This window comes from Saccostrea cucullata, unplaced genomic scaffold (genome assembly GCF_032062105.1).
Source record: "Saccostrea cucullata isolate Sc308-1 unplaced genomic scaffold, CSIRO_AGI_Scuc_v1 ctg517, whole genome shotgun sequence".
Lineage (NCBI taxonomy): Eukaryota > Metazoa > Mollusca > Bivalvia > Ostreida > Ostreidae > Saccostrea > Saccostrea cuccullata.
Genome location: NW_026920800.1, coordinates 46,325 through 107,395, shown reverse-complemented (window position 1 = coordinate 107,395; position 61,071 = coordinate 46,325). Strand labels below are relative to the sequence as shown.

The 61,071-nt window shown below is 33.2% G+C and overlaps 2 protein-coding genes across 2 annotated transcripts; one reads left to right on the top strand and one right to left on the bottom strand.

Moving 5' to 3' along the window:
• The first annotated feature begins 395 nt into the window (after positions 1-395).
• Positions 396-1,854, top strand: LOC134258151 (uncharacterized). Its single transcript, XM_062740705.1, has 3 exons — positions 396-571; positions 1,062-1,214; positions 1,579-1,854. The coding sequence occupies exons 1-3, from the start codon at positions 514-516 to the stop codon at positions 1,785-1,787; spliced, it is 420 nt and encodes a 139-aa protein (XP_062596689.1). The 5' UTR covers positions 396-513; the 3' UTR covers positions 1,788-1,854.
• A 2,694-nt stretch (positions 1,855-4,548) lies between these two features.
• LOC134258145 (zinc finger MIZ domain-containing protein 1-like) lies at positions 4,549-51,448 on the bottom strand. The gene is made up of 18 exons (XM_062740695.1): positions 50,979-51,448; positions 41,461-41,860; positions 38,549-38,662; positions 33,740-33,845; positions 17,168-17,303; positions 12,264-12,527; positions 10,560-10,794; positions 9,905-10,096; positions 9,545-9,796; positions 9,347-9,455; positions 8,756-8,891; positions 8,315-8,529; positions 8,020-8,151; positions 7,571-7,790; positions 7,302-7,456; positions 6,965-7,099; positions 6,412-6,881; positions 4,549-6,205 (listed from the first exon to the last, which is right to left on the bottom strand). Exons 2-18 carry the CDS (start codon positions 41,518-41,520, stop codon positions 6,017-6,019), a joined length of 3,120 nt encoding a protein of 1,039 aa, XP_062596679.1. The 5' UTR covers positions 41,521-41,860; positions 50,979-51,448; the 3' UTR covers positions 4,549-6,016.
• Between the last annotated feature and the right edge of the window lie 9,623 nt (positions 51,449-61,071).

Sequence of the window (61,071 nt, the reverse complement as noted above, 5' to 3'; positions counted from 1 at the left end):
CAACTGATTGTATAGAAGTTTACCCCGCCAACTTCTTTGAAAACAACATAAAGCTGTGAAATTAATGATTTGAAATTAAAGACTCGTTTTTAATCGTTATTGATTTTAAATTGATAACTTGTTTTACAATAAATTAGTTTTACATAATAAACAATAAAAATAAAAGGTACATTAGGTACCTAACAAAAAACAATACCAGTCACATTATCGATATCTATTCTTTTCCTGTTAGAACCATTCAAATATGTATTTATATAGTTACTTAATTAGTTATTTATTTGTTAATTGACATCAGGTACACAAAATGTTATTTATCTTTCAGTACAAATGTGCGCATGATAATGTCCATCTTAGGGAGTTATCGTTACTGAATGATTCATGCCGACAGGTATTTACAGGTGTCGCTTTCACACAGGTGAAAACCGGAAGACATTTTGTATGATGTGATTCAAAACAACAATCTGAACGGAACAACTACAACAAATTAAGATTTTCATTTAATAAGCTGTAAAGATGTTACCTGGAACAAGCCTCCTGCAAACGGCGCTCATCCTCTGTTCTTTCTCGTCAGGTAACTAGTTAAGGTGTCCTATAAAACATACTTATACTCCTAGTGCCACCGTGGTTTTGATCTGGTGTTGATCTAAACGTATAACCTATATAAGTAGTACTTAAATATCATACATATAGATCCATTTCATTAATATAACTACTGTAGGAAAAAAATTTATTTTTGATTTCTTGTGTATGATGTATGTATGTACAGTGTTCAGTGTACAGATTAGAACATACCAATTTTACATTCCATTCGCTTTAATACCTGTTCCTACGCGGAATGGCATTTTGCTACAAAAATCCTCAAAGTTTTAGCTGTAAATCTGTAGCTCTCTGGTCTGAAAAATGGCGATGGACGAACAGACACATTCTGGAGAGCTACAGGTCTGCAGCTACCAGATTTCGTGTAGTAGTGCTGAACCCTGAATGATCCATTGATTTGGTCCAAAGTTTTCTCAGAAAGTCATATTTACAATCTTATAATAATAACTTTTCTTTTCTCCCAGTTTTAGCACTAAATTGTTACCAGTGCAACTCAACACTAGATTCCAACTGTCAAGATCGATTTGACCATGATCAAAGTGTCAATCCCATCCGTTCTACCAAGTGCACAGTGTACAATGCCCGCTACTGCATAAAGATTACCGGAGTGTGGGGAGGTGAGAAATATGGTCTTACTATAGAGGTATAGAGTTTTCATACTTTAAGTTGCCTAATAGTGGTAAATGTAATCAAGGATTGCTACTTGATTAAGGCATTAGAATAGATGGGTCAAAAATGTACATTCTACTTCTTCTACTTCTACTTCTTTACTTGTAAGAGGTCACCGACCCATCACACAAGTTCAATGCAAGAATTAAAAACGAAGAAAGAATGAATTTTTTTTGAATGACCGTCGTATTACTCAAAATTGCTCAACAAAAATAGATAATTTCAAATTCTGAATTTGATGAATCTTTGGTTAATATTAATTCATGGATTATACAGTTATTTAATTAGCAATTTGCTTGTATTTTTTTTAAGGAATAGTTGGGACACATCGTTTTTGCAGTGCCCGGGACTTAGGGGATCAGTGCCAGGATTTGTCGTACCCGGACCACGATCGTTTATACCGGGCCTGTGTATACAGCTGTACGAGAGATGACTGTAACTCTGCCATCTCCACAAAAGGTTCCATCATTTTCCTCCTGGTTTTACTTGTTGGACCGCTGTTGATGAGACATTTTCTGTAACCACCGTGTGATGTCTAACAAGAATCATGCAACATTTAGAGCTAGACTACACAAGATTTCTACAAAACAGATACTAGAAACAGCAATGCCAGTAGAAACAATGAAGCATTTACAACTAAATATTCTGCTGGCTATATATTAATCAAGAGATATACCAAAGAGTATCAAAGAGTATCTTAGTTGTACTCATGGAAAAAAGACATTGTTAATCTGACCAAGAAATATTATGTTCAAATTGGGGGGTGGGAATGTGCATTATAAACAAAATCAATTTCTAGTTCTCTGCAGAATGGAATTTTCTCCATGAGAATTTTCCTCTTGCTCTCAGAAGTATATTAGTCAAAAAATCCTTCCTAGATATATATCTCTATGCAATATTCAATCATAGTCACTTTAAGGTATCAATATTCTATGGAAAAACTTGTAAATATAATGTACATAAATCTTAAGATATCATGTCATCACATTATAATTCTTACCCTATCATGTTATCAATTTTGTATCATTCTTACCTATTAAGTTTCATGTATCAGTCTTAATGTAGATGGAATATTGAATTTTCATGTTTACGTGATTGAATGGATGAAGATTATGAAAGAACTCAAAGTAATGTGACGATTGATGTGCCATTTTTGATATAAAAAATGAGAGAATCTGTGAGCTTTTTGTATCTTTTTTGTATATACTCAAATATTTTTATGAATTTTACACAAATGTAATAAAAGATACATATTCATGAAAAAAAACTTGTTTGTTTTATGGATATTTTTTGAATTTTGTTTCACCAAGAACCAGAAATAGGCTACTCTTAATTCTGACGATCACTTGACAGTAGAACTGATACCATTCCTTTCAAGTGCAATATGTTTACATATTTATGTTATTCTTCCAACTAAATTCAAATGCAAGTCCATTCTCATATTAAGAGAATGCCAAAGAATAGATGGGTTTGAGGTTTAGAAGAAAAATAACAATTAGTCCATGCAGTTGTCATGTAGGGAAATTACAAAGGAGAGTATACAACGACAGAAGTGGTACCATGATAGAAAGGTGTTAAATTGGTGTTCATTTAATCTAGGTGATAGAGTTTACGTTTACTTCTCAAATCTTAAATCTAGTACACCTTCCAAGTTGTTCATCATGTTGGCAAGGTCCATTTAAAATCATTGAAAAAAGTTCATTGACAAACAAGTTGATGAAACAAGAATATAGCAAGACTTATTTAAAGTCATCACTTCCTAAGTTCTACGGTCAATACAATGACTTTGTCAGCAAATACAATTTATCAAAAAGTTAAATGCTCACTGATCATGACAGTTTTTAATCCAACTGTTATGCCATTATTTACAAAGTGAATTGTCAACAGATTTTTCCAGTTGTGACAAGGCAGATGTGACCGGTCAACAGGGGGGTCACTCCTCTATGGAACCTGATCCCATCTCTGATATTTTGGAGGACTGCGACTGCTCTGCTCCAAATTTGTATTCTCTAAAGGACTTTTGCTCTGCATTAATATCCAATTTATTACATGTAATCTTTAAAGGACTTTTGAGCTTGAATACTGTTCATTAATATCATCCAGCGCTAGATGGTAAATTATCATTAATTCCAGTAGACGATATTTTCTAGTGAAATCGAACTTTCAAGAATCACCATATTTTGAAATAGTCTTAAATATGATAAAATGCATTTCATATCTTTTCTTATGTTTTACGCAAATAAATAAAACATACATAAATTAATAAAATACAATTATTAGTTGTAAATAGCTTTAAAATTGGTGAAAAATTAGCATTTTTTTCGTTTTTTGTCTATAATTATATGTTCCCCCCGTGGAAAACAAAAAAGCTATATTTTAAAATGCACCATATTACATTTTTGTTTCAAATTCAATATTAATTTTACCAAAATTATAGGCAATTTGTTTTATGCATATCATTAAAAAATCTTTGTTTAATACAAAGAACAATACTATCGTTCCGAGTTCTTACCAAACTTTAACCTTGGTCATCAATTTTTAATGACTGGTTCTAGGACTTTCATACTTTACTAGTGTATTCCTTGTGACCAATCCTTCCTTTGAATACCAACAATTTTGATCCTTGGACTTTGACCTCTGAGTTTACTTCTTGGCTATGGCTTTCATACTTCAGAGGTGTATTCTTTGTGACAAAACCCTCCCTTGAATATCATTTATTCCACCCTTTGAACTTCACCTCGAAAATTGACCTACTTAGAAAAACTTTCTGCAAAACTGAACAAGTTTTGAACAGGTGGTGCTAGGGCTTTAATATTTCACAAGTATATTTAATCTGACAAGACCTTTCATTGGGTATAAAATTTTTTTGACCTTTTGTCCTTGACCTTAGAGTTTTACCTTCTTTCTTTTGAATAGTTTGTGCAAGGCTTATAAATTTCACATATACATTTCCTTTGACAAGACCTTCCCCTGGTCACCTTTTATTTTTATTCTTTGACCTTGGCATTGGAGTTTGACTTATTTTAGACGTAACTTCTTTTTTCTTTTGGTACCAACATTTTTTTAATTTCTTGACCTGGCAGTCTGACTTACATTGAAGAAACTTTAGCCTTTGCAAATGAGCTGTCATAAGAAGGTGTCAATGATTCATTTGTTTCCTTATCTATTGCAGAATTATCTTTTGACACCAACTTGCTGCACCTCTTAAAAGGGCCTCAGTTCGCTTGTCAAGATGTCGACCTGACAGAATGACCAGGTCCAATAATGTCCAAAACACAAAAATTAAAACATAACATATATTCTGTATTTATAATATATATAATCTATGTACATTTCTATCCTACTTCGGAACTTGGACACAAAAGAATATTTGCCATGGACATGATTCATTTTCATAAATGAAAATTTAAATAACTATTAATAAATATTATACAAAAAATTAAATTAAGACAATTATATCCTACAAACAGCTTGTAAAAGATCTGAAATATCCCCCAGGATTACAAAAGTGTGCCTAAAAATTCCAACCTAGAACATTGTCATGGAGGTTTCTGGCTAACATTTCCTGTGACCTATCTGTATAAAATAACCCAACAAAAATGTCTCTCCATAGGGTTAAATCCAATTTTTAAGACCTTAAAAAAATACTTTACAGCAAAATAAAGGTAAACAGTAAAAAATTTCTTTCTGATATTGCACATTCAAAATTTGCCAATTAAATCATGAAAAAAGGGTTGATTGCTTCAACATCTTTGCATGTTACCCTTTCATGCATAAATTTATAACTTGCACTAAAGATACATATAAATAATACTGTATATCAACTTGCGTTCTGGGTTACATAAGCTGTTTTTATCAGACATACTCGTTTTGAAATAAAAACTTCTAAAGTGTCCATAACTGTTACACTTAAGGGATTTTTTGACACCTATTAAGTTCATAGTTATGTATACAAAAGGCTAATGCATCACAAATCAGCTGTTTTTCTAAGAGCCACCTGTAATTTGTATTGCATGTGATGTACTTTGCAGTTAACATAAGGAAGACACAAATAACATAGGAAAATATACACATGTACATTAAAGAAGTTCCACCTAAAGAAACCAAATTTATAACCCCAATTTTCAAATCAAAGTCACTGTATCTGAATGAAAACAAAATTTGCTTTCTAAAAAGATTATAAAATTACAAATGAGCAGCAAAAAATAATGAGCACATAATAAGGTGTTGAGGATGTTAGACAAAGACAGAAACATAGCATAGAACTCTCTTAGAAACATACAAATATCATCTACAGAAAAACTCTTTATGTCATTTGCTGCCTATTCAAAACTGAGGTCTCCCATTACATTATAGGAGCCTTAAAGTCTGACCAAAGAATGCTGTCATTGGACAACTTTCAAAATATATTAACAAATCAGATGTGGATATCACATGCCTTTTTTGTTATGCTGCCCACAAAAGGCTGCATTTTAATGAACAGATTTAGGGTGGGGGACTTCCTGTCCCCTCCATTAAGTTAGAGTGATACAAATGAAGTATAACAATAAATCCAGGCAAGTTGATGTTCAGTATCAATAAATATATGATAAAGCAAGTAGAGAAATAAAATCTGAAGTTTGATCCTCCCCACTGCAGATCTGTAAGACAACTGGCCGATTACACAGAGGTGGTGGCTTCCCTGACAACAGTCTCTGTCTGTTCCGTGTCACAACAGCTCTTGAAATACTTAAAATCATACAATAGTTTGCTATTCAAACAGAGCCAACAAATCATCATTATTGCTATTGGCACTGGTTGAGGTTTGATTGTTTGTGGACGTAGAATTGCTGTTGTTAGTGTTTGTGTTCTGTGCCCCGGGCGATTCGTTCCCAGAACTCTCAGGTGGTCCCAAATACGATAACAGTTCAATTGGATCACCAAAATTTTCTAGCTGGAGCTAAAAGAAGATAAACATTTTTGATAATTTTTTTTTTCTCTCAAAGCATCGAAAATGGAAACATGGTAGAAAATACTGCTAAAATCTAAACATTAAGTATGCTTAAAAATTCAACTTATATTTCAATCTCAGAAATATGGACAAACATAAAGAAATCATCTTCAAATTATGCATAAACTAATCATATGACAACTGAATATACTTACATCTAAATTGTTACTCTGACTATCATTCATAATAGTAGACGGGTCCAAATTGATATCTTCTATTGAATTGCAGTTATCTGCCCCTGATGTATTATTCTGATTGCTAGGAGGTGACTGGTGATCGAGTTGATGGCTGCCGTTACTCATGCTTTGTGATGATTGGCTGGAGGGAGTCATGTGACTGTTCATATTGTTTTGGTCAGGGTGCCTTAATGTGGGCATGCCCTGGTCCCCCGACACTGGGACAAACTGTCCTGCATTGTGAGTCATTTGAGAAGAGGAGTCACTTTGTGGCACATTGTTCATTGAATTTCCACTGTTAATGGAATTTCCATTGCTAATATTGTTTATGCTCTCTGACATATGTGTGAGTGGGGAACTATAGTCTGAGGGAGGACCTGGGTGGGGATAACCCGTACTAACTGGTCCATTTGGCATGCTCTCATTTGGCATTCCGGGATACTGGGATCCTGTAAAATAAAATATTTCATTAGTCTAACAAGAAGCACGGTTCTAACTTTCAATTCACTTATGGAGTTTCAGTTTGACATACCTTGGCCAGAGTTCATGGTAAAAGGTGATGCAGCTTGTCGGCCACCCCCCATCATGTCCCACGTACTCATGGTCGGTAGCTGCATGCTTGATGGGGACATTGCTTTGACCCATCGACCACCACAGGAGTTGTCTCCTAAAACATAATTAATCATATGATTCATCCAGTTCTCATGCAAGTTCCTTAATCTTTCAAGAATTTTTACACAAAAAGCAAATGGGACCATAATACCCCCAACTGAGCCATACTGTCTTTCATCAACAGATTTTTCTCAACATATTCCTGGAACTACAGCTCATTAATCAATTTATGTTAACTTAATTATTTTGAAACTGACCTGTTTCCTCCTCTTTGACTGCAGTTTTATGCTGCACAGGTTTCCAAGCTGCCATGGGGTCAATAGTGACCTCCTCAAATTCTGTTGTCTGAAGGTTGGTGAGAATTCCCCAGATGTACTGGTCAATCTCTAACCCCTCCAGTAATGCTGTTTTACTGCAATCAAAAACAAAACTGTCATATAAATTCTTCTTCTGATAAAATAGGACAATTACCTAGTTCACTTTAAAACAGAATTTCTAGTTTGGCCAAAGTGACAAGAGAACTTGCCTACACACAGGGCACCGCCAGGAGCCACGTTCTGTGTTCAGCTGAAGATACGACTCCAGATCAAAGCACTGTATGTGTTTACACTCGTGTCCCCGAGCAGGAAGCATAATTCGCCGGAATGTGATTGGACACTTTAGGGATACTTTTATAGCTGTCTGCTCCACGCCATCCTCACTGTTTATGCTGTTGTTGCTTGTCACACTTGTAAAATTTCTTTTGACTGAAAAAAAAACAACAACAAAACAATGTTATAATCAAGAGGGTTCTTTCCCCATTTTTTTTTTAAAGCTATCAAACTAAAACTGGTCTGGAGTAAATATTGTATAGGAAATAAAGTATCTTTGCAATTAATTTCATCTGCAAGTAGCCCTCCCATTGTATTACTACAGGTTTCAGGGTGACTTTTTAACATTTTTTCAGCTCGTATACAGCCTTAGAGATGTACTTACTTTTGGTGATACAATGCTCTGCAGGTAATAGTCGCTTCTTCAGTAGGCCCTGAAGTACCGCACACTTGCACACACAAATTGGACGAAAAAAAATGAAAATCAATTGTAACACATATATAATATATAAGAGAACTTTTAGGAAAAAAAATTAAATAAAAAATCTTTTTCTTCTTGCTAAATATTATGTGGGTTTTCAGGACATTTTAAATTATGTCCTGTTAAAAATTCTACTTAAGAGGTAAATAAAATTGAAATGAAAAATAAGATATTAAGAAACAATAAACATAACGTGAACTTACACAACAACATGCTGTGACAGTGATCTGAATGGTATTTCTGCCGGGCTGGCAGACATCTTTGAGGTACAGTGGTTTGTGGGAGGTCTTATTCTCTCCCCGTTCTATGTTTAGGGGGTTGGCATTAACACTAACGGTCACTGAGGCTGGCCAGTTGGTGTTCATCTGCCGATCCTCATGATGGAAACACTTCAACTGTAATTCTAAGTCAGATCTGAAATGGAAAAAATATTTCGTTTTTAAGAGTTGTCTCCCTTAAGAGAGCATTCGTGGATTTTGACAACCAATGCTTTTCAGTCATGCTTTACATAGGATTGCCTAATTGCATATTAACCTTTAAATCAGTGTTTGAAAGAATTCAAATCTATTAATCATTCTCAGGTTGTTTTAAATTTGCTATTTACTTTAAAACCAATTGAAACAGTATATAAGACACAAACCTCCACATAAGGGTTTGATACACAGAATCTCTGAGGTGGAAGACGTGGTTGCTTACTGCCAGGTTATGCTCCAATCGGAATGGAGGCAACACTACACCATCCCGGACAGGGAAAGTTAGGCGTAACTCCTCAGGGTCTGAAGTCACAAAAAGTCTTATCAAAATACACACAAGGCAAATATTTCCTATATACTTCAGTGTCAAAATCATTTTAACTTCTGTTGCTTTAAGCACAGTTAAAAATGCCATTGTTATTTACTTAAATTTCTATCAAAATGAAAATTGTCTCGAGACGGATAAACTCTAACAAAATTGCTTTGAAGCAAAAAATTACTGTGCAATCTTTATCTCCATTCTAGAAATTGACAGATTTGTACCCTTAACAGTAATCCAAACTATAGACAAATTTTAAGTCATTAATTCTAGCATATTCCCAACATTAATAATGATGTTTCGCTGATGTAAATTTTAAGGAATGACTAAACAATAATAGCACAAACTTTCAATAAATTGCATCAACTAAGCTCCACCGACTCATGTCATTGACTTTCCTCATTTATTATATATTTACACTGTCATGTTCCAGTCTTACCTTTCTTGATTGGCATCTGGCCGGGGTATGGAGGCTGCACCGCCCCTGGTGTGATGGGTGGGGTGGGGTTACCAGGCAAGGGGGAGTGAGGATAGCTCATGTTGGAGGACTGCAATGGAATGTGATCGTGTCATCAAGCCAGAAATAAAATTTATAAACAAATCCCATTACACCTATTAGATAAAGTCATAGAAGTACCTGTAAGTTCTGCTGTCCATTGCTGTACTGAGGGGAGGGGCCGTATCCCGGGCCCTGGGGAGGGAGCTGTCTGCCTTGTGGAGGGTACTGGCCTGTCATGTAAGGATTCTGACCATTAGGGTAGTGAGGTGGAGCACTGGGCCTCATTCCTGGTTGCTGAGGACCATAGGTTGGGGAGGGTAGGGGCTGCTGGGCTGGGGGGTACTGAGGTTTGTTTGGGTACTGTTGCTGGTTTAGGTACTGTGGGCCATACTGGAAAAGAACACATCAGTGTCATTTATCTACACACACACACAAATCTACATGATTTCACTGCTCTGTTCTACAATTGTGTAAAATTAATTTCAAGCAATGCAGTACCTGTGCTCCATTGGGGTACTGCTGACCGCCAGTGACAGGCCTTGCTTTCATCATCTGTGGATTGTGGTAGGGAGCAGTACGCCGCATGTACATGCCTTTGTTCATCATTGGGCCGGGTGCTGTCCCATGACCCATATTCATGGGTCCTCCCCTTTGGGGCATCCCTTGATACTGATTAAACTGATTCTGAACCTAAAGAAATTTTTATATATTGTACAAATTGATCAAGTATAAATAATATTTCATTTGCAAACACTGCCACTCATTAAGAATACTAATTAATAGTAATAATTGTGGAAAACGAGTTCATAATTTGTAGACAAAGCTTTTTTTTTTGCTTTAAATATTGACATAGTGAATATTAACTTCCACATTTTAATCAAAGATGTGAAAAACTTGGTAAAACAGGAAGTAAGTCCTACAGTTAGTGACAACTGTATACACGACTGATACAAGTGTCTGTGGAGTATAAATAACCTATTGGCATAACGCTTCACAATACTAAAATTGATGCAAAGCTCTAGTGCACTGGTATCAGGAAGGACTCAAGTAAATACTTGCAAACTTTCTGTCACCATTGCAAATGACTCTTTTCCTGTCTACATATAAACTTTATCATATCTGTGTAATTATGATAGAAGAAAACGAGTCTCACTGGCATCTGTGGTGGGTACTGCCCATTCATATTCATCTGCATGTTGAGCTGTTGTTGATCCTGCATGGCTACCATACTAGCAGTTGCCGTGGCAGTCGCGGTTGCTGTTGCTGCTGCGGCAACCAGAGCGGCTGATAGGGCCGGGTTTCCCTGTGGCATCCCTGGACCTCCAGGGTACTCATTGTGTCCTGATATGGGTGTGTTAGAGCCCGGTGTGTTTGGAGTAGGAGGGTACCTGTACAACACAATTGTTCTCTAAAATGCATGTACCGAGAGGCAAAATATGTAAATCTTCATAATTTTTCATGTCTCCCTAACTAGCAATGAAACCAGATCTGTCCCTCTCTAACAAATGGCTGTCCCCACCCCCTTCCCTTAACCTCATAAACATACAGAAAATTGAAAAGATCCTGCTTTTTTTAAAACCTGACAATACTTAATGAAATTTATATCTACTTCAAGAATTATGAAAGTTAAACTATTGACACATGCAGATATCTCCAGGGACTTTTACAACCAAAAAAAAAATCCTGGTTATTTCACAAAAGCTTTCAAATTCCACAAACTGTCCTTACACCTTCATTATAAACCAACTAATATATAGTAACAGTACAAATGATGAAATACGAAGCAATTGATTGAATTCTTCCATCATTGCGAGCGATTTGTGACTATAAATATCCTAATACCACCATTTATTGATGACTAAACACTTCCATCCTGTTGTCTTTAATTTTGAAATATATTATATGATTATGAATGTGGTTGTCATGGTTTCAAGATTTATACATGTAACTTTCTGTCTAGATCAATTCACACACTTTTTTCCTACTTGACATTTGTCACACACTGTTTCTCTTATACAGTGGACCCTCATTTATTTTTCCCAGTCAATTTGTCCGGAAAGTCACCAGTTAAACAAGACAAAATAACATTTAAAAATTTTGTTCCGAGAAAAATATACTTATCCTGACTCTATCTGAAGGTCCACTGTATTTTAAAGTATCCAGAGAATACTTCCTGACTCTTTTTTTTTTTGAAGAGGTATTGCATCCAAAAATGGGTCAAAGTCCTACTATTACCAAAATTGTTTTTATTTGTAGCTATCATGTTGATATTTTTAAAGACAAATTTGTAATTTCTACAGTACAATAAAACTTTTTTTTTAATAAAAATTTCCCATTCCATTATCCTCCTTCTAGTTACCCCCTTCCACCCTCCTAATCTGTCCCCATTCCCTTCTCTGAGAAAAGAGAAACCTTTCTGTTTAGCCTTAGCTTGATAAGGTAACCCATCCAAAAGAAATGCCACTTTTCCATCTAATTCCAATTTCTTAATTTTTTTCTTCTTGCATTTGTATATGCCTCACCTCTACCTATATAAATTATCAACACATAAACCTTAATGTATATGACACCTTCCTCTGCTTCACAAAAGAAAAACAATATGCTTATTTCCTTTACAATCATTCATATTAGCATTCATTGGTAAGCTTTTTCAACAATTATCCTTCTGTGGGAAAAAATGAACCCAAAAACAAACAAACAAACGAATTGTGTAAAAGATAGGGATTGTGTATTCTTTCTAAAGGAATTGTAGGTGTTTCAATTTTCCAGAATTAAAATATCACAATTACAAAAAGTCTGTTACATTACAATGCTACAATTAAGAAACTATCATGTTAGATGTATATCAGCCACCTACCCTGGTCTGTTGTACCCCCCAGAGTCCCGTCTATTAGTGATGGGTCCCATGTTATAGGGAGGTTTCTGCATCTGATTCCCCGTGAATCCTTGGGGCTGCTGTGTGTAGTTGGTTGAGGACATGGTAGTGTTGGTGTACCCTGATCCGGGGGTACTGTGGTTGAAGGGACCGCTCTGTGTAGACTGGGTCATCCCCCACACCGTGGTCACCACCGAAAGGGAAGGGGGGCCTTGATTTCCAGGCATCCAACCACCATTAGGGTCACTGTCAGGAAGACAAACACAATTATCAACATGATCAATGTAATCACAGTTTATTATGAAAGATAAAATATCCAATGAGAGAAATTGTTTACCATCTCCTTCATTATTCTTATAGGTAAAATATTTATGTAATATTATCACACAAACAAAATCTTCAACCATGAAATCATTTATTACATCAGAAACCCTAAAACTTTTTTACACTTATTGTCTTTCAACAATGATCAGAACATTTCCCTTGTAAACCTATATTCCTACGGTTCACACCACCAGACAGCTTAACAAGCCCTCAAGGAATCCTGATTCTTGACCTACTAAGTGTTTCTAATATCATCATAATTTACCTGCCTTTTGTGAAACATAGTGCAAGAAATCCAATAGCAATTACATTATACAACACACCTCTCAGTCTGAACTGCTATCTGAAGTTCTGCTGCCATTTGGGGCTGCCATTCCCCACCGGGGCCTGAAGTCATTATTCAATGATTCCAACCACCCCTGGTAAATTTAGTTCTTTTTTTTCTTATGTCAAATGTTGTTTAAAAAATCTGAACACACACACACACTAAACACAAACAGAGCTAAGTTAATCCTGTGCTACAATCACTGTCTCAGCTGGGTGTTTAATTCAGGCACCATTGTCTCTAGTGGTGAGTGTCCAGTCTATATTATAGGTGTAGCGAGTCAGCCATTGTCACACAAGTGTAAACACTCCAGATTACTCTACAACCCCATGTACATGTCCTAACTATAACACTACACAGTCAGTCTATCAGGGCCTTTATCAGCCATCCCAGTTCATCCTAAGCTGGTCACATGATCAGCCTAGCTCAATCTGCCTTGTTTTTACAGAAACAAGAGGCACCAGAAGGGAAAATCAATGTCAGGAATAACAACCAGTGCACAGCACTGCTGTTAGTTTTAGTTGACCTACTCCACAGCCGACACACACCAGGTAAAACATACTTTTAAATGGCAAATCAAGTTTGTTTACGAAGGTATTCTGTACATTAACACCAAACTTCAGAAAACACCTGCAGGGCATATATCTAAGACACTGTCCAGCGAGATAATGATTTGTAAGTCAAATTATATCAGTTAAAATTCTAAAGACTTATCCTTCAATGACCTAGTAAACCCACTATAAAACTTATTGGTAGGTATTAGTGCTATCATAGCCCAAATAAAGTATTTAGGAGGCACTAAGTGAGAGAGACTAAATATTCTCAGGTGATTTCCCTTTACATGAGAAGTCAAACGATATGTTATTAGTCCAGGCATGGAGGTCAAATCTATTTCCTTCCTATTGTGTTTTAGCACTGCGTCATGCCTTGTTGTGCTCCAAGGTGGTGAGGCTCAGTGCATTCAATCACAATATCGAATCACCAAACAGAATGAACAGGAATCTCAACTCTAGCTTTAATAATTGTTTTAGAAAACTTAAATGTGGAGGAGTCATATTACCAACATAGTTTTATAACAGACTTCGGAGAAACACTATCACACATTTAGTTAATTAACATATATTAAAATTACTTATAGTGCTGTCATTTAAACCACTGGTTTGAAGCAGTTACATGTACATGAGAGAAATTAAAGAGAAAAACGTAAATGACTTTTTCCTCTCCAAACATAAAATGCAAATTTAGTCGAGCAAGAGAATTAGTGATATAAAATCTCTGGGTCTGTCTTCTCACTGGCTGTGATGAACTACACATAAATACAAGACAATAAGCGGTCCCCGTCCCCTCAGACATTTATATCACTACACTAACAAATGAGTAATGATTCATTATTTCCATGCCATTGTAGAGGTTTTAAGATCTACTTAAATATGTTTTGTATATAACTTTCAATTTTTATCACAGTTGATCCATTTAACTTATGCTATCTAAACCATATTTTCTTGCAACTAGTGATAGATTTAATTAATTAGTTAGGAAAACAGTTCCACTTTAATTATCCTGTATAGTTATCAATGTCAACAAATCCTTTCTTTTCTTTCTACCTCTATAGACCTGAGTTCTGTAAGTAATTTAACCCTATTATTGCAAATGGATACATATCTTTCTCTGATCAATACACAGGCAGCCAGTGTTGGGGATTGATTTTTGTTAACGTATGAAAAATTGATTGCCTGATACCAGTATGAAGACATTCATGTAACACATGGCTTTTTTTTTTTTGAAAATCAGACTTAATACTCCTTGTAATGGCTTTTAATTTTTTGTGTGCACATAATTAAATATTTATTCATGTATACAAAATTCAACCCTTTACCAAAACATAAACAAAATAGTGTGCTCAACATATGGGTAGTTGACAAAATTCCAATATCATATGACAAATCTACCAATGTTACAATTGATTGCTCACTCTTCAAAGATATTCACCTGGAATTATATATATGGGACCAAGACTTTGTTGTCTTTTGATAGAAGATATTTAACTAAAATCATCATGGCATAAAAAGCCACTCAGATTTACACTTTCTTTAATTTTTCTAATATACCAGTACTTTGATGCTTCCATAGAATCAGATTTACATGATCTTATAATTTTATGACTTAATGAATGAACACCTTAGCAAAAGCCTGGATGATCATTACAGCATTTACTGTAAACTTTTTCCTCTGTGAGAAATCAATCCCTATTAAGTATCCTTCGCCTTCAGCCAAGAAGATCAGGAGTCCAACAAGTAGAGCAAGAGTCATCATCTCTCTCAGAGGACACTGAACACGTAACCCCACAGACAAACAGATGGACTGGTGAACATCAAACAGAATAAAAGGTGTTCTTGTGGTTAAAGAAAGAATGACTGTTAACAGTAAAACCTAATCTCTAGGTACTGGCTAAGATAACAATAAGAGACCACTAAAGTTTAAATAGATTAAGTAATGGTTAAATATTCCTATCCTAGTCTATAATTCTTTTGATTCATTTGTGATAAATTTATTTTCAGTTGTACTGATTTTAGACAAATTCCAAATTCACATGAATATAACACATCATAATAAGATTTCTACTAGAAGTAATTACACACAATTACAGTATGAAATCATTATAGCATATCATTTGTCTTACTTAGTTATGTAATTTTTCTGTGTACAATACCTGATAAACCATAGATCATACATCTGATTTTCTTTAAGTTTAAACAGGATTAAAAATCTTCCAATTGAAGTTAATTCTTACAAGGCTTCGAGAGCTAATTTTTCTTAATTGAATTGTTAATTGCATGCATTTTACCTTGCCTTTTATTTTGCATAATTTAGCAAATTATTCATCATTGTTGTTCTTGATTCAAATACCACAATTTTTCAAGTATATTTATCTATTTTATGGAATTTTTCAAATATTTATTTTTTGTAATGTTTGTTGGATTGTTTCTTGTCCAAACATTAATGACGTTTTAACCTCCAATGCAGAAAAGCATTGAACTATTCACAATAAGAAACATTATCACTTTTTCACAATATAACTTTATCAAATTTAATTTTTGTCTGTTATGTAATCAGCAAATTCTTATATGTTTTAAGCGAAGTTTTCAACTTTCAATTTTAATGATTTCAATGTTTAAATTTCATTTAATAATACCATAATGTGTATAATAAAACACTGTAAAAATCCACAGAATGGCAACTTAATGAAAATGTAATGAAACAAAATATCTATTAGTACAGGCCACACTATTCAACTTAGTGCTTAAATATTAACAGCAATATACACATGGCAAACAACACAGCCCCTCATCCATGGGGCCTGAATTTCACAATTTTGGAAGATACACCCTTCCTCATCATCGCCATGCACTTAGTTTGTCTGCTCAATACCCTGATGCAGAAGAGATGATTTTTAGAGAATTAATGCATTTTCACTTTATACCAGTATGACCAATATAAAGCCTCACCCTAACACAAGAATCCCTGACCAAAGATCATGCATTTCATGATTTTAGAAGATGCACCCGTGCTTACCATAACCCTTGTCCTTGGGGTCATAATTTCACAATATCAGCTTTTAAAAAACATACAGTTGATGACAGGAGTAGACATTTTTAAAGATACACTAATAATTTTAATGGTTTTGGTCCTAATACGTCAGGTAAAAGGGTCATAGAAGTCGTGAAATTCAAAATAATTGTACCCCTTGGTCCATAAATGCTATATACTGATATTGGTTCAAGAACAGAATCTGAAAATGTTTACAACTGATGGACAATGCACAACCAGGGACAGGCATCACTGACTCAGGTTCAGCCCTAAAACATAACCATCTTTTCAGCTTAGTTTGAAAGCCAAGTACCCAACAGAAGTTTGGGGAATAACTGTAATAACACAACCTTTTACTAAAGGGGATAACTCTATACTGTACTTCTATTAACCTATTAACCCATCCCTCCTCTGTAAATGTCTTCTTTTAATCCTAGCTTCGTCCTTCCTTCACTATATTTCCATCTTCATGTCCTAAATCTAAAACTCATAACACTAGTACTAGTGCACTAGTGAACTACATAGTCTTAACCAGTTGATTTTGCATTCTTATTACCATTTCAAAATACAAACACCAACTAAATGAACTTTTGAAAGAAATTGAAACAGTGCTACAAGTGTTCCAATAAAAAATTAATACAAATCTCACCCATGGCCCATAGGAGGCATTGGTTTCTGCTGTAGCTGTGGGTGCATGCCTGGTGATTTAGAGTCAGGGGTTCGATTCTTTTGATGTCTTAACAGAAGAAGTCGTCCAAGTTCTTCACACCACATAGAAAGCATGCCTACAAAACAGAAAATTAAAAATCACCACAATTAATATAATAGCTAAAATTATTTAAAACCTCCTACCAAATTTCCTACACACATAAATATATAATATTTTAATCATATTTTATTTAAAATTTAACAGTTTAAAAAGTAAAGTGGACTAATACCATCCTTAAATATGAACGTTATTTTAAATAGGAGACAAAAGAAGTTTTCCACTCTGGTTTCTTAAAAAAAATATACCAGGTAAGTTAAATTATCCCCTTGCCCATTCAAAGAATCTTGATCATGAGCGTGATATTGTTTTAAGAATGCATGTGTACTATAAGATAAATAAAGTTCTGAATTTATCTACATATAATCTTAAGTATCAAAATGATATAGAAATTCTCTGAAAAATAATTACAGTATGATGTTGAATGATAATTCAGATGGTTATCTAATAAAAAGACATACTGTCATCATTTGAATTTTTAGGTGGAATAAGATGATTTAAGCTTTTCCCATTAAATAATGGATTGAAAATCTATGCACTGTAAATGCTATATATATAGGACAATTGTAAGATACGGGTATAATCAATATTTCATGATACAGGAAACCACCAATAAATTCTCTAATTAAAACTCTCCCTTATTTTATTGAATTTTCAGCATGTCATAAAAACTATAAGAATGCTTTTCAAATGTCCCCGTTTTCCACTTTGATAGGAATCAAGACTTAACCTCAGCTAGCATGATTGCAGCCTTTCTATTAAAGTTTGTAATGTCTTAATCAGCCAAAACTTGTTGTGTAGTTGGTATCTTTCCATGGAATATAAACTAGAGGAATGTAACTTTTCTGGATTGGTGATGTGTCTAGATATTTCGGCAGAAAGCTTTCAACCCTTGACCCCTTATATTTGTTGCTGCCTTGAGGAGAAATTTTTTTTCTCCCTCTGCTTCAGCAAAACAATTTTTCTCTGCAGACAAGTATTTAGAGACAATCCAATCAGTTGAGAAAAATTTCCCTTGTTTTAGGGGGGAGTTATAAATGTGCACTCTCCTAGTAAAAACTAAGTATTTTAGTTGTTGACTTATTTCATATACCGGGTATCTAGAAAAACATAATTTCCCCTCGTTCTAGTATCTTTTAATACAACTTTTTTTTTCATCATCCCTCATTCACTGACACTATAAGACTGACTTTATTAGAAGTTCATTAATGAACTGTTGAGCTGAATCAACTGTTCTAAATACTCAAATAGTTAAGCTCATGCATTCAGCACTTAAGTTAATTAAAGCTCCAATTTAAAATTCTAAATTAGTTGGTAAAAGACTTATCTGCTAAACTTCCTTCTACATTTTTCACCTAACATGACCCTATGGACATAACTTAATCAAACTTGTATCTGTACATTACATAATGATACTTGCTTTGACTAAATGACATCTTGAACATGTGAAAAGAAATGAAACGCTCAGAATTTACCTTTTATGAATGTTTATAAAGTGGTGTGCACAAAGTCTCTCAAATGATAATACCTTACTTGTGCTCCCCCCCCCCTTTTCTCTCTCTCCAAATACATGACCCTCTTTATGGCAATGATGCCTTTCTTCAAATTACAATATAAATATGCTTCAAATTAAGGTTGATTAAAAATAAGTGATCTGTTCTAGAGAAGACAAAATTGTGCAAAAGGTTATTACAATGATGTAGAGAAGATAAGACGTCGTTAAAAAGTCATTATTTCATTTCTTATGAAAGAATGTGGCTTTCGAAAGTGACCTAATCAAGTTTACATACCAAATAACAACTTCGTGCTATGCCATTGTCATAGTCTGTACAGGAAAGTTTAGCCTGACCACATTCTGTAACCTACCTTAATCTTGTCATTAGTTGTTATCAAATTTGCATTCCTGAATTTTATTTACCAAATGTAAAATTTAAATAAAATTCAATTCATGTACTTATTTACTGACTATTCTTTGATTTTCACAAGATGAAGGTAAACAAAATATTCATTTAAGTACATGTACTATTTAATGACCTAATTAATGCACCAAGGTTTATAAAACTTCATATTAAGAAGAATTTAATTGCAATTGCATAAACACTCTTTGGGAAACAACTAATAATTTTGCTCATATTCTAAGCTTACTGAAAAAAAATCAATTTGGGGATTATGTCCTAATGAAAGAATCATATTGCTCCTAGCTTTCTTCAAAATTTTTGTCACTCCAATTAATTTTCTATCAAATGTTTATGATTGTTTATCAATCATAATTTCAAATAGCACAGTATTTAATTATTGTTCAATGTTTTAAATCATATAATGCCTGGCTAGATACTTCCCACCATAAGCACATATTCAATTACAAAACAAAAGGTAAACCATCAAAAAAATACTAAAATCATTTTTTGCAATTAAAAACAAAACAAAATATTTTCTAAAATACGCAATTACCATATTGTTAACTTTTTTCCAAGAAATCTAATGATATTACAACTCAATTAATTAAACATCTGAATTTAAATGAAAGAAAACATTAAAACATTTAAGATAAAAATATGGCTATTTAAAAATGACTTTTTTTATGGTGCTCCATCTTTAAGCACATTCTTACAAAAAAGAGCTGCAAATTTAAATTGTTTGCAAAATTCTTTTAACCAGAGCCGACTTCCAACAAAAAAAATACATTCCATTGAATCCTGTCAAAAGTTAATTTTGTGGCCCTCAATTACACAAATCAGTGTTCTTACACCTGATCCTTGTTAAATAATTCCATTTTACTTTATAATACAAATGTTTTGCTAATTGTTTTAAGCGTGTTAGGTGTACCAGGACTAATAGATAATAATCCCCCAAGCGATTTTCTATTTTTCCACTAAGTGACTGTCAATGCAGACTGACGATACTCACGGCATTTGAGCTAGCAATCGGCATGTCGTGATTGTTGGCATAGATTTCACCTCCTCCTCGTTCTAACATAATCACCTGTGTACCAAGTATCAATACCTTTGCTACACAAACTTAAGTGAGCGATGACAATGCCAGCCTAACTATTTCAAATCAATAATGCTTTGTTGTGACAGCCTAGACTCATAAATATGTATGGCTTTAGAAAGATTTTTTTAACCTTTCTTTACCTTTGAACTCTGAACTCCTACTTTGCAAATAAAAAATTTGGGTCTGTGGCTGTTTTGAAGTCACCCTTTTTCTATTTGCTATAACAAGTCAGGTCAAAAAAATGTTGATCCACTTAGGAAAAAAAAATTTATCAGGTCTGATGGCTCATGAACTAGCTTGCTAGATAGTGGATCTATTGTACGACAGGTAGCGGACTGCCAACACAAAGGCCAGGTAAACAGACCATGTAAATATCAGCCCTACAGGGTTAATGCTGCGCCAACTTCAATTACACACTCTATATGATCACTGCACAAAAGAAATCCACACAAATCAGGCAATATTTAAATATTTATCTCTCTTAGAATTAGGAACTAATGATATTGGCATTTAGTTACTTTTTGAGATTTAAAACAGGGTGGAGACATTTCTGTTCCGATGCCTTAAATGATTAACATTTTGCCAAATAAATTAATATATAAATGCACACATACCACAATAACATTTTAATATACTTTTTATTATGGAGTGGATTTGAATTGTTTAATCTCGTTTTTTTTTTTTAAATCAAATTTTAAACATTTTTAGCAATGAAGTTGATGGTACTGGATCACACTCTCTATGCAAAGTATTCCAAAATATTTCAATAAAATTTTTTGCTATATTAAGTTGTAGCTTTGGCACAGGACTTCTAAAAGTTTTTTTGAGACAGAGAATTTTCCATCAACAATCATTAACTAAAGCTTCAACATGTTAATTGGTTTCTTTATTTTGGTCAATTCAGTGATTTTTTGTTGGACATGCATCTTTCCAATTTTATCATAAAATGACATAGAATGCCATAACCAAGTTACACATTTAATAACAAGAGGCCCAGGGGCCACATCGCTCACATGAGCAATTAGCTAGGAAAAAATCAGACATCAGATCAGAATTGAAAGTTTACTGAGGGGGGGGGGGGGGGGCTTGAATTTTAACCTCTAGGGGGTCATGATTTGAACAAACTTGAATCTACACTACTTGAGGATGATTCCCTATAAATGTCACTAGGCATGGCTTTAAAGTATACTTGAAAAGAAGATTTTAAAAGGTTTCTCTAGCTATTCCTTGGTAAAACTTTGATCGGCTATTTTGGCCCCGCCCTACCCCTGGGGGTCATGATTTGAACAAAATTGAATCTGCACTAACTGGGGATGGTTCCAGATGAGTTTTATCTTTCCTGTCTCAATGGTTCTTGAGAAAAAAAAATTTTCCTGTGTATTCCTATGTAAAACTTTGATCGACCATTTTGGCCCCACCCTACCCCCGGGGGTCATGATTTGAACAAAATTGAACCTACACTACCTGAAATGATTCCACACATGTTTCATCTTTCCTGGTCCAGTGGTTCTTGAGAAGAAGATTTTTAAAGATTTTTCCTATATATTTCTATGTTAAACTTTATTTTTTCCCACCCTAAAGGGGGTCATGATTTGAACAAAATTGAACTTACACTACCTGAAGATGATTCCACACGAGTTTCATCTTTCCTGGTCCAGTGGTTCTTGAGAAGAAGATTTTTAAAGATTTTTCCTATATATTTCTATGTTAAACTTTGATCGGCCATTTTGGCCCCACCTTACCCCTGGGGGTCATGATTTGAACAAAATTGAATCTGCACTACCTGGAGATGGTTCCAGATGAGTTTTATCTTTCCTGTCTCAATGGTTCTTGAGAAGAAAATTTTTCCTATGTATTCCTATGTAAAACTTTGATCGGCCATTTTGGCCCCACCCTACCCCCGGGGGTCATGATTTGAACAAAATTGAACCTACACTACCTGAAGATGATTCCACACGAGTTTCATCTTTCCTGGTCCAGTGGTTCTTGAGAAGAAGATTTTTAAAGATTTTTCCTATATATTCCTGTGTTAAACTTTGATCGGCCATTTTGGCCCCACCTTACCCCAGAGGGTCATGATTTGAACAAACTTGAATCTACTCTACCTGAAGATGATTCCACACGAGTTTCATCTTTCCTGGTCCAGTGGTTCTTGAGAAGAAGATTTTTAAAGATTTTTCCTATATATTCCTATGTTAAACTTTGATCGGCCATTTTGGCCCCACCCTAGGGGGGTCATGATTTGAACAAACTTGAATCTAAAAAAGGATGATTCCACATGAGATTCATCTTTCCTGGTCCAGTGGTTCTTGAGAAGAAGATTTTTTTTAAAAAATTCCTATATATTCCTATGTAAAACTTTGATCGGCCATTTTGGCCCCACCCTACCCCTGGGGGTCATGATTTGAACAAACTTGAATCTACACTACCTGAGGATGATTCCATATGAGTTTCATCTTTCCTAGTCCAGTGGTTCTTGAAAGTTTTTTAAAAATGCCATTAATTTTTCTCTAATTCATGTGTTCCCCTTGGAAAAGGGCGTGGCCCTTCAAAAAAAACTTGAATCCCCTTTACCCAAGGATACTTTGTAGCAAGTTTGGTTGAAATTGGCCCAGTGGTTCTTGAGAAGAAGATGAAAATGTGAAAAGTTTACAACAACGACAACGACAACAACGACGACAACGCCAACGACAACGACAGACAACGGACAAATTTTGATCAGAAAAGCTCACTTGAGCCTTTGGCTCAGGTGAGCTAAAAAACAGAACTAATTCTTAATAAAAACAGCTAAATGGAAAAAGGATCGTGATTTTTCCCCCGAAATTTGAATCCGCTACTATGAATATTTCCAAAAGTGGCTCCAAATTTTGCATCATCATCATCATCATCTATGTGATCAGAAAAATCAACTGGCCAATGGCCTCACTTTACATGACACCCTACAAAATCTTGAATGGAAACAGAAGTTACAAAGGGATCTTGTTCTAATCTCACACTATAGGACTAGACTTACAAACATGTATTCAAGGAAGTGATAATTGTATTTTTTTTCAAAAAAGGTCAACAGTATCTTTATTGAACCTCTATTAATATCAGAGGAACTAAACTGAAAGAGGGGTGTTATCATGACTTGAAGTTATATTTTTTAGTTTGTCTTGCTTTCCTGTAGCAGAGTTCTCTTTTAAAACAGGAACTGAACTAATAAGTTAATCCCTACAGGTGGAGGGATAGGGTATATACCCACATTCCACAATGACCTCAAGTTCCCATCACCCCCACCCCCATAACAAAATTTGATTGTTATGACCCACCTGACTTAAAAATCGTGGCAGAAAAGTTGACAGTATGTGTTAACATGTGACCCTAACTGCCCATGGATCATTGTGTCTAATTGTAGTGAGCTTCTAAACCAATCATACAATTCTTTAGTTGTTTTATTTTTTAATCTTTGTTTTAATAAAAAAAATAAATGATTCCCCATCCTTATTTAAAATAAAGTGCTATTTTTATCTGCATTTTCCCTGTCTTTGTTCAGAGTACTTGCTACTGTAAGACTTGACTCTGTCCATTGTTAAGTAGTGTTTGTTTTCCCTGATGTTACAAGTAAACTTGACATTGTGATGTTTCATTGATAGGTAAGTGTGTTTTAAATTTAATGCATGTGTTCAGCAGAGGAAAAAAAAAACCAAACTACCGAAAATCTTCACAATGCTTTGGAGTCTTGCCAGACAGAAAGTTCAAGAGGGCCTATCCTACACCACTCACAGAACCAAATAACCCAATCGTACACAAAGAAAATCCAACACAGTGACAAAATGCTGCTATACTACCTACAGTCTGATAATGAAATAATCTGGATAATGTAAGTCGCTTTGCCCTCATGCAACAATCAAGTGATCTCCTGCTGGAACTTTAAAAAAAGATTAAAACTTTTCAAGTGGAGGACAAAAAGTGTGAACGTTACCTAGACTGATAAAAATAACTTTAGTTTCATTTTTGGACACCAGTACAAACTTAGATCTTCTATGAATAATGTCAGGTGTGAAAATCCTGATGAAAGTTTGCCCTCAAGCTATTAACTTATTCCACAGATGTGCTCAAGCTTATATCATACTTTAAATTAACAATACAATACTTATATGTTTATATCTACTTGTCAAATATTGCTGGAAATCTTTAAAATAAATTATCTATAAAGCAGAACAGTCATATCAGTAACAAAAAGAGAAGACATTGCCTTGCATTTGCCCTAATTTTCAGTTTATTAAATTATGCTGGAATTCTAGGTTACTGTTGGTAAGGAAATGTATGAATTTTATACGGTATAAACTTGACCTTTAAAAGCCTCAAAATAAATGTCTTCTAAAGAAGGGATGGGGGCCATAGGGAGTTATTTCATATGGTAGTTATAGGGAGTTGACCTCAAAATAAAATTGAATGTCTTCTATAGGCCATAGGGAGTTGTAATATAAAATTAGCTTGAATAATTCTCAAGATATTGCAGAAACGAATATCTCCAACTTTCAGTGAAAGTGGGGGACAAGCAAGCAAGCGGACTTGACCCTGATCTCTTGAAGATTTTTTATGTGTCCGGATCAATAGATCCTGATCCTAGAGGTATATTGTTTATGTCCAGTCTGTCTTGTGACCTTGACTGTGACCTATATGCTAAAAACAGATTTTTCGAACTCTAACCATAACTTTTGAATAATAGAAGATAGAGACTTCATATTTGTTATGCATACTCTACTAATTATGTTCTTTGAAATGACACCAAGGTGACCTTGACTGTGACCTATATGCAAAATTAGCTTTTTCAAACATTGCTGCCGCCAGATGCATGGTGTTTCACAATCAAATCTTGTTTTCTGTATCATAATAAACTATATAAATGTTGACCACTTAAACTTAAATCTATCTATATAGGGATGCTTATATTAATATATAACTGGCCTTGGTGTTCTTTGTAAGATTTTTTTTCCAAATGATGCTAAAGTTTGGCCCCCTTTGTAGCCCTGTCTTAGCCTCCGGGGCAATAATTTAAATATTCTCAAGAATAACAGGATGCTTGCACAGAAGTTAATATGAATGAATGCATCCTTGTTGCTCTTGAGGTCTATAAATATTTTTTTCCTACACATCCCCCCCCCAAAAAAAAACCTTAATATGCATACAGTTACCCTATACTAGTATTGTGACTGCACTACTTATAAGCCCCATTACATAGGGAAGTTGACTGTCATTATGAAATATTGAAGGGTCATTACTAAGTAAATGGACACTTGCACATTGTAAATGTCTTGTGTCACTGCTGTTTTAAGAAGATTTTTAAACATGAACACTGCATTTCTTAAATTCTCAGCATTACAAATGAGCTAAATCTGTTAGTTCAAGTAGTAAACTAGTTAACTAGTAAAGCACATCTATAGTATGGTCATATTACATATAAATCTTTAAATTTCTTTTTATTTCAACAATTATTTCTAAATGTTTAAAAGAAATGCAAATTAAATGCAAGCTTTAATATATATTTTAAGGACAGATTATGAACACAGTGGTTGGAATAGTGAAATAAAAGTTAGCATTACAACACATCCAGTAAATGTGATCAGGGAGAGAACATATTAATTATGATAATATTAATAATATACAAGTATTCCTAAATGGGGTGGGCACATTACGTCAAGATGGGAGGCATATTCTTAAATGGATTCAGTTATAAAAGATTAAAATAATTTAAACATTTTTTTTTCTTTTGGTGGGGTGCTTTAAAAAAAATGGTGCAGTTTATTTATGGAAGCTTTACTTGTTATTTAATACTTCAAGCATGTGCTAAAGACTAAGTCATATTTTAAAATACTCAAACAATATTTCATAGTATTTATTTTAGACACCATGCACATAATGTTATGAATTTCCCATATAATTGTTTTTTCTAATATATAAAGTGCAAATCTTACTTTAATAATAAAATCTTTTTCATACCCAAGACATTTAGTTGCAGCTGGTTTTTAAATCATTTACATCATCTTAAAATACTTTTCATGGTCTTATGAAAATCAATAATTTTTAAGCCATAACCATCATCGAATCCTTTTCCTGAACTCCATGGTGCCTTATGTCTTTAAGTTTTCATTAATATTTTTCCCAAGGGGAAAATTTATGTTTGTTGCGAGAATACTCATGATTTTATCATTTCATTGCACAAGAATGAGGGACTGTAAATCAAACCAGCAAGATTAGTTTTATAAAGTAAGTTATTCTGATTCATTTAATGAAAAACAGAATCTGAGAGTCAGGTGGTAAAGTTCCTATGACAGATATATGAAAGATCGGTTAATTTTTTTACATGTATAAATTTATAAAGTTTTACTCCCTTGTTATTGAATAACATACAGGCAAATTGAAACTCGAGTTTAAAAGATTCATTGATCATGTGTGTGAAGCATTGACTCCAATTTGCTTAACATGTCTATTGAAAAAAAATCAGCTTTCATTTCATGATGATGATTTAAGAGTTAAACAGTTCAACTTTATGACTCTCTAGAGTCACTTTCTCCTGGCATTCGTGTTACCTATATACCCTATGTACATGTAGGAAGTTGGCGAGTAAATATCATGACAGCCCCCACAACGTGGGTTTGTGTTTACAACCACGCGTGAATCTATATTTAGTAACATCTTCCTGAACAATGGAGATGTTGGATTGTCGTTTGAAAACTATCAGAAAGTTAATGTATTTTCCTGTCATGGGATATGAAATTATTATAATATACATTTTTTCTCAAAATAAAGAAATAAATCAAGTTAAAACAATGTACTTCAGCCCAGGTCACTGGTGTTAGCATCGAGGGGGAAAAGTTCATGCTTGTCCTGTGCACAACTCTGGACGTTGTTTACGTTTGCCATGCAGAAAAAATAAATTGCTTACCATGATAAAGAAATCATCATGACTGATAAAGATCTTTACACTAATCAACACAATAATACAACTTCATGCAGCACTTCTACAGTTTTCATTCATCCAACACAATGGTACTCTAAGAAGTAATGAATATTCATACGCGGCCCTGGATCATGCGTGAAAGAGATCTTTGATACGCTTCTCTAGACAGGCGATGTGTAGCACGGATTGTTGACGCACGTTGCTTTCGCCCAATATTGTCGTGATTTTTACCACGCACAAACAAAAGTAAATATATTTTTTTTCATGAAACTGTTTTGGGTTAATTATAGGGCATAAGTAGAAAGTCTGCGTAGATCTATATACTGTTGAGTCATATTAAATTACGCAGGCATCAATACCTTTTATAAAGGTCAAAAAATATAAATTATATAATTAAAACAAATAAAAAAAATATTATTAATGTTTTGGAAAATTGTTCAAGATGAAACAAAAGAAGGTTGTGACTTTAAGGCGTTAAATATGGTGGGGTGCACAAACTTCCCATTATTAGATCAATAGCTCTGATGACCCCCACCCCGCAAGGAAGAACCCCCACCCCACCCGCTTTTTCCCTAAATGTCTTACTTTCTTTGAAACGAAGATGCTTTGGCCTATATTAATTTGTAATAATTAGTGAAAAAAATCCAAGCGGCATATCAAACTTATACATGTCAATAGTAACATATACCAACATTAACAAATTAGGGGTGGGGGTGGGGTGTGTGTGTGTGTGCTTTATTAAACTAACGTTACATTTCCATATTTTTCAAAGACAACTGACCCTCCTCATTGTCCTAGATGTTTGATATCCTCTTCCCCACCACCAGTTCAAGAATATACATTTTCAACGAGTTATGAATTTTCTGTCTTGGGTCCTCTGGGGGGTAACTTTGCTTATTCATCAGTCCTGTCCTGTTCAGAAACTGAGTTTTAACTGTGCAGCCCCGAATAACAGAGCAGATGTGTTATGAATCAGAAGAGACAAGACCTGGGTTTTGGAAATAAAGGCTGTCTGCCTCAGCAGTACTGAACAAAGAAATACAACTGCTTTTGCAAGGCTCAGGCATTTTATCAATACCCTTTTAGAATGGAAAATCAAGAAAATAATTTCTAATGAATGTGAAATATCAATATTAGAATTAAAATTTAATTATGTGAAAATATAACTGGGCAAAATGACTTGAAGAATATTTAATCACCCTTTTGATTTAAAGGAAATTAATAAATCCTAGAAAAAAATCTTCACCAGATGGATTTAGTAAAGTGACTCTCCAAGAATCTTCACAGCAAATCATGAGCTTTTTGGAAGGAATTCTTCAATTTGGTGAACTCAATCATTTTCACCCCTTTTTTCAGCAAATCATGAGCTTTTTGGTAAATGTTCATTGAAAGGATGGTTGGCCCCCCCAGTTTTAACCATAGTATAGTGAAAAGAAGGAATTGAAAAAAATTGGAAGTGAAAGTAACTTGGGTCAATCATAGGATTTCAGGTTGGGCAACTTTTAAAATTTTTCTTTTTTTTTTTTTTTTTTTTTTTGCTTGTCAACATTTTCAGGTAAGTAAAAAAAATTTTTCTCTGGTTGGCCCTCCCACTTTCAAAAACGGTGCTACGTGCCTGAATATTCAAAGAATTATTAGTTAGTTTTAAGACTTGAGAATACACTCTCTGTAGCCTATATATGCCCCACTTTGTTGACTGTGGATGAACCCTCAACAGATCATCACATTGTACTGGAGGTGAACGACCTTCCAAGCAAATACTTTTGTCAACATGTAAACATCTAGAAAAAAAAAGATCTGGGTTGAAAATAATTTTGCTTTCTCGCACAACTTATACCCCTAAAATTAAGTGGATTTAATTTCTCCAAATTGAAATGATTATCCCCTCAACCTACCCAAAAGGGGCTGAAAATCACCATCGATAAAACAAGGAATTTTAAAGTAGATATATTAAAATCAGATTGTGCTGTAGAATAATTGTGGTAAAGGGAATATTTTATTGTAATTAATAAGCTAAGCTAACGCATGGAGGTCTAGGATTATTATTATAATGGCACAGGTATGGTAAATATATTTTCACCTGAAATGTTCTTAACTATGGTCTCCACAACCAGCCATTAATCACATGTTACATTTTTCATATTTAAAGTGCATAATATCTATGAATAAATAATACACAAAATAACTGTATCTATTTTTAAAAATTATTGACAAATAATTTGTTTTTCAATAGCTTCTTTACATGCACCCATTTCAGAAATACTTTGCACAGCATTATAAATTTATAATCATGTTTTTTATTGTGTGATTAATTGGTAAGGAGTCCACAAAAACAGAAAAATTGACGGGAAAAGGATTTTACTGGGCATTCACATGTTGGCAGGCATCCATGAAGATTCCACCTTTTTGTCACTGACTGCAATTAGTTATAAGAAATGTTGGGGTTGTTTTTATACACTTCCTCCATCCAGAAAAATGTCTTTGATACATATAATATTGTACGTACCATCACTTTCACAGTGCAATATTCCTGATCAATTATACCAGGTGTGTTTAACATTCATCCCCTGTATGCATTGTTAGAAAAAAATGAGGCCTGATAGATATTTTATTTGGGAGGAAATATTCAACATTCAAGGTCAAAGGAGGTTTAAGTTTCTCACCTGTACATGTCCAGTTGAGAAAATTTCTTGGAAAATTGAGGGGAGAGGGGGGAATCCTCATTTTTTTGCCAGGTCAAAGTGACAGTAGCGAGCTAGCATAATTTTTTTTGACATATGATATAAGGACAGAGAATAGGATTTTTCCCAACTGACGTTCGAGATGGACATTAATTATCAAGTAAACAGAAAAGAAAAAGGGACAAAAATTTCATTTCATGTATATAACTTTGATCTGTGGAAATCTACAACTCTTACTTAATTCATGCTGGATCATCCAAGGATTTTATTACTTTTTCTTTTCCATGTTGACTTTCTTAATTTTCTGAATCATCATCATTCAAATGTGCATCTTTTGTGTAAATTTAATCTGCTATGATTTAAATTTGCATTGCAAATACCTTCAAGTAAGAATGAGATTATATAAAATCCATGGTTATACTGTTTTGAAATATATATATGCAATATTTGGGTGAGGGTATAAGAAAAAGTCGTAGAGGACTTGAGACTTGTAGAGCCCTCCCTCACATTTTTGACCCAGTTAGCCCAAATATCGCTTACATTTCAAGACAGTATAGCCATGTATTTTTTTTATCCTGCAGCACAGTGTTACATTTAAAACAAGCTACATGTATTTTCAATGAATTTAGTCGCAATTCTTCAGCCATGGCATAAACTATACAAACTACATGATGTCATAATGCTTGAAACACGTCAGAATGCAGAATGCATGAGGCTTTATTAGAGCATTGACCTAATAAAGATTTGGTTTATTAATAGGTAACCTTTATTCACTATATGCAAACAGTGGTTGCAGGTTAAACAAATATCTGTGAAAATGATTTAATTAATTTTTCAAAATATTGCTTCAAGGTTCATCACTAGCCCTTTGGTATAATGTGCAATATCAGACAGTAACATTTAAGCTGATCATTACAATTAGGTCTTGACTGTAAATTTGACATAAAGAAACCCCATCAAAACTTACTGAGGGACACACAGATTTTTAGGTCTTTGCACATGGAAGCAGAATTCCCCCCTTATTTTGTTGTGGTCTTGCTTGCAATTTAAAAAGCAGCACTTGCTACCTGTTTTTTGAAATTCAACAATTCATTTGCTGGAACAACTTTGTCTAATTCTTAAAGAAGTAAGCATGGCTTTTACCAGACAGCTAGTTAATTGGTTAGATCAATTACACTGTTGATGTGGGCAAACAAGAAAACAACTATAAACTTAAACATTTTTATTCATCTATCTCTTCCCAAGTTTTAAAGTTCAAAGGGATTGACACTTCAGTAACATGTAAGCACAATTTCAGAATCAAATAAATTACCGATAACAAATAAAAAAAGTCACCATTCCATTATAAAAATCATTAGAGTTTAGAAAGGCAAATTTTGTGTGTGATGTGTTGTTTTTGATTTAAGTACCATATGAAGCCTTAAATGAAAATCAATTGGTGATGTGAGCACTTCCTTTATAGGAGAAATCTGTGCTGCGACAGGACCTGGCCATGTCGGGATCCCGCTCCCTGCCTCTAAATGAGATTATTAGGGTAAAAACGGATAAATCCCATTATCCCATCTGTCAAGTGAAACAATTCCTATTAATCTGGTCTCTCTCCTCTGTGATGAACTCGATTCATTAGAGCTTGGACATGGCTGCCACCACCTTAATCAATATCAGCACCGACTGGACAAATGATTCAAAGCTTTTCAAAAAAAATATCAAAATAGCTACATCTGTTTACAGCTGGGAAATGTCCATGCAGTTTATCATTTAATCTGTGTATTTATTCCCCCCTTTCCTCATTTTATCATATTCAGGAAAACGATTTAATTGAAATTAACTTAATTGTTTCAAAAATCTCTTCATTTACAGGCGATACAAATTCTGACCTGAACGATGACAAATATAACTATCTGTAACCTAAAATGATGTGTAATTAAGTATCATTTATAATTTTGAAGTCTGTGCCACATGCTGTTGGTAATCACTCCCAGACACCCACTACGCTGTAATCATCTATCATTCAAATCGTCACAGTAATTGATTGATAAAAGATCAAATAGCTAGCCTCACGTACCTAACATTCTAAGAACTATAACTCTTGGAAGTATCTTCTTTTTTTTTTTGGATTCTGATCACCCAATATATCTCTGCGCATTGCTTACAGCAGAGACAATACCAAGCTCCCATTTCAAATCAATAAACAGCAGAAATGAAAATAAAATATTGATGTCGAGGAACAAATCCTCATCGCTGATGTAACTTTTTTGCTTAATCACATGTGTCAGCACCATAAAAAAAGAGTATGCAATAGAAACATTTTCTGCCTAACAGATTCCTTTGTATTGAATAAAAGCAAAGCAATTAGGTATGAGGGCTCAACACAGACTGCTAGAAGACGACCACATCGATTTCTATTTGCTGTGTGCACATATTGTGATATTTAAGGATATATAGCTGTCATTTAATGGGGAGCAAATCAATAGTTGATCGATACCTGGTTAAAGATCTATCTGTCACAAATAAATAACACTCCCTTTTTAGCCTACCTGAATTAAAAGATAAATTTGTTTTCATCCCTAATCAAGTGTAACTTTAATTAATGAATTTTTATCAATGCCTTATACACTGTATAAGCAGAAAATTTAGGAAGAATTTTGGCATTCTTAACGGGGGTGTCGAGTCCGCTAAAATTAAATTTTTACTAACAATTTATTTTGTATTAAAGGTTTTCATTGTTCCAAGAGTCATAAAATTGGTATAACTACTTCTCGCCTTATTTAAAACCTGACTTTTTAAAATTTGCGCGTCTGGCTAAAATTCCCCTTATACGCTGTAGTTGATACATTAAATGATTTTCCATGCTGCTATAAAAAAAGGAGAAATAACTGAGAGAAATGGAAATTTAATATATATTTATATTCAAATTAAGTAAAACTGTATTATAAGAACTGAATGTAAATACATGTACATGTATGTACATTTAGATAGTTACTGAGATTTTCATATACATCTGTACATGGTCCAAGAAAAAAAAATCTCTTCCATGAATGCTTACTTTTTTGTAAAAGTAATAATTACTGTAGACGTACTTTTTTCCACGGGGTCATAATTCCGCGGAAAATCAATTTCCGTTTAATCCGCGGGTTGAAAATAACGCAAATTTCTCAGAGGGTCACTATATCCTTGCATTTATATTAAATATGCTTGGACAAATTTCCACTGAAAATTTGTGACTGTGTACATAGCGTAAATTAATACCATGTGGAAAAATGTACTTTTACAGTATATCAATGGAGATAGGGACAGTGTTCCATAAAGTTAGAATGGATAAACCCTTGGTAATTGAGGGTGATGTGTGCAACTCATTTGTAAGTAAAATGCAAGATATGCCTGTGTTCAAAATTGATTTTGAATTGAAAATGTTCATGATTCACTTCACTTTGAGCAGAGGCAGAGAGAATTTCAAAACAATATTGTCTATAGTTTTCATTTTGCCCATAATCAAGATTATATCTGCTCTTTCAAATGAATAAATGTCTTTGCAAGTCATTTCTGATTTCATGATATATTGAATGTGCTAAAATATTCTTTGTAGCATGATAGCTGCAGGAATATTTCATATAAAGTTGATTGATGCTTTATCCTCAAAGTAAATTTTACATACATATACATGTACTTGATTAAATGGGATTTGTACCATATCTTATTATATACATATACTTGATTAAATGGGATTTGTACTATATCTTATTTTGTGTTTATATATTCGAAATAAAGGCATGAATATCCATGGTTAATACATTTGCTGTTAGTGTGACTTTACTATTTTTGTAGATTGCTAACCTGCTGACTTGGTTGAAAACTTGTCTCTGTGTGCTGCACAAACTGCAAGTAATCTGTAACCCAGGTCAAGGTCATATCCAGGTTGTGGGGCAACTTGACTCACAATCTGAAAGTACAAGACATTTTTTATCATTACATAAACCATCTTGGATACCTGTTAGTGTATAACAGATTTAATGTACACTGACTTGTAGAAAAACATTCTCCCCTAACATCAACTGCAATTTAAGAAACAAACAAGATACGTTTGTGAAACTCTATGCACCCAGAGGCAACAAAGTCCGAAAAAGCTATTTTTTAGCATATAGGTCACAGTCAAATTCACAAGGTCATTGACCTTGATATCTTTTTAAAGAGAACTTTATTAGTGGAGTAAGCTTACCAAATATGAAGTCTCTATCTCTCATGGTTCAAAAGTTACGGTGAAGGTTAAAGTTAACAACAGACAGACATACAGCCAGACAGGACAAAAACAATACGCACCCCTGATCTATCAATCTGGGTGCATAAAAATACACCCAAAGTCTGTCCAGGCTTCAATAATGAAACATGAAAATTTATATTGGTGCATGAAGTTTGATGAAAATATTTTGCAAGTTTCCTTTTTAAAATGAAATTTATTCACAATGAATAATAAAGGTCAAAGGTCTATTAAGGCCAAAAAATGTTGATGCAGTTGAATAACCCTCATCAATTTGAATAAAAAAATTATGAAAATACCTTCAATTTCTTTGAAACTGAGCAAAATACAATGTGTGATGCAATGACAGAAAAAAATGGAAGGACAAAGGATGGACATTATGAATACTGCCAGTATATGCCCTGGCCAAATTCATAACAGGACATAAAATTCCTTTGAAGTAATTAAAAAAAAAAATAACCAATTTAAAAAAAGAATTAAGTTTGAACTTGCATGTTAATTAGGGAAAGACAAACTTTCCTGCTGCATTGACTGTTATCAAGAAGACTGCATCAGTGCACAAATTTTGAAATATGCTTTATCATATTAAAAACTAAATCAACATTTATACTGCATGTTTAAAATCCTTTCTAATGTTTGCTAACCTAAGTAGCCCTTTTAATCAGGTGAGCTAAAATCATTAATCCTATCCTAATAATTGATATTACTGACAATTTTATCTAATTCTCTTGACCAAATTAAAGTAATTCATGAAATGCAAGTAGCAAAGAAAATTTCATATTGGATCAATAAACACAGCATGGCTAAACACCATCCAATTGATATTGGGAGCAGTAATTATTAAAACTGGCATTAGGCATATTGATCATCCAGACAGGAAATGATGCGGTTATCATGGTTATATCCCGTCTACTTCCAGCATCATTACCAATGTCTGTTTCAACACCATCGGATTTTTTTTGTTTTGTGATAATAATTATCTCAGACTGACTAATTAAGATTTATCATTTTTAATAAAAATATTTATTTAACTACTCAAATGCAAGTTAGCAGCCATGCAGTTCTTGATCTCCATTATCTTTATTTTTTTGATTTTCATCAAGTTTGCCCATCTTCTCTAGCCAAGGGTTTTCGGTCCACTTGCCCCCTGTATCCAAAACCTTTGACTAGCAAAATGACAAGTGAACTGAATCCAGTGGTGAGGGAAGCCAAACTGAATCATTCTATGTGTTTGAACAAGAAAAAGAATAAATGGAATGATTAAACATAGTTGATATTAATGGGAGAAACATAAGTTCCATAACCTTTGCAAGTTAGTTACTAGACAATGTGAACTCCTTAATTTTTATATTCTCCAAAGAATCATGACCTATCCAGTAAATATATACATTTGACCAAATAGCACTAAATATTATAATTGTACCAGTAACCAGAAAAAGCAAAAGCTATCAGTGAGCACTTTATCCTTATTGTTTTTTACTCAGTCCCAAAGGAAGAAAAACCAATAATGGGTAAGGGAAAGGTCTACTGCAGGTGTGAAAATCCCAGATTTAAGGACATCCACTCATTACTCAATACAGAACCTTAAATCAATAAAAAACAATAGTGAATTCAAAATTATAACAAACGCTTTAAATCACAATTAGTTGAGGACTTAAATAGATCAATCTCATCTCATATTCAGTGTAAATTTTGTGGACCTTTTCAACTCCCTCTACGATTTTATTGCTTGAAGATGATATCTAGTGGTTACATGCCGTACAAATTCATAACAGACACAGATTACACGTTTTTAGATATTATAGGAACTTGTCTAGTCAGAGATTATAATATCAATTTCCAAAAAAAAGCCATTTAGGAATATAAAAAAATCTTTAAATGACCAACTCAATCCAAATAAGTCATCGATATAGGGAAAAAGTGAGACTGAGTAATTAAAAAGATCTTGAACTTCATGGAACGTAACATTTAAGCAAATGTAATTACTTAAGGAGGATAGCTGAAGTGGTAAAACAGTCAAAACTACAGAATTTTTTAAATATTGTAATTGAAGGGAATGCGTTTCCACTTAGTTTATAAAGTGATAATTAAGCACCCTGGGATTACATGATAATTCTTGCATATAATTAGCTGTCCTACTTAAGCAAGATTTCCCACATGCTTCCAGACTTGACAAAATCCTTATTTGAATGATGGTTATCAATGCCATTCCAACATGGTGTATATACATATGATTCCCCCTTATTTCTCTTTATTTATACATAAATTCACATGACATGAATTATCCCCCTTTGCTTCTTCCTCCAGGGGATGTCCCCAGTTCACTTCTGTCATCTCAGTAATAGATGCTCACATGGCCCCTTCAGTGAATCAATATACATTTAGAAGGAGGACAATACATCTTAGATACAGCTAGGTAAATAAATAATGCATAACCAATAAAATGTCTGTGATAAGAGGGCATCAATTACCATGCTCGGGAGATAGGTCTGTAGACACATCATACCAAGTGTCACATTATACCTCACTGTACATTTTATTCTTTATCAGATATCGACAAATCAATAGATTTAACAGCAAGGTCTTCACTGTTATGTTTTCATTACCTGATACGTATCACTTAAGATTTCCATCTCACAACTAATATCTGCGGTTTTTAAAATTTTTGTGATTTTATCATTTAAAAGCTTTAATATAGGGAGCAATACAATTTGTTTATATATCTGAAAATAACTGCAGAAAAGTTTACTATTTAGTTAGTCAGATAATGATATACTATTAGTCTGATGAATGTAATTACATGTACAGTGAAATCTGTCTAATCTGACATGCACTGGGGACTAAAAAAATTGTGTCAGAATAGACAGGGTGTCAGTTTAAACAAGGTTAAGAACATGGAAAACAAGTGAAAATGAAAATCAAGGTTGGAATTCATGGTAAACATATGGATTACATAGGTGTCAGTTTACATAGTTTTTACTGTATATTCCTTTAGATAACATAATTTGAAGCGAAAATAACCCTATAAAAGCCAAGTACCTCACAAATGCCAGTTAATATATGATATGATAAATATTGTTTGTCATTGTTGGCATAAAACAAAGTGCATCACATACAAGAAAGAAAATTATCAACACTTATGTAAATCCCATCACTTTCCTTCATTACAGTAGGAGATAAATAAATACAGAGAGGGATTAGGCAGTAGAGAAGGTGATGTTATGTTGGCTGGGGTGGAGTGTAGGGAGGGGTTACAGACTTACAGCAGCTTATGGAAACAAAGCAATGTCCTGAAGATGAAGGAAAAGAATACAAGGTAGAAAATTAAGAGATGGTCAGCAGTGATTGAAAAATGAACCATTTCCCCCCCCCCCCTCCAATCTTACAGAAGATAGTGATGATGAAATCCACTCCAAATTAGGGCAAAACATTTCGAACACATTTATGAATTAAATATGAATTAATCTTTGATCCTGCTAAAGACTAAGCATTTGAAAGTTTTTGTTCATTTATATGGATCTATACTGAAAAAAAAATCACAATTTATTTTGAAGAGAAAGTACTTCAGAGAATATATCAGGACTATCTTGTATCCTCTCACAATTGGCGTGCCCTCATGCATCCAAGAGCAATCTGCCAATTAAATTGTCCACTTTATACCAACTTGTATGATTCAATAACATGAACATTGAACCATTGATTTGTACAACTTTATATCATTGCTTATCCAATAAAGTGTTACTGATTAATGTCCTCATTTAATTGAATTATAATTATTCTCTAAAAACTAATTTTTAGCAGATATAAAGAGCACATACCTAGGTACTTAAAACTAAACATTAATCACAGAATTTTTTTAAAGAAAATTCATTTAATCACTTGTTTAAGAATTATCTTGGATCACTCTGGTATTAAATCTATTAAGAGGCCAGGATAACTCAGCCTGGTGGATGGAGGTATTAATGAGCTACATGTATTTTGTTATCACTCTAGGTGTATCTGTTTGTTTGATAACACTCACAACAGATAAACAGCAGGCTCTTACCATCTGTACAAGCCACACACATTTTAATGGAACATTTACATGTTTACATTCAAGTATATAAATATGATTTTTTTAAAAAGCATGTAAGAAAATAGGAAAAAAAGTAGGCTTTGAAATGGATTTTTGATTAATGCTTTTAAAAAAAAATTTGGCCAGGTGCAATCTTCGAGAGTCAGTAGACAACTGCAAACAAACAATATTTTATGTAGGCCTCCAAAGTACTACATGTATTACACGCATTAAGTTTTGTTTCCCTCTGCAGACATATTTCAAAGGTTAAGTTTTTCTGTGCAGGGTCTGACAATACAGTTGTTGTAATCTAGTTCCCTTTATGATTACTTACTGTGAGACACTGCATCAGACTTCCTTCAAACGGCCGCTGGAAGGCCCGCAGGTCAGAGCACCAGTCTAGAAGCTCACGAGCAGCATTCTGAAAGGCTCCCGGGGACCCCAAGTGCTGAAGAGATATTAAAATAATGCATGGTTTTTAGATAATTCAACACGTCTAAAGAACTTTTAATAATTACTTAATAATCTTTATCAGCTCCTCTTTGAAAAGTGCATGCTTTGCATGATTTTTTTTTTACAGGTACATGTAATGCAAAATATGAATGCCATATCTTTTATCACCCAAAAGTTATCAACAATGTTAGAAATTTTGAAAAGAAGGTCAATCTAAAGGGTCAAGGTCATGGCATCAAAAATCATAATAAAGATCAAGGTCATGGCATAAAAAAATCATACTGAATTTTAAATGGTTCTAAAATTGTCACATGTGATGTACATGTAAAATATTTATACCTTATCTTTTCTCCTTCAAAAGGTATGGCCAAGATTAAAATTTTCATGACAGACAAACAGACAAACCCTTTGCTTTCAAGAAAAATGGGGGAAATTAGTCTGCCATTGGATAGAGGGAACAAACATACAGAAAATATATGACATAAGTTTTCATCAAGTATCTCAGGTCAGCCTAAAACTCTCACATAAACAATTGTGTAATATGACATTATTTAAAAAATCCATCAAAATTTCACGGTCTTGATTTGACCTTCATTTCTTAGAACATATTGCATATAGACAATTTCATGTTTCTTTTGCAAAGACATAATTGACAGTTTTTAATGTTCTGCTGTGAACTGCTTTGATTCAACATCTGCAATGTGGTAAGAATAAGTTAACAGCTAAGAAAACAGAGCATGGTTTGGCAGCCGTAACAGCTCAAAAGACACTCTCAGATTTCTTCACTAACTTGATATTCCAGTGCACATGTTCAGATACTCAGCATATTTCTACACAGTTTCAGCAGGTGCAGCAATTTTAGATACAAACCAATATTTTGACAAAATCTCGTAACAAATGTGGAAAGACCATGAAATATTTTTTTTAAAAAAATCACATTGAAAGTCAGTGATTAAAGCTATTTGTCAAACTGATTATTTGGATACTAGCTCAAATGAATAACATTCTCTTTGGATTCTGTTTTATTTTTAGATTAGGATCAAGGAAAGGTCAGTTTGGTTGTAAAGATGGTTACCCTACAAGAAAATAGATCCATCTTTTGCTTCAGATATCATTTAGCATTGTCTATTTTGCAATTTTGACATAACCTTTTTTAATGCTGGTGCTCAGTGTTGACATTTTGAGTTCAAAAGTTTTTGAACTTCCATCTTTTGTCAAAGATTCTTAAGAACATTTCAATAATTGATTTTTTTATCTGTTCACAGTTCATAAATTCAAAAGTCATTGATATAATAAATTTCTTTATACATCTAAAATTTCCATTTAAGAAAATTGAATGATTTGGTCATTTAATAAGTAGATACCATGTCTGCAAGGAATAGCCTATTGCTAAAGTGTTTATATCATCAATATTAATTTGCATAGTCCTATTTCCAAACACAAATGCCAAATTATTTAGTTCTAATTTCTTAAAAGGTCAATTTACACAAAAGTATACTTGAATAATGTAAAAATAAATTCTGCTTAGAAGTAAATTTTCGGCATGGCAAATTGAAGAAAAATTGTTACTTAAAGCAGGGCTAAAGGGAGTGTATGCTTTGCAGTGTTAATTTGTTTTTTAATGCTGCTTATTCTATTTACAGAATCTCTCTTATATTATCTGCCTCCCAATTTTTTTTTTCTTTGCAGGTGTTTCTCATCATTTCAATACGCTTGAACCTATCCATAAATACATCTTTTATTGTTGAGAGATAGCTGTGTTCTTTTTCACTGCTAGCACTGCTTTTCTGCTATGAAGAGAAAATAGGGTCTATTTTTTGGCAGCATGTCTGTACATCGCTTGATGATTTTCACATTTGTAATGTTGTTGCTTTCTAGCCAGACTTTTGTTATTCTGTGTAATAATCTTTCTAGATAAATTGTCTGATTGCTTTCGCTTTACTGGCAATATTGTATTGTTTTTTATTGTATTAATTTTTGAAAGATCTTTTTTCCAAAAAAAAAAACAAAAAATTAGTGAAGTACAAAAAAATGAATAAAGAAATAAAAATTATATCATTTTTGAAATTGAAAATTATATAAAGATTGAAGCAACATGATAACTCTGGGGTTATATATTAATTAAAATGAGCCAGTTTGGCTCAGCTGCCCTGCTTCAGATTTCCAATTAACTTACATGCATTCCTCTGTGTATTTTTTTATCACTTTTTGTTGTCCCATCCTATACACAGGGGCTGAACAAAAATGCATCTATAACTACCAGAGGATGCTTCCACATTAATATGGAGTTTCAACAATTTTTCCCTATATAATCTCTACTATGGCCTTATCAAATCTTGGGGAGGGGGGCATGATTTTAACAATTTAGAATCTACAATTCTTCAGAAAGCTTCCACAAGTTTCAGAAAGGTCCAGTTGTTCTTGCAAAGAAAATCTTTTTATTACCCCCACCCTATTTTTAAGTTTGTAGATTATCTCCCTCCCACTTTGACAAATGATGCTTTGTACCAACTTTGGTTAAAATTGGAACAGTGGGTTTTTTGAGAAGATGAAAATGTGCTAAGTTTACAGATGGACAGACAGACAGCTAGATGGATGGACAGATGCCGGACTCCTGGTGATCAGTAAGGCTCACTTGAGCTTTGTTTTGAACATATTTTATTGACAATATGTCAAAGGGATCGGACACAAATTCTAACAACTTAGATAGTCCTCTTTCAGCTCAAGTGAGCTAAAATTACAAGTAAAGACTGCAAGCAAAAGGTCAAGGTATGACCTGGGATATCAACATACCTGTTTGATACAGCTGAGGCGGTCATTGGTTTGTTGAATGTGTCTTTCCATTTCATTCATGATGCTGGAATTGTTTGATCCCTATTCTTTATCTTTTACATCCTTTGTAACAGTTTGTCATGGATTTGTCATAGAGAAGACTTTTAGGAGCAACACTTGTTTTTCACATCATAAAAATGTCAGTTGCTTCCTAATTTTAACACTGTCTGGTATTTTTAAACTGAGGTAGAAGCTTCTGGTCTATTGTTTCCAATCAGTTTCCTTTGACTGACATCCATGTCGCCACTTTAGTATGTCTACATCTCAGGATCCAGGGTAGCTACGTGGAAATGTTCACTCTTCAGTTTTCCTTTGGTTTTGTTTTGTGATCAACTCGAAAACGAATTGCAGATATCATTTTCTGGAAAAAGGAAAAAGAGGATTTTCATAATTTAGAAGGACTTTAGTGTACACTAAAATTATACATTTTAAAAAGTGATTTAACCAGGAAAACAATTAATACTTATTGAAATATATACATTTAACATGATCAATTTGTATATATGTAAAAAAATTTCCTGTTCATCTGTGGAAAGGGAAAAGGAATCATACAGATTGACTTTTTACATCCCTAATGAAAAATCTCGGCATTCCAATGTCCAAGATGAAAGGGAGAATAATAAGACATTAAACTATGGATGAAAGAGGAACAACTCTTGGATTTAGAAAAAAGAACAAGGATTAATTAGGCATTATATCTATAAACAACAAGAAAACATTGATGTAACCATCAATTGTCGCCCGGGAAATATATAAAGTAAACAATGAAAATGAGTCTTGATCATCAAACCGCTTCAATATGTGTGAAAAGGCATACGTCCAATTGATGGAGACGATAATATTTTGAAAAGTTGTAGTCGGATAAAAATCAATCAAAAACGATACCACTTTAAACTTGATCAATTCCTCAAGTAAATCTTGGCTGCGTAAAATATAAATTGAAGTTAGACACACGCATCACCTATATCTAAAATGTATCAATTTTCAATTTTAGAATATGAAACACGAACTGTGCAGAGTACGTTTTTATCCGAGAAGTAAAATTCGATGTTCTAAAAAAGGGGACCTGTCGTTTTTTCGATAGTAAATGATAAGCAACTTTATGTATTAAATATGAAAAACATATATATTTTTACAGATTCATTTTATGGAAGTATATATATTATGCATCTCGTAATTTATAAATGGAAAGAACATTATGATTAACAATCTTTTCAATGTTTAGAAAACCTTTAATTCTAAATAACTACTCCCACCCAAATCCCCATACACCAACACTTAAACTTATATGTATAGAGCAGCCCGGTCCTCCGGGCTGCAATGACACGCTCCTAATCCCAGCTATAGCAAAGAGGAAAAACTTGAATGTAAATCTATAACATAACCCAACAAGAGTTGATGATAAGAGACATTTCTCTAATGTAGACAAAACAGTCCAACCCATATCAAGAATGATAACACCAGAGCATTATCAGCTAATGTATGGTGATGTACACATGCTACACTATGTGGGTTGAAAGCTATCTAAAGAGTTTAATATTTTTTGTGCATAGTTTCACCCTAATTTTCTCACCGCACGCTGTTCAAATTCTGGTGTATGACCAAAGCTCAGATCACTATTTTATGTAGTTGATCAGAAGTCGTAGTGGTTATAAATATACTGGTAATTCACATAAAATGATAGGATTGTCTCACAGTTCAATTAATAAGAAACTAGATCATTATGAGAAGGATAGCCACTAGGTGATCTCTTGATTGAAAAAAAATTACGCATTACAAACAACAACAACAGCCCAAATCAATTACGCATATTCTGTTTATTACAATGGCAGAAAAAATGTAAAGGGCTGGAAAACTCGGATCAATAGCTCAAATCTAGAGTGTTATCAATTTACAAGACTCTTTCCAGCCGCTCTTTCTGCGCATTCACTAATATCTCTGTCCCCAAGGTGAACTGTGCTGTATTAAATAGAGGTAAAATCCCGATGAAAAATTTAACAACAGAATTTATTCTGAATAACTGAATAATGATGTTTACACAAAAGTTGATACCATTTTATTGCCTTAAGTGCTCTCTAAAAAGTACAGGCTAGTGAACATTAAGTGATGATGAAAAATATCTAGATACATGTATGTGATTTCTTGTAAGCCAGCCGAGTTCGCTGTGAGAACGTTAACAAGGGTGTTATTGGAATCCCAGGAAGTAAGCGGCCTCAGTGTATCTAATGATGCTCCTCTATTGCTTACACCTTATTTACAAAACATAAATCAAGTACTTGCCAGACAGCATTTGAAATGAAGTAATCATTGCTGCTTGCTAACTATTACTGTTAACAAGAACTGCTTGATTGTTTTAACAAGACAATATCATCGACTGATTCTTTTATGCTTTGCCAACTATTTAATTTTTCACCCAGACTCATTAAAGCCTGCTAATGCTCATATTGGTTCAATCAGTAGAAATTCTAAATACGGCACTCCACTACAACAAAGGGAAAACAGTTAACTCCTCTTTCAGGAAGGGGGAGGAAATGCAAAATAAATTCGTTGAACCCTTTTTCTGGTCTGGGGCAAATTTTTTTCTGTATCAAAACACACACTAGAATCTGTTTGCATTGTAAAAATGAACAGTGTCACACTTCATAAGAGAAGCCAGACAAAATCGGAAAGATGAGTAGCAAACAAGTAACACTTGTACATACAGTCTCTATGGATGAAATGACACTAACAAAAGACGAACAATTAAACACCTGACTTGGAAGTAGGAAAGAATTTCATGTGATTAAGACTGCACTAACAGACCCTAAAAACACCTATCCTATCCCGTTTCACCGATAGAAAACTTAATCTCCATTTCATCAAACAGAACAATTGGAGAACTTGCTGGGAAAATTTACAACTCCTCATAATGTAATTGGATATGAATATATTTTTTATATTTTCAAATACAATGTAGATCAAATATTTATACAAGTTCTTGTACTTTTTTTTTTTTTTTTTTTTTTTTTTTTTTTACAGTTTTTACACATACATCAATAGTGAAAATCTCCTTTTCTCCATATTCTATCCTCTCTCTTTCACTTAATTATTTTTTAACTAATTATTTTACTCTTTTTTATTCTTAATTACAATTAATAATATTTAGTTACCATTTTTCCGCACCATGGTCTGCCACTAATTTTATACTATGTAATGTTTATGGTGTTTTATCTTTAGGAAACAATATTGATAACATTGTTGACTTTTGTTCAATAGTATTGGAAAGATTATATTTTCCTGCTCCTCAAACATAACTTGTTAACCAATGTATTGATAAACATAAACCATATTTCAACTGTGTTTGTTTAAACTATTTGTACAATCTGCATCAAATCAACACAAAACTGATTACACCTATTACTGTAACACAGAAGGGGAAACCAATGTGTCCATACGATATGCATACGATTATGCCTTTGGCTCTTCCTTTTGTAGATTTGACCAATGAGAAAAATGCTTTGTGTCTATCTAGTTATCACTGAATCACATTTTATTTTAGGGACCCCTCATACACTAATGAAAACTTTTAGAAAACTACATGGTATAATTAGATATATAGTGACAATGTTTCATCTTCATCTTATATTCAATCTAAGGTTTAAAAATCACCCAACGCTTACTTTTTTTGAGAAAAAACATAAATAAAGTATTCATTAACTTCAATCATCTTCAGCATATATGATTTTAAGAAATTTTATGTGATTAAACCTGTGTATTTCACTTCAATACAGGTATTTATTTATTTTAAAAACAAAGCACTTGCGACCTTGTCTTGGTGTACAGTGTATAGAGGGTCCCTCCATTCTATTTTATTGATACTGTATTAACTGGAACAGAAAAAGTGATGTAATAGCTAGATCATTTAAACATCCAAATCCTAAATGCCCAGAACCTGGGCAGGTGCTTGTCTGTCAGCCTTCTGCCCTGCTTAACTGTCAAGTGAACAAACTCTTATCTCCTGTTGTATGCCTCATAGGCCTCAAATCTTTAAGAGGCTTGAAAAATATCATCAAAGAAAAAAATAAATAATGAATCTGACACCAAAAAGGAAGTACCCCTGTAAGCAAAGCAGTGGTGGATCTATAGAGATGAGGCCACCAGGGGGAACCCCCCTCGCCTTCCTTTTGATTATGTGGAAAAAATAGTTAGAGGCAGTAAGTGATATTGAGATTTGGTCAAATATGCTATTAGTATTTTTTGAAATTCATTCTGCCTTTTACAGCATTATAGAAATAAAACAATCAAAATACTGTCTTCACATTGGCTCAGCTAAGTAATATGCAACTGTATAAAGCATTCATTTTTATCTAATAACGAGAATTATCAGACAATTTGGAAAAAAATAGTTTTTAGTGTATATTTGCTAACCTCTTTGATAAGAAAAATTGCAGAAGTTAAAAAAAATGCATCTGCTTGTTGAGATGTCGGTTTTCATCCAATTATTCTGATTAATTTATTCAAAATGAAAAACAATTATTACAGGTTTTTTCCACTTTTAAAAGATAAAAATATATATTAATTATGATTTGTTATACATGTTAAATTTATATTGAATAATAACAACTTGAATTTATAAAATGTTCAATACACATGTGCTAGCTAGTGTCCAAGTAATTATCAATTTCCTCATCATTCCCAATTATCACCTAAAGTCCTATCTATCATGTTTTTAAACTAAATGTAAAGTTTGTATCAAAATATAACAATTAAGACAATCTTAATTTTTTTTGTGTGTATTTTGGAATAAAAAGAGAATCCAGAAACTATTGGGGGGCCCTGAACATCACCTGAAGGTTTTACCCTTGACCCCTGGGAACCTAATGTATCCCCATGCAGATTCCTTGCACAGTATGTATATAAATATCCCACTTTGGCTGACTATGTCACTAAGAATGTAATATTCAGTCTTCATATTTTTTATGGAACATTGAATCAAAGATGTAAAACTGTGGTGACTAGTTTCCAATTCTAAAAGTTCATAATTACTTATAGTTAATGGCACAAATATTAATTGTCTCTATATATATAGAAGACCTTTAACTAATATATAAACCTAACTGATGGCATTAGATTGGCTGTAAATCTTGCAATATTTGGAAATAATGAAGTACGTATCAACATGATTGTGTTTCAATCTTTAGCTATCAGCCAGTTAACTCTGAAAATGTATTACTTTATATCCGTATTTTTGATACACAAGTGACTAATCAGCCTTCAAAAGAATGATGAAATTAATTAAAAGTAATTAATATCAAAACCAAATGTTATGCCTTTACAGTTTAAAACTAACACAGATAATCTATGTAAAGGGACAGCCACATAGCGTATTTACACCTATATATTCAGTGACCAACCTTGCTGCGATGATTTTCACTACATTTGATTTGTTGGTTATTCATTATCAGATTAAACTTTAAGCAGACACATTACTGAGTTGTTAGACTCTGCCATTTAAATACCAGCAACCTACCAATTCAAAAAGTATTTGAATCTACCTGTGAAAGAATATGTCTGAAAAACTCGTCACATCCTAAATCCACTCTAAGTCCTCACTTTACTTTTCATATTAATGTCTAACCACCACAACCGTCTAACAATATAAATTGTTTAACTATGTCATCTAGCGTCTCCAATTCAATAGCTGCTAACTTTCTGCGATCCTGATCTGCCCACCGGTCTATACAGACACATAAAGCCCCAACACAGAATATGCTTTTGTCAAAATGATATTTATCTGATAATAAGAAATAGTTGTTGAGTGGCAGTCAACGGGTTACAGGTAAATCTCATTTCGAGGTAGATCAGGTCATTTGTTTTTGAGATCAGAGATTCACGATCGGTATTTTAAAATTCTGACTTTAAAAACAGACACCTGAGGTTTATCAAATAATCCTCAATCAATAATAAGCGAGCAACACTAGGGTAAAAATCTTATTTTTTTTAATAGCCCCACCCATTAACCAGTTGGCTCCTGATGAACTGGTTGCTCTTTCTTTACTGAGGAAATCTGATTGTGACTAATTTATAATCATTTGTAGACATTACCTGTAAATATTTTGATTCAGTATCAAGGGTCAGAGGAAAATGTGAAAGATGATAATTCTGATGTACAAATCAATGCAGACTTTTCTAACTAGAGGCACATATACATCATTGGACACTTGGTTTATACTAAAAAAAATAAATGGACAATTTAAAAGAAAATCCCTTGTTATAACGTATAATATCCTATGGGCAAAAGTCCATCATGAGATGTTGATTGCTACTATTTGCACTTATAGTTTTCACACATACAATGTAGTACTGATAAAGAAAACAATGTAGCAAAAAAATCTTTGAATGAGACTGACCTATTCTTATCACTCAGAACTAAGAGAGGAGTGTTTGAATTGTTTGGAGACTACAAAACTCCAATAAACAAATTAATAAATAAACAGATAAAAACAAGATCTATTTGTGAGAACTGATGCCCACATATATGACAGCTCATTGCCAAGGTTACAGTTTCTGAAAAATACATATAAAAGTCATGGTCATGCAAGGTCAAGAGGTCAAACATAATGGTACCGGAAGTCTTTAATTGTCATAAGGAATATATGTAAAATATGAAAACCCTAGCATCAATCAATTTGGCTGAGTTTACAGTTTTTCAAAATTTGGTCAATCCCCATGGTCAAGGTCAAAAAGTTAAAAAATTAGGTACTCAAGAAAAAGTCTTTATTGTCACAAGGAATAATGAACATGAAATAGAAAAGTTCTTCAACTAAACTGTTCAAAATTTATGGCCACAGCTTGGTAAAATTTTGCTAAAGTTGATAAACTTTAAGACCAAGTATATTGGTACCAAAAGAGAGGTCTTGCCACAAGGAATTTACATAAGACCCTAGTGCTCCAACCAATTAAAAGTATATGTAAGCAATTTTCAAGTTATTGCAGACAAACAGATGGACATGCAGCTTTACAGATGGATGGTCTGACCAAAAACTTTAAGCCGTATTTTTACAGCTTTTGCCTTCATTGCATTGTTTTCAAAAGCTTTATAGCAATTCATTGAATTTTGGTTGTCTAGATATAGTTTTTAGACTGACAGTCTGTTCGTTAAAGTTTTGTTGCAGAAGAAAATTTGATTGTTTCCTTATAATATGCCCTTCTTTGACCTTCAATGTAAAAAAAAAATTCATTCATAATAATAAAATATTCTATAGGAATGCTTTAAACGATTAAATACTTGCTTTATTTTTGTTTGTTTTGTTTATTTGTTGTTTGGTTGTTGTTTTGTTCTGGTGAAAAGGAGTTATCCCTCCTTTTTTGAAGTTGAAGTTCCTTTCATGCAAGCTAAAAAGATATATTTATTGAAATTTAGAAAGAAAGAAAAAATAATGAACTACTTAATTTTCCTAGCCACACTATTCTAGTTGCAGAATGCTTCATTATAAACCAAAATTCCCCATTCATGAGCACACTTCATATGCATCCTTAATCAGAACATTAAAATGTAATCTCTTGATTAAAACATCTAATTTTCTCTATTTGAAATGTGATTGAAGCTTTTTGGGATATCTTGCCAACAGGCAGACAAATAAACAAAATAGATGAAAAACATTGTCTCTCCAACATTAGCAAGGGAATTTTATTATCAAGGTAACAATTCCAAAAAAATTAAATCAATGAATCACAGCTTCTTCATGCACTTTGCTTTCTTAATATTTGGGAAGGATTAATTAATTACAATGGATTTAATTTTTCTATGAAATATTCCCTGCCATATAAATAATGTCAGAATATGTTTAGATGAGTTTAATCCCCTCTATGTATAGACAGGTGATTTTACCTGTCTCTGGAGAATGGTGAACTGCCTGTTGAGGTGTAATGAGAATCAACCAACATTCCTCCAACACCTGATTTTACACTCTGTCATAATGTAGTTAGTAACTGGTGTATATCTCCCGAACAACATCTTCTCTTGGAGCAATAAACACGGTGATTAAGGAATTTCAGTCATTCAAAAGATTTCAATCTCCAGTTATCTTCAGACATATCCAGATTTATCAGCCAAAATTTGTATTGTCTGATGAAGATTTCATCAAAATTTTCCCGTTGTTTGTGAATAACATACAGAAAAAAAATCTGTGTAATTGACAAAAAAATAGTTCAATATCAAATCTATACCTTGATTATATCACACCGTGCAGCCAAGATAATACTTAACTTTCATCATATGTGCAGCTATATTCATTGCTTAGGCCTTAATACTGATGACTTTACTTTTGCTATCATTGAAATTAATTCTCTTTCTTTTTTTTTTATGTGTCTGCAGAATAGCTTGATGTTTCAGCTATTTGTGTATCTAAGTTTCTCTTTCATCTCAATGAGATTTATTTGCTGGAGGAATTAAAATGCTCTTTTTGGTGTGATTCATACACCTCAAAAATGTTCTGAACTCCTTAAAAGATATGTCAACCACACTGACATAGAACAAAATTAATTGATAGCCAGGCACATGGATGTTCAATTTCTCCACACAAAGATATGGAATGTGAAGTGAAAGTGTAAATAAAATTACCATTTCTTTGTTGGTATCCTATGTGTATTGTGATCTTGATCGTTTTCCACCTAACTATGTATTTTTGTCAAACAAGTTAATGTTGACTTTGAGAATTATTCTGTCTATATACATGTAGAGCAGATGTTTTAAAGCTAATGTCTTGTTTCCAAAAAACACTGGTATTACTTTTCTTTACATTGAGAAATTCCAACCCAAATATTGTGACTTTTTCTTTAAATCTCCTCTCTGCAGTCTGATTTATATTGGCTCTGTTAATATTAGTTCTTACCTCTTAAAAACCTAGTATTTAGGAACAGCATGCAATGTTTAAATTGATCTGTGATTTGTCTATAAACTTTAAATCTCACCGGCTCACAATACCTACACAAATCAACTGTCAGCAGAGAGAGAGGGGGTTTTGTCTCACAAAACAAGTTGTAACACCTGATATTTCAAATATTTACCATCAGTTGGTGTTTAACATGGCAGGCTTGTGGCTAACAACAAATTATTGTCCAATTATCTCTGTCCTTTATCAGCCATAACAGCCATGGGTCAATGGAGCAAGCGTGGTGGTAGGACTTAATTCAGTGCATCCTAACCATGCCAATCAAACCAGAGAATCTAAGTTCTACCATTTTTGAAAATCTAAGCATTTATAACCAATTCTGAGATTAAAAAAAAAATCTATCCCAAATCTGGATAATTTTCGAATCCACTTCAATTTGTGATTGAAATTTGGCCCACTATTTTCTGTGTAATGAAATTCTAGACCTGTGTCCTTTTTGTGTTGGAAGTCAACAATAAATCTTCACTTTAAATAAAACACAAGCATTTAATACATTGTTATAGGAAGTGGGCCATTAGGAACAAAAGTAGTATATTGTATACCTACCTTTTATACCTGAGTCCTCTGGATGTTTAAACCAATCACTTCAACAAAAGAGATATTTACTGGTATGAAATATCCTTATCGTCTGTAGAGGTTCACTCCCATGAGCTGGAGATCTATTGACACTTTCCAAAGTTGAATGTCTAAGTCTGCAAAATGATAAATATATGAGTAACAATTTTGTTATTTCATGAGCCAAGCACACTCAATTGAACATTGACTCTGCACTATCAATGAAATGACTGGCCTGTAGCCTTCAACAGCTCAAAATCCCACAATATCACAGCTAACGCTGTCACTTCATTTCTTTGTTAAATAGCCATCAAAATCTGATATCTGCTGCTGATTAAATCTGCCCATGTGTGTATCCACCGAGCTGTGAACACATTCAAATAACAAAATATTATTGGCTTACAAGAAACACTGGAGATGTTTTTATTTTCTCTGTTCGGCAGAAGTACACCATGCTAAAATAAATTCCTCTGCTAGTTAAAGGAAGAGAATGAGCGATCTATTAACATTTGATGATATTTCCCCCGCTACTTGAGGCGGTGATTACTTGCCTGCTCCCATGCTGTTTTTAACAACATAGAGGATAAGATGTACAGACAATTTCTTCACCCAGTGTTTTCTCACTAAGCTTATTACCCAAACAAAAATCTCTACCCTCCCACCAGCCAATGTCCTTTAATATGACCCTAAAATGTTTGTAATTGAAAACAATATTGAACATTGTAATTGTTTCAAAATGGCAGTGGATATAGCTAATGAAATAAACCGATTCTGTGAATTGACTTTCACCCCCCTCCCCCAAGGAGCCCCAGTGTCCTACCACAAAATGCCACATCAATCACTAGCTAGAGATAAGGCTGGAGAACTTCTGAACAAAGCTTGACCAGAAGAATTGAAACTTTTTGCATCTTCTTATCATCAGCCTATCACTGGAACATGGCCACTAGCAAGCGATCCTACACTAATCACAGCGTCCAACACAAACAAATTCAATTACTAACACAGATAATCGGCCCTTTACACTCTCTCACTGAACAGGCTATCTACTCTAATTGATAGATATATTTTCCATACACATGAAACTCAAATATTTGTTGCTTTATATCTGATAAATCACACAATTTGAAGAAGTCACATGAAGAACACAAATACTGTAACATTTTTACCATCCAGATGACAAATATGTATTCTTAAAAAAGTGCCTGGTTTCTTAGAAGAAAAATTATTGACAACACATATCCGTTCCTCTAACTTTAATACAATCTTCTTGGTGTCAAAGCTCAATCATCTCAAAAACTGATAATGGTAAAAATCTCTTGGTTTTTGTTCCCTATAAAGAGTTTGGTACAACACATTGAACTTACAAGACCTTGTAAAAAAGAGTCAAGGTCATGATATGACCTTTAAGTAATAAGCTACTCAAAGTATCAAAAATAAACTCCCGATGTTGATACTATACAAAATGCACCAAAGAAGTTTTTCATTACATTTCAAAAATTCTATGGTCTTCTTAGAGACCCTATAAGCAAATATATGCTATCATTGGTTCATATTTTGACAAATATATTTCATCCCAATACTGTAAAAAGGGAAATTTTCGTCCCTGTTTTATTTTCGCCCCTTTCCCCCTAGTTGGAAATGGGTGAATTTAAAACAGGGTGAATTTAAAGTAAATGGTATAATATCTTAAACAAAAACATTTTGGGGGCGAATTTAAAACAGGGCAAACTTGTTTCCAAATGTGAAAGGGCGAAAATAACACGGGGCGAAAATAACCCTGTATACAGTAGTTAGGCCTTTGTTTTTTGACTAAACTTATTGCGATATTCATTCTACCTGATCTGTCATACAACTGACAATGAGTGTGACAGGGGATACTTACCCTTGGTACTCCTTCTAGACACCTGATCTGACCTGGAATTTATGTGGGTCTTGTTTAATGCCATGTTCATAGATCTGTATAGCTGTAAGTTTTTTTTTTTTTATATCAATCACTGTTTGTTAGCTTCATTTTTTTAATTTTATATAATATCCCTGATAAATGACAATATTTTAATGAATTTCCTTCCAGTATTCTGTAAAATAAAACACTTTAGAATCAGATTTGTCTTAAACACAGAGCTGTGTACAAATGTCATCACCAATCTGTGGCCTTGACATTGAATATTGTTTTTTTTTTATGACCTTGGCATATTTAGATGACAACAGGTATCTGGGACATACTGTTTATGCAACATCTTTGATCTTTCTTAACGAAGAATCTTCATTTCCTGAGTATATGAACAATAATTACATTTGGTCAAAGTACCAGAATGAGTACTTGTTTTTGCTAAGATCAAAGGCAAACATTTTTGGCAAGGTAGCCTTACCATTGACCAAATAAGTTTGTACATGACATACTTAATAAGCACAGGAGAGATTTTCGTTAGATGATTCTTAAATACATTTTTTTTAAGAAGTTGCATCAAAATTACAAAGTCACTGACTGTCACCATTATTTTACTTTTATTTTATAATCTCCCTAATGATAACTAAAAATTAAAACAATAATTTTGCATGTAAAAATACCAAAAATGTTAAACCAGATTCAACTATTTTAAACAATGAATTGTCAATGGATTTCTTCTGTTATTTCCTGATCATGACAAGAAGCACATGGCGGGTGTGACCGGTCAGCAGGGGGTGTTCACTCCTTAATGGCACCTGATCCTACCTCTGATGTTTTGGAGGCCCGTGATTACTCCACTCCAAATGTGTATTGTTTATAGAACTTTTGAGCTAGAATACTATTCTTCATCTCCATTATATTTCATCTAATTAAAACAATGATACCTAACTATCATCAAATACAGACAGGTGATAAAATTGATGACATGCTGTCATTTAAGTTAACCGCAATTAGTTTGGTATGCTATTTAATTTAAAAGTAATATTTTTTTCAATAATTTTAAGTCATATGCTTTAAAGAATTATGAAAAGGAGTTGACTTGCATTACAATCATTAACCACTAGCTGCCAACTTAGTTGGAAGGGAGATTAATTTACATCCCACACTTTTCCATTTGTATGTCAGCAAGAAATTCAATATGTACTAAAATCAAGGAATTAAAAATAAAGTTCATTTTATTAAGGAGGAAGCAAACATGAGATATAATTAGATGTATCAATATAAGCATCTTGAATTTTTTTCTTTAATTTTATCATGAGATAAATATTGCATCCATGTAGAACCAGTATGATGGGTGACACCTTTTCGCAAGTTGTTGTCATTTGCAGAAAAATTGCATTCATTGAGTAATTCCCAATAAGTTATAGATCTTAAAAAGTAAAAACAGAGACAATAAGATCAGCAGACAGGCTGATTCAATTCTTCATCAAGTCAGTGAACTAGAGACATACATAAAAACTTGCATCGTCATCCAATCACAGTTTTTTGCCTATATTAAGAAAATTAAATATTCCTCAAAGCATTGGATTTGGAACTTTGATTGTATTTTTGCAAATAATTTCTCTGTGTTTGCAAGATATTTTAATTTTTGGTGCATTAAAAAATAAAAAAGCTTAAATTTTGAAGTTTAAGGCAAAGTTTTCAAAACAAAGACATTTGATTTACAGTCAAACCTCTTTATCTCTAACTCCTAGGGACCTTAAGATCTAAGAGTTTGTGATAATGAGGTTGAACAACATAGAGCAAGTGGCTAAGACTTATAATCACTTTGACATATTCCTCTGTTGGACACATGAGTAGTCAAAATAACAATTATGTTCAATTTTATTTAAAACTTTTAACTCTATAAAATTGTGACATGCAACTTTTAAAAATTAAAAAAAAAAAAAGATGAAAGTTTAGAAGAAATAGTTCCAAAATCAAGGAACTGTTAAATTTTTAATTATAATTTTCCTTTTTTATTTGTGTGGGGGTGGGGTGGGGGAGTGGGATGGTTTTGCTCCAATCCTTTTTCAGTGCATGATTTTTTTTTAAATGAAAGCATGCAATAAAAGAATTGAAATCCTCATGGGTTATTCTGCCAATTAAATAAAATGTTTATGTAATTTTTTTATTCAAGTAAACATTGGAAAATCAATTAAATTTCTATCATTATAATGAGAATTATAACAAATAAGTAAAAAATACTGAGAACATGCATTAATTATAATTAACAAAAAAGATACTCCCAATAAATGTAAGAAAATATATTCTAAAAATAATAACAAGAGCTATTATAAATATAAAGACTTTCTCTGCTTCTTTACAAAAACAACATTATTAAGACATATGACACCTTAAATTTTAAATTACCTTGAGGTAATGCAATCTCCCTTGTTAAAAGTTACCTCCCTTGATAATTGTTCTGAGAGTCCCCTAATCTGTCCAGATTACAACACTACCATTGACACGGAATGTAGCTCTTCAGCTTCAATCAATTGGAATCTACACCAGTGTCAATAGTCAATTTAGAGCTAAGCCATTGTAAAAACAACCAACCGGAGACCATTTAGGAACTGAGTCAAGAAAGGTAACTCTGTGAAAATCAGCTAAAAGTATCATTTCATTTGCTTTTAGGCTATATAAAATTGATTATTGCAGACAAACCTCTTTTGAAGACAATCATATGCTAGCTTAAATCTTTCTTATTTAGAAAACTTCGATCTGCATAAAAAGACAATGTATTCTGTTTTTGTTCTCTTTTTAAAAACTTGGCTTAAGTGCTGGAATTCCAGATTGGTATTTATATATACTCAATCAACAGAGCAAATGTTACTTGATAAAAAGATTTCCTATCTAAATGTTAACAACTGACAAACCAAATGCTACAATTTCCAACATTATATACTTCTTAACTAGTTAGGACAATAGTATTTTATCAAAATACGTACATTCATTCTAACAAAATATTTTTATATCATAATTTAGAAATCTCTTACAAGACTGAAGCTCTACTGGCTTCTACCTTGATAAATTTGTTTGTTGTTTTCCCTCCTTTTATTGCTCATTTAATTTAAATTCATTTTTTTCTATTTATTTGTTTCTTTATTATTGTGTGTTTAAATGTTTTAAATCTGACTTATGGGACAATTTCTCAAGAAAACTATAGTAACATTTTTTTTATATCATAATAAGAAAAAAAAGAAAGATTAAGATATCATTTTTTTTAATTGTTGTGACTGAGACAAAAATAACAGAGAGAAATATCCCATATTGATTTAGATGCATTATCTAAATTAAATAAGTGTCCTCACTTCTTTAGTCAAGTAGCTGTCATGTTTTCACTGGTTTTCTGTTCTGTCATTTAATGTGATCAATCAATTTCTTTATCGTCATGCAATACAGTAATGTGGCCATGTGATGAACAAACACCATCCTTCTTTATATTGCTAGCGAGCAGCCACCAAGGCAATACTACAGCACTGTTACAAAGAATATTGATTTTAGACATTGTCTAATTACTTGCCATCCAAAAATCAACCACTTTATCAGAAATATTCTGAATGTCCTTTCTCCTAGATTATGTTACCGGATAATCTTTTATTCACAGCAGTGCTTTCACAGTTGTTGCAGATATGAAAGGGCTATAACTCTTCGTTGGAAAAGAAGCTGAAATTTACTAGAAATTACAGACTTTTGTTTATATATATATATATATGTTTTCAAATAATTTTACAGTAGTTTTCAAATAAATCTACAGTAGATACTGATGCCTTTTTATTTATTAGAATATTAATTTTTTTTTTTGGGGTGGGGGGGTGGGGGGGGGGGTGAAACGTTTTTGAAAAAATGTAATGTATAATTATAACATTTATATATTTGAGCATCCTACATCCTCAAACTGACTTTTTAGTCTTCAAGTTACAAGACACAGAGTTATAACCTAGATAAAACTGATAACATTATTTCAATAAATGCTGACCTTGACATCTAGAAATCATGACTAATCTCAAGGTTAATTGCAAAATTACAAAGTAAATAGACCAAACAATGTTTGTCCCAAGATTTCTCATAGATTACTTACTTAACCTCAAACATCTAAGTTTTTTTTTCTACTCTGATACATGTGTACATCAAGAATGCAATATTCTAATTTTTAAATAGATATTTTTGAGATGATAAGGATCCTAAAGTACCATGCTTTTAGCAAAGGACCTTAAAATGGAGACCCCATGTCCAAAAGAGCTCTAGGTGAAGTTTTGGCCAGATGGACCAAAAGGGAGAATTTTTTTATTTTTACAGAGATTTGACCACCAACCTAGAAACTTGAAAATATATCAAGCCTGCAAGGATCGACTACACAAGGCAATTTTCTTATATTGACCTTTCACTGATAAAAATTAATTCAAGGTCAGTGTTCATCCTTAATTTACAAAAAATCTATGTGTGATGCAAGTCCAAGTAAGCCAAAGGGAGGGAAATCTGCTTTGAACAAGGAACTTTACTTAGACAGAAAGATCTAAGACCTTGAGCTTTGCTTGGAAAATTAGTTCAAGGTCACTGCAAATCCTCTACCCATGGACACTATGTAGTTAAAGTTTTGTTCTAACTGGGCTGAGAGGAGAGAAAATAACCTCTGGGCAAAGATTTTTTATGCAGATATTTTCTGACCTTGACCTTTGAACAGTTACTGTAAGCATCTACTGTAAATCACTTTTTATTTGCGAGAACTTTATTTTGGCGTAATTACGCGAGACAGTGTGCTCATGAAAATTTAATTCTTGCATATAATAGTGTTCTTTAGGATTATATAGAGCAATAACCACATGTTGTGAAAATTTTATCTTGCTTATTAAGAGTCAATGACTATCTCTGCGAAAATAAGGTGTTGTGATAATTAAGTGATCTACAGTATTCATCATAAGAGAAATGCTGACATCTGTAAATGAAGGTGAGTTGAGCTACTCTTGGTAGCACTACACATAAATCAGATTGAATTCTGCCATTCCACCAAGCCCGCAGACAATTGTTGATTAGACAGACTGCTAGCTATAGTCTGCAATAAAATCAAACCCAAGAAACATCCAATATTTTAACCCAAACCCATTTGTATTCAGTTCATCTATTTCATCCCCCTACAAAATCTATATTATGTGCCCAAGATGACAGCTTAATGGCCTGATGTGGCTAGTTCAGGAAGCTGAGAGGAGTCCGATTGGAAAAGGAAATTAGATGAAATCTAGGAGCAAATTTATCACAGGTGATCTCATATTGAACAACAAAGAGGCATGTAATTGATTCTAAAACTTAGTTAATATTTCATCAAATATAGAACTAAATGAATATTCTAAAAATGGTTCTCTCCAGCTAATGCAATCATAATAGAGAAATTGGCCTCTGACAAAAGAAAGATTCAAATTTCTTTCTGCAATGAATAATTAAATGTTGAAAATATTGATTTCATAGTTGTTTTTTTTAATAAAGAATAAAAAGTGTTTGTGAGATGAAAGCAGAAAAATGAAATCATAAAAGTAATCATTCATAAATTTTTAATCAACCTGGTGTTGCATTACTTATGTTCTAATTATAACAATTAAATTCGAATTCCACTGAAGTCCCAATGAGTCAAATAATTTTAATGTAAAAATATTTCTTTTTTCATCACCTTACCAAATAAATTCTTTATTTAATCATTATAAACTTGTATCAAAATTCTTACAGTTCTCAATTTGAAAAAAAATGGAATTACTGTATGAAAAGGATAAATGACTTTCGGTATACATATTCACTATATTCATGGTGTTCCTAAATCCTAAATAGATACAAAAAACAATAAATATAAAAAAAGAAGTCAATTTTTTAAAAAATTTAATTCAGGCTACCAGTAGATAATATCTATCACTATCAATAATAAATTACAAGTGGAATGTGCCATATTATTACTTAAATTTCTATGTATTCTTTAAATTCAAATCACTAGAGGGATGTCAAAATATCTTTATCAATCATACAAAGGGAGATTACTTTTATTTCATACAAAATCTGTGAATTCATCAAACCAAGTTCATGTCAGAAGAGAGGGAAAAAACAAAAATTACAACCCTTGGAATTTATATCCTTTACTGTGTAACCAATTACAATATATTATCCATCCTAACCCAATCGTTATCCATAAAGATAGTTCTTGGAAAGGGGGGGGGTAGGGCTGCAATGCATGTATATATAGAAGAGAGTTTGCATTTAAAAGTAAATTTTTAAAAAAAATACCAGTTATAAAAATTAAATTTTAATTTATAATAAATTCAAAATATTTTTTTAAAACTGACAAAAGCCCTACTTGGCATTTAACCTTTGAAAAAAAATGACAAAAGCCCTATTTGGCATTTGACCTTTACCTTTGACCCTACTCAAAGTAATGGCCTTTAATCTGATTGAAGGTGATGTAAGTGGCTTGTAGTTTGTTTAAAAGTTAAATCAAGTATGTATGACTATGTTTATTTTAATTCAGCTTACTGTATGTTAAATTTACAGAATAAGCAAAGAGGTAGGCAAAATAAATGCCCCCTGACCTTCAATCGGGAGCTATACATAAATATCATTTCATACAAATCTTAAGTGAAAGAAACATGAAAAAGAGATGTGAGATCAATATCCATTTAATGTACAGGTATGACCAGGTGAAATAATTAGATACCGGCTCACCAGTGTTGTAAGCAAAGCAAACAATAAATCAGCTAATAGAGTGACAGTAGCCAGGCGTACAATAGAAAGCTTTTACCCAGAGTCATCTATTAATGATTAATCACATAGAAGGGGGCCAATATCGATAAAATATCACATCAGGGATTACTGAGCTGCACTGCCTATCGTTATTATTAACTGTTTCTTGGTGTGGATGTTAGACAATCAATAAGGTTTTCATGTTCTGTTTCTAATGTCTTTCTACTCTTCCTCTTGAATACAAATAAAAGGCCATTTACACTCATTTGAATAAATGAAACATATTTCCCCCCAAACGTGTCTTGATAAACAGCCAATCAAAACACAGCTAATTTTTATCCTCTCACTATTGTTCTCGATAATTTGTCTAAATCATCAGTATTAATCTTTGATTATGCGCAGTTTGTTTAATTAGCAAGTTGAGTGATTTTGTTTCATTTTATCTGAGTTCAAATAATATGGTATCAACCCATTTATTATCACACTAGGAATATGACGTGATCATATAATATTTAACGGCCGGTATGAATCTAGAAATTACAGTACAGTACCTCAAATAAAATCAAACACTGTGACAATTTTAAGTCTTATAGGAATTGCCTTCATAGTAGACTGAATATACTAGTATGTGCTGGCCTCTGTAACTCCAAATGATTGCCAGCTTTTTTTCCCCACAAAATTAAGGTTTCTGAAGTGAGATTTTCTGATCAAAAGGCATTCCTCACCCATCTGTCCTCTGTCACATGTCATCTATCATCTTTTCATATTTTTCTCCTTCTTCTCAAAAACTGCTGAGCAAATTTCATACTTGCTTCAAAGCATTCTTGGGTGAAGGGAATTTAGGTTCAATTGAAGGGTCAGTGAAGGACAGAACCATAATTGGCAATTGATTGATTGATTGTATATTGTTTAACGTGCCTCTCGAGAATTTTTCACTCATATGGAGACGTCACCGTATGCTGGTGAAGGGCTTCAAAATCAGACCTTTACTCAGCACTCAGGGCCATTGAGCAGTGATTGTTCTTTATCGTGCCAACGCCTACTGTGACATGGGACCTACATTTTAAAGTCATATCCGAAAGACCCGTGACTTTCACTTCTAGTGCCGAGCACCTGGTGAAGGAACAGTCACTACCTTTGTTTACATCTTAGGCAAGACGCAGCGCCGCAGATGAGAATCAAACCTGGGCCTCCCGATGGCAAAGTGAATGCTCTACCAATAGGCTACCATGACCGTTCTACTTGGCAATTAAATTTTACAAAGAAATATGTAAAATTGTCCATCCTCTCTGACTCCTTGACATATCAACCTACTATCCTCTCTTATTCCCTGATATATCCATCTACTATCCTCTCTGACTCCTTGATATATCAACCTACCATCATCTCTGATTTCTTGATATATCCAACGACCATCCTCTCTGACTCCTTGATATA

Bases quoted from the DNA above. Each gene is read 5' to 3' on its own strand.
- LOC134258151 (XM_062740705.1), top strand. From the start codon at position 514: ATGTTACCTGGAACAAGCCTCCTGCAAACGGCGCTCATCCTCTGTTCT. The intron at 572-1,061 runs GTAACTAGTTAA...CTTTTCTCCCAG, and splicing joins CCTCTGTTCTTTCTCGTCAG to TTTTAGCACTAAATTGTTAC. The intron at 1,215-1,578 runs GTGAGAAATATG...ATTTTTTTTAAG, and splicing joins GATTACCGGAGTGTGGGGAG to GAATAGTTGGGACACATCGT.
- LOC134258145 (XM_062740695.1), bottom strand. From the start codon at position 41,520: ATGAATGAAATGGAAAGACACATTCAACAAACCAATGACCGCCTCAGC. The intron at 12,528-17,167 runs GTGAGATTTGTA...TCTTCCTGACAG, and splicing joins ATGCCTCCTATGGGCCATGG to TGACCCTAATGGTGGTTGGA. The intron at 10,795-12,263 runs GTAGGTGGCTGA...TGTGTTGTACAG, and splicing joins GGGGGGTACAACAGACCAGG to GTACCCTCCTACTCCAAACA.